At 40.7% G+C, this 72,089-nt stretch overlaps 1 protein-coding gene across 7 annotated transcripts; it reads right to left on the bottom strand.

Annotated features, from left to right (window-relative positions):
• Nucleotides 1-28,362: 28,362 nt before the first annotated feature.
• Nucleotides 28,363-60,827, bottom strand: lrrn1 (leucine rich repeat neuronal 1). 7 transcript variants are annotated; one of them, XM_052018307.1, is made up of 5 exons: nt 60,283-60,827; nt 54,654-54,790; nt 51,625-51,761; nt 44,408-44,548; nt 28,363-31,534 (listed from the first exon to the last, which is right to left on the bottom strand). In XM_052018307.1, exon 5 carries the CDS (start codon nt 31,320-31,322, stop codon nt 29,160-29,162), a length of 2,163 nt encoding a protein of 720 aa, XP_051874267.1. In that variant the 5' UTR covers nt 31,323-31,534; nt 44,408-44,548; nt 51,625-51,761; nt 54,654-54,790; nt 60,283-60,827; the 3' UTR covers nt 28,363-29,159. The 7 variants fall into 7 exon arrangements, with proteins under 7 accessions (XP_051874267.1, XP_051874264.1, XP_051874268.1 ...); XM_052018304.1 differs by having other exon boundaries at nt 54,654-54,787; nt 60,283-60,826; XM_052018308.1 differs by lacking the exon at nt 54,654-54,790.
• Between the last annotated feature and the right edge of the window lie 11,262 nt (nt 60,828-72,089).

Genomic DNA, 72,089 nt, shown 5'->3' with positions numbered 1-72,089 from the left:
CAAATCCAGGAGGAAGACTGGGATGTAATGGGTGAGGTGCCCAAGGAATATGTTAGAGAGGGGCTCAGGTGCAAATTGAGGATATTTCAGTTCACATAATTACGGCAGAGCTGAACAGAAATATATCCTAATTGTTGCCAGTGATCAGGGTGGACCCAATACAGACTTTCAAACTGGAGAATCTGCAAACTCAGAAACAGTTTTGGAGAGGTAGTGAATTGGGAACTGATTAGGAAGTTGCAGTGGGTGATTTTACAATGGAAACTCTGTGGCAAAAGAGATGTGAAAATGAAACACAACAACCAAAAGCAATGATATTTAGGAGCAGGAGACGGTGAAATCAATGCAGGCAGTTAAAAGCAGAAGTGGGCAGGTTGGGATCTAGTTTGAAAACTTTTAAATTTTATCATCACCAGAATCCAATCCAATCCAATCTAAGAACTGAGTTTGGGGTGAAAACAGTTGGATTACTGCTTGGATTTTAAGCCTTGAATTTGTCAGTTTATGCTGAGGAGGAAATTAATGTCCTGGACTTCCAGCTCCTGGAATAAACCATAGAAGAACCATAGAACAACACAGCACAATACAGGCCCTTCGGCCCACCATGTTGTACCGACCTTCAAACCACACCTAAAACTAACTAACCCCTTCTTCCCACATATCCCCCTATTTTAAATTCCTCCATATGCTTATCTAACAATCTCTTGAACTTGACCAACGTATCAGCCTCCACCACCACCCCAGGCAGCGCATTCCATGCACCAACCACTGTCTGGATGAAAAACCTCCCTCTGACGTCTCCCTTGAACTTCCCACCCATTACCTTAAAACCATGCCCTCTTCTTTTGAGCATCGGTGCCCTGGGAAAGAGGCGCTGGCTGTCCACTCTATCTATTCCTCTTAATATTTTGTATACCTTTATCATGTCTCCCCTCATCCTCCTTCTCTCCAATGAGTAAAGCCCTAGCTCCTTTAGTCTCTCCTCATAATCCATACCCTCTAATCCAGGCAGCATCCTAGTAAATCTCCTCTGCACCCTTTCCAACGCTTCCACATCCTTCCTATAATGAGGCGACCAGAACTGGACATAGTACTCGAAGTGTGGTCTAACCAGAGTTTTGTAGAGCTGCATCATTACTTCGCAGCTCTTAAACTCGATCCCATGACTTATGAAAGCTAACATCCCATAAACTTCCTTAACTACCCTATCCACCTGTGAGGCAACTTTCAGTGATCTGTGGATATGAACCCCCAAATCCCTCTGCTCCTCCACACTGCCCAGAATCCTGCCATTTACCTTGTACTCCGCCTTGGAGTTTGTCCTTCCAAAGTGTACCACCTCACACTTCTCCGGATTGAACTCCATCTGCCACTTGTCAGCCCAGCTCTGCATCCTATAATATCCCTCTGTAAGCTTCGACAGCCCTCCACACAATCCACAACACCACCGATCTTTGTGTCATCTGCAAACTTGCTAACCCAGCCTTCCACCCCCTCATCTAAGTCATTAATAAATGTCACAAAAAGTAGAGGTCCCAGAACCAATCCCTGTGGGACACCACTAGTCACAGCCCTCCAATCCGAATGCAGTCCCTCCACCACAACCCTCTGCTTTCTACAGGCAAACCAATTCTGAATCCACATGGCCAAGCCTCCCTGGATTCCTTGGCCTCTGACCTTCTGAAGAAGCCTATCATGCGGGACCTTGTCAAATGCCTTACTAAAATCCATGGAGAACACATCTACTGCACTACCCTCATCAATCTTCCTGGTCACCTCATCAAAGAACCCTATCAGGCTTGTGAGGCAAGATCTTCCCTTCACAGAGCCATGCTGGCTGTCCCTAATCAGTCCATGATTCTCTAAATGCTCATAGATCCTATCTCTTAGAATCCTTTCTAACAGCTTACCCACCACAGACATAAGGCTCACTGGTCTGTAATTCCCTGGACTATCCCTACTACCTTTTTTGAATAAGGGGACAACATTCGCCACCCTCCAATCCTCCAGTACCATCCCCGTGGACAACAAGAACTCAAAGATCCTAGCCAACAGTTCAGCAATTTCCTCCCTCACCTCACGAAGCAGCCTGGGGAATATTCCGTCAGACCCCGGGGACTTATCTGTCCGAATATTTTCTAACAGCTCCAACACATCCTCTCTCTTGATATCTACATACTCTAGAACATTACCCTAACCAACACTGTCCTCAGCATCATCAAGACCCCTCTCCTTGGTGAATACTCAAGAGAAGTATTCATAGAGAACCTCACCCACTTCCACAGCTTCCAGGCACATCTTCCCACCTTTGTCTTTAATCGGACCTATCTTTACTCTAGCCATCCTTCTGCCCTTCACGAACAAGAAAAAAGCCTTGGGATTCTCCTTAACCCTACTCGCCAAAGCCTTTTCATGACCCCTTCTCGCTCTCCTCAGCCCCTTCTTAAGTTCCTTCCTTGCTACTCTATATTCTTCATGAGCCTGATCTGATACTTGCTGCTTACACCTTATGTATGCTGCCTTCTTCTTCCTAACTAGTTGTTCCACCTCTCTTGTCACCCATGGTTCCTTCACCCTGCCATTCCTTCTCTGCCTCACCGGGACAAATTTATCCCTAACATCTTGCAAGAGATCCCTGAACATCGACCACATCTTCATAGTACATTTCCCTTCAAAAATGTCATCCCAATTCACACTCTCAAGTTCTCGTTTTCTAGCCTCATAATTTGCCTTTCCCCAATTAAATATCTTCCCGTCCTCTTTGCTCCTATCCTTGTCCATGACAATTCTAAAGGTTATGGAGCAGTGATCGCTGTCCCCCAAATGCTCACCAACCGATAGATCTGTCACCTGACCCGGTTCATTATCTAAAACTAGATCTAATATGGCATTCCCTCGAGTCGGCCTGTCAACATATTGTGACAGGAATCCGTCCTGGACACACTTAACAAACTCCGCTCCATCTAAACCTTTGGCACTAAGCAGGTGCCAATCAATATTTGGGAAGTTGAAGTCTCCCATGATAATAACCCTGTTATTTTTGCATCTTTCCAAAATCTGCTTCTCAATCCGCTCCTCAGTATCCCTACTGCTACGGGGGGCCTATAGAATACTCCCAGTAGAGTAACTTCTCCTTTCTTGTTCCTAACTTCCACCCATATTGACTCTAGAGAGGATCCTTCTACATTATCCACCCTTTCTGCAGCTGTAATGGTGTCCCTGACCAGTAGCACCACCCCTCCTCCTCTTCTGCCCCCCTCCCTATCCCTTTTAAAACACTGGAAACCAGGAATATTCAATATCCATTCCTGCCCTGCTGTCAGCCATGTCTCTGTGATAGCCACAATATCATAGTCCCATGTACTTATCCAAGCCCTCAGTTCATCTCCCTTATTCCTGATGCTTCTTGCATTTAAGTAAATGCACTTTAGCCCATCCACCTTACTACTTTTATAGCCTGTACTCTGCTTCTCCTTCCTCAAAGCCCCTCTACCTGTTAGATCTGACTTTTCCCCATCCTCTTCTTCCTCTGACCTACTCCTCTGTTTCCCATCTGCCTCGCAAACTAGATTAAACCCTCCCGAACCACACTAGCAAACCTGGCTGCAAGGATATTGGCCCCCCTCAGGTTTGGGTGTAACCCGTCCTCTCTGTACAGGTCCTACTTTCCCCAGAAGAGATCCTAATGATCCGATGATAAGAACTGAATGTGTGAGGATCTCTTCCACTGCTCTGAAATCCATGTGTGTTCTTCCATCTATTTCCTATGTTTCTGCCCTTTTTCAATTTGCTTTGTTTATCAGCATAAATTTTAAGTTTATTTAAAGAACTCTTTTCATCAATTACTGAACAGAAGTGGAACTAAGGGGAAGAAAAATCAAATTCAAAGCTAAGCTGCTACATCTGAAGGCAAATTTGACCATTTGTGCCATGGTAAAAGGGGAGACGAGGACCTGCTGGAGATGGATTAATCACTGGATGTTAGATGGCACTAATTGGACTTCTTAATTAAAATATGTTAGAGGAGCTTAATCAGGAATAAAGAGGAGACCAGCTACCAGATGCAATGTGTTCTTGTGATTTAAGGGTACTGCATAAAAGAAGGAATCAAAGAGAACATTGATGGTAGCGGTAAATTGCTCATAATTTTTTGCCACTGACACATGCACCATCAGTGTCGAATTGGCCTGTTTTTATTCCAGCGTCTTCTGTTTGTTTCGAGGTTTTCTTTGAGGACTGCTTTTGTGTAATTTACTGTGTATGGAAATACTAAGCTTGTTAAGGTTTCTTATGAATGGCATTGCTTTCCTCTCGTTATTTACTCACTTGTAGTTATGGTGCAAAATGAAAAAGTAAAGACAGTGAAGACACAACAGAACCTCAAGGAAGCTCCCACCCTTGACAGCAACTGGGAAAAATGTTATATGAAATCCTCGCATATTCAGCTTTTATTCCAGGAACTTTAATTCCCTCTTTAGCGCAAACTGGCCAGTTCAAGGCTTAAAATCCAAGTAGTAATCCAACTGTTTACGTCCTCCAGCATAATAATTGCAGTGTTATTGCAGACTCAAGACAGCTTCCTCAGAAGTAAATGGAAATCAGGTTTCTATTGTTCATGTTAACTACATGGAATAGCTCCCATGGCCATGCTGTTCGATAAAACCTGTTTTGACGGGGTGAAAGATTATTCATTCAGTTTGCAGATGAGGCACAAGTGAGAGTCTTGCCAATGAATGCTTACTGTTTACACTTTGTTTCCACAAAGGTAGCTCAGCTGGAGTCTTTCTGTGTGCTTTCTCTGCTCCTAATTTTGAATTGTTCTGCCCTTTTTTTACACTCCCTTGGAGGTTGGAACTGTAGGGTCTGTCATCAACATCAATGGCCTTCTTGTCATAAGCCTACACTGTTAGGGAGTAGAGACACATTGTTATAGGGTATGTAGTTAATACAGGAACCGTTGATAAAAAAGCAAGAACTGCGCTTCAATCTACTTCCATTCAGTTTCTATATTATATCATAGAATGAAAGTCTCGTATTGACACTTGCAAGCAATAGTCAGCATTGAAATCCTGGGGTTCACCTGTGCAAACAAAGACCACTCTCTATACCAATACCAGCTATGTGTTTACACAGCAGGCAGACACTTAACACGTGGCGCTGGAAACTAACCATGGTATTTATGCAGACAATTACTGATTCCTCAACATGTACATGTATATCAACATGTTTATTCATTATTGGGACAGAGCAAATGTGACATAACCATGTGGTGCTCTGGAATAATTGATCAAAAGTACAGGAAACATGGAGATGGATGAAACAAAGGATTGTATCGACAGGAATCCAATCAATGCTTTGAGAGGTCCATTGAATCTCCCAGCAACAATACGCTGATGAGATCGGGATAAGGGAGAACAATAGATCAAAGTCCTATTAGATGCAAATTTTTGGAGATCAGCAACCAGGTTATGATGGGAAAAGGAATATGTACACTGCAAATCCACTACCAATGTACCAGATGGATAAGAACTGCCATTAATAGAAGAGACTAGGTATGAATAGAAAAAGCATTTATTATCTTAAATAGCAATAGGGGTCTCTGTTTCAAAACTATAGATGGGACTGTGGCAGGTTCCAGAGTAGCTACCTGGTTACCTAACATCACCAGAAATTATCATCTGATGCGCTGTCAATCACCTATTATGTATTATCATTGTATCCAAAAGGTAGAAAATTCATTGCAGTTTGATTCCTGGAAAGGGTCTTCCACCTGATCTCCCTTTCATGCATAGTTTGTTTACTGAGGGAATTAAGGCTCTTTACACCTACGGTTCTGGTCTCCAAGTGACTCTTCAATAACAACAAACCCTGAACTGGCCTGGTTTCTCAAATGGTGCATCAGACCTTTCAACTGTCCTTAGTAACAATATCCCAAATGGACTTCATTTTGTGTCTCTCTACTACTATATCAGGAATGTCAGAAGCTAGCAGTGAGGAGAATGCCCTCAGTCTTCTTGGGGTCATCCAAAAACTTCCACTTTTCACAACATAAAGGCCTGCAAGCAGGCATTGATGTCTGTAAAAGGTTTATGCACTGACAAAGTGTAAGTTCACAAAGAGCATGGATTGTATACAGTCACCTGAAAGATCAAATGCTCAGCATTCAATCAATAAGATGTTAGGAAATTCAGCCAGAAAGAAACATACACAAAATTTCATTCTGTTGCCAGTTATGTGTAGGAAAAGTAATTCAATTATTTCAAAAGCGGATGTTGGAATCTTAAATAGAAACAAGAAAATGCTGTAATTATTCAACTGATCAGATAGCATCTGTGAGGAAAGAAAAGATGAACATTTGAGGTCAATGACCTTCCATCAGAACTGGATTGTTAAATTATTAGTTTTTCAGTGAATTGTGTAGTTGTTACCTGCTTCATATATCTGTTTTTGCAGATTGACTGATGTTTCTTGCAATGTGTCAGAGCTTTTAAGGTCATGATTGTGATAATCTTGGCAACTGCAGCATTCCCTGAGGCAGGGCTCAACTGGAGGTCAGTATATCTGAGGAGATTTTACAGTTCTGCTGCTGCCTTCTTAATGATTATGTGCTTGAGATACGGTTTTGCTTAAGATACTGAGGTGTTTCTGCCAGTAGAGACAAGGGTATACGTGGGAGTGTTCTTTGAAGCAAATTGACATTATCATTCTTTTTCTTCCTCCCCATCCCCCTCTAAAGAATGCATTAAAGAGAGAAATCCTTAATGGCTTTTCTATCTTCAAAAATGTTAACATTGCAACCAACAATCCAGCAACCAATTTCTTGACAATATGCTTTAAAACTAGGTACAAGTAGATAAGCTAAACCAAGTAATTGCACAAAGCATTTCCTTTCAAAAAAACAATGCTTCGTTTTAGTACTGCCTTCCTGTCAGCCCAGTATGCTTTCATTAACTGCATTATGTAGTGAACTCAAGTGCATTGCACATCCCCATTCCTAGAGGGAATCACAGGAAATGGCAGCTTGTACCAAAATGCTTCCTGCTACAAGAGATTTAAATATCAAGGTGAAACTTTTGACCGTTATTTGCCTGTCTGAAGATCAGACTGGAAGTTTGTGCATGCTGCAGAATAGGTGGTGAAATCAGTGTCCATGTAGTTCACCACACACTGTCTGACACCAACTGCAAAAATAATAACATTAATAGCCTCTGGCAATGATCACTGCTAAAAGGGGAGGAGAGATGATTCAATGTCATAAACTTTTGGAGAAAGCTTCATGAATGCTTTAACCTTAAAAAGCTCAATATGTGTGAACTTGGGTTCTTCAGGAGAAACAAAAATTGGTCCTGTTTAAACCTGTCTTGGAACGATGATCGAAATCTAGTGACCCTATATATTGTATTAATCAGCAGCATCTTCCTCTCCCCAATGGAGTCATGCCTCACCAGATCGTAGTCTATTGCGAGCAATCAGTACCTTATTTAACTGTCATTCAGCTCCAAGGACTTCACTCCCCCTAAACTCAATCATTCCATTTCCAAAGGCTTTATAACTTACAATACCAGCTTGAATTTTTCCTACCAAATCTCCTTTGGACTTTCTCCTCAAACAGCTTGGATTAGAGTGAGAGGATTTAAGACGCAACTTCAATTATTTTCTTGGAATAAAATCTGATCAAGAGAACAATTGCTGTTTCAACAGAAATAGTCTAGCATGGAAATGACAGCACTCATCCTGTCATTGGCTCAGGGATATAGTGAGCTCATAGGTGTAGCTACATTGACTTTGTGGTGGGAAGTCAATCAAGAGGGACTGTGAATCATACTTTTCAAGTTCATCTGCCCATAGAAATTCATCTCCATCCTATATCTGCGACATGAAGGCTGTGATCTTAACCAACAAGCCCATGACAGAACCAATCTTTGTATGGACTAGAGTCAAGCAACTTTAGTCATCAGGATGCAAGATGCAGATCATATTTGCATATGCATATGTTTGGAGGTTGAGCTCCAACTTATTGTCAACTTGTTCACTAAAGTATACAAAGGATTGGCTTTACATCTAATATCCATAAAACAAAGAATCTCTACAAACCTGCAGTACAACACTGTCCTCCAACACTAAAAGGTCCATGATAAGATTCTGGGAAATGTGAACCACAATGTAGCTCAGGAAGTATGTGTCAACAAAGTCAGATATCAACGATGAAATTCCCCTTCACTTTCAGTACAGTAGCACACCCTACGATTTCTGCATCATTTTCTATCTACCTAAGCTGAAGTCCCACACCACTATTTTCAGGAACAGCTACTTTCCTGCAACCATCAGTTTCTTGAACCGGCCTGCACAACCCTAATCCTACCTCAGCAATGGAACACTACAAGTCACCTCTTGCACAGCCATGGACATGTCTGTGATTGCATCTTTTTTGCACTAAGGTCTTGTTTTTGCACAGTCTCTCTCTCTCTTCACTGTCTTGTATAACTTGTGTATAATTTATTGTCTGTAACTATGTGCCTGTGATACCACTGCAAACAAGGTTTTCATTGTATCTATACCTCACTGCACTTGTGCACATGACACTAAACTGGACATTAACATGAATTTGAACTACTTGCAACTGCAGAACAAGAAAGAAAATTTGCACAATGGAAAAAAATCTGAAAAATATCAGAAATTGTCAATGACAAGTACTTGCCATGTGCCTGCTTAATATGTTTGTCATGAAATAAAGGGATCACTGTGTTGCAAGTTATAAAAGGAACTAGATGAAAAGTTCATCAGATAAGATAGTTGAGAATCAAAGGGTAAAAATGAGGATGATCTTGGAAATGGATTGGAAAATTAACCACGGAGATCTCTCACTTGTTGAATGGGTATCCTAGAAATCTGAAACGAGAGAAGAAGGTGCTGGAAATACCCAGCAGGTCAGGCAGCATCTATGAGGAGAGATCCTCTACATTGAGAGGATATCAAACCAACAAAGAACTCCAGCTCCCTCTCCAGAGATGGCCCCTATCCACCAAGCACACCCAGCATTATCCACCCTTACAAGGTTTTGCTTTGCTTATTTATCTCTGCTCTATTCTCCCTCTATTTGCATCACCTGCAGACAGACTAACTGCTATTAACCAACCCCTCTTAGTTGATGCCAATCTGTCATTCATTTTTTTCTCTATCCACCCTATCATGGACACATTTTTTTCTCCAGCCACCCTCCTCCTCAGAACTTAAAGTATGCCTGTTTCTTAAATTTTCCCAGTTCTGACATATTTTCATTGACCTGAACAATTAACTCTGTTTCTCTCCCCATGGATGCTGCCTGACCTGCTGAATATTTCCAGCATTTTACATAAAACACACAACAGTACAGAACTGGACAGGCCATTCAGCCCACAATGTTGTGCTGATCTTGATGCCAATTTACACCTAATGTTCTCCTTCTGTGTATCATCCATATTCCACCATTCCCTTCATACTCATGTTTCTATCTAAAAGCCTCTTAAATTCCACCAATCTGCTTGCTTCCACTACTACCCTTGGTAACCCATTCCAGGCACCTACCACTCTCTGTGTAAAAAACTTGCCTCTCACGTCACCTTTAAACTTCCCCCCTCTAACCTTAGAAATATCTCCTCTAGTATGTGACATTTCTACCCTGAGGAAAAGGTTCTGACTGTCTACCCCATCTATGCCTCTCATAATTTTAAAGACATCTATCAGGTCTCCCCTCAGCCTCCAATGCTCCAGGGAGAACAACTCAAGTTTGTCCAACCTTTCCTTAAAGTTCATCCAACCTTTCCTTAAAGTTCATACCCTCTGATCCAGGCAGCATCCTGGTAAACCTCTTCTGTACCCTCTCCAGAGTCTCTACATCCTTCCTATAATGGGTTGACCTAAACTGCACACAATACTCCAAGTGTGGTCTGACTAAAGTTTTATATAGATGCAACATAACTTCCTTACTCTTATAGTCAACAGCCCTACCAGTGAAGGTAAGCATTCCATCCGCCTTCTTTACCCCCTTATCCACTTGCGTAGCCACTTTCAATGAACTATGGACCTGGACTCCAAGATCTCTCTGTACATCAATGCTACTAAGGGACTGACCATTAAATGTATACCTTCTCCTTTCATTTGACATCCCAAAGTGCAGCACCTCACACTTGCCTGGATTAAGCTCCATCTGCCACTTTTCTGCCCATATCTGTAACTGACCTGTATCCTGCTGTATTCTTTGATAGTCTTTTACATTGTCCACAACTCCACCAATCTTGGTGTTATCTGCAAACTTGCTAATCCACCCATCTATATTTTCATCCAAATCATTGATATATATCACAAACAGCAGAGATCCCTGCACTGATCCTTGCAGAACACCACTGGTCATGGACCTCCAGCCAGAATAACAGCCTTCCACCCCGACTCTCTGTCTTTTATGGGCAAGCTAGTTCCGAATCCAAACTTGCAATTCACCCTGGATCCCATGCACCTTTATCTTCTGAATCAACCTACCATGAGGGACCTTATCAAATGCTTTATTAAAGTCCATGTAGATAATGTCCACTGCCTTTCCCTCATCAAGCTCCTTTGTCATCTCCTCAAAAAACTCATTCAAGTTTGTAAGGCAAAACTTGCCCTGACAAAGCCATGCTGACTGTCCCTAAGCAGGCCACGCCTTTCCAAATGCACATAAAACCTATCCCTCAGTATCCTCTCCAATAGTTTCCCTACCACTGACGTGAGGCTCACTGGCCTATAATTACCTGGATTATCCCTATTTTTCTTCTTGAACAAAGGAGCAACATTTGCTACTCTCAAGTCTTCTGGGACCTCGCTTGTTGTTAGTGAGAACACAAAGATCTTTGCCAAAGCCCCAGCAATTTCTTCACATGCTTATTTCAATATTCTGGGATATATGCTGTCAGCCCCTGGGGACTTATCCACCTCAATGTTTTTCTGAAGACCCAGCACTACCTCTTCCTTAATCTCAAAATGTCCCAGCACATTCGCATGCCTCACTCTGCTTTCACTATCCTCCAAATCCTTCTCCTCAGTAAATACTGACACAAAGCACTCAGTTAGTATCTTAGCCACTTGCTCTGACTCCTGGCACAAATTCCCTCCTTTATCTTTGAGTGGACCTACCCTCTCCTCAGTTATCTTCTTTTTCTTAATATAAGTATAAAATACCTTGGGATTCTCCTTGACCTTGCTGGCCAAGAACATTTCATGGCCCCTTTTGGCCTTCCTAACTGCCTGCTCTTTATTTTCTACAAGGGCCCAGTCTGATTCAGTTTTCTATTTCAATTTCTCCCACTTGCGTTTTTACTTTCCAGTGATGCCTTAGGATCTGATGCCAGGGCTATTTTATTTGTAAAATGTAAAATTGAGTGAATAATGATGCCATTTATTCTCACATCCCCATCCCCACATTACCCCCAACCCCTCCCCCAACCCTTCAGCATTCTGCTCAGCACCTCATTTTACCAGTCGCTAATTCCATTTTGTGCTGTGATATAAAATTCTCAGCCTGACACTGGTAGCAGTGTTGGTAGGTTGTATAAGGTACTCTTTTGCACTCTCATGAAACTGAAATGGAAATGTGCTGCAGGACTGGTGACATTTGGCCAATGATTTCATTACCACTGTGAGACCTTAGCTAACAAAAATGTATCTCAGTCTTGAAAATTGATCTTAAATCAGCATTTGAAGTCTTACAGTAGAGAGAGTTCCAGATGTTTACCACAAGCTTTGTGTGAAAAAGTGCTTACTGATTGTGCTCCCAATCATGTTGGAAAAGAAGTTTCAGACCAGGATCTGCAGTGTATGATTCAATCAGCAGATCTGAGTTGCATTGGTAACTGTGCACTTTTTAGAGGGATAGAATTATATATAGGTCATGGTAAACATGTACTGATCGGACCATTTTTGAAACACTGCATTTTGGTTACAACAGCATGAAAGAGATATGGAGGCAAGGTGGATGGTAACAAAAAAGGATTTACAAGGACATTATCACAATGCAAGGTTATATCTATAAGGATAAACAGCCTGGGACTCACTTTCAATTGGAGGCAGAAGCTGCAGGGTGACATTTTAACGAAATAAATGTCTCTTCCAAGTGTATTTTTATAACAGAAACATTACCTAACCAGGGGAGAAAACCTGCCTGTGTGTACAAACCACTGTGGACATAGTTCTGTTGTCACTGACTTTGATCTGAGATGCAGACAACACTGTAATCATGACTGACTACCTGAACTTCACACTCTACATCCATCAGCTGTTATATAACCAAAGCCTTAATGTACTATGAAAGAAAATAATTTAGAAGTATAAATTACATGTTCTTTGATCGTAAATGTTTAAAGATGGATTTATAAAGTTCAAGAAAATACATTATTTCCCTTTTGAAATGTTTTGAACAGCTGTCTAATGGAGGAGCATTGAATTCTAATACTGAGCATTTATGAATTGAATTCACATTTGAATATGTATGGGGTAAACCAGAGAACTTCATCACTCCTCTAACACTGGCCCCAGACAACAGAAGGTAACACTTATTTGATCATGATTTAAATTCTTGCACTGCAAGTGTTGCTGAAAACTGCTACTGACTGGTTTTCAAAAGATATTCTTTCTTCAACTGATCAGGGCACAGTACTGCGTGGTGTTAATGCATTGTAAGTGCATTACTTCATCTAAGTGCAGAACCAGCACAAGGTTAAGAAAGCACATGGATCTGCCAAGCACAACACATGACCAGCAGACGATTATCACACTTTTTTTTGCTGCTTTTATCTTTTTTTGTTTGGATTAAAGCGTCACCATCTAACTCAGGTTGTCAAAAATAGTAAAGAACCTGCAAGTCTGCATGTGGATTCTCAGAATCACAGACCTGAAAATAAACACCTAGGCAACATAATTCTAGCAAGACGATACTTCAAGGCTTTTGCCTATTTCAAGGACATATTTGAAAACAGGCAAAAATTTCAGAGTCACTCAAACATTCTTCATACCAATTAATTTGGGTTCCTTTCAGCATATCAGAAATGAATACAACTGCCTTTTGTTTGAGTTCTACTCAACATATTTTCTTTGTTCTGCTACACTTGCCATCAGTGCAAAGTGGAATTAAAAATTAATTGGGGTTTCAAAATGAGAAGTTCAATTTCAGCAAGGGAAGTAAACACGAGAATCAAGCATTTTTAAAATTAACATTTTTAACAGATTCTACATATTAGATCTGCCACTGAACTGGTTTGAAGATGCATTTCATCCACTGACTTTTTTAACTGATCTGTCACAGAATTCTGCAATATTTTCATTAGAATCTCAAAATGTCAGCTGCCACTAAACTGTTGAAAACTGGGAGTTGTTCACATGATTTTAATGGTTCACAGGCAATGTCTATCCATATATGGACATTTAAGTTGTTACTGCATACTGTACCTGTTAGGTATGATAAGAGATTTTATTACACTGTTGGTGCTCTGAATTGCTAAATGATTCAGAAGGTGAATGCCAAGGTGCATTGTAGTTTGTCACTAATTAATGGGATATGTACTCCCACAAGCAAGCCTTGACTGAACGGTAGAATCTCCATCCTCGGGCCAGAAGGTTTGAGAGCTTCTACAGTGACAAGCCTGAATGAAAATCAAAGAAAAACTTCAGATGCTGAAAATCTAAGATTAAAACAGAGAAAGGGTGTTTGACCTGAAACATTAACTCTGTTTCTCTTTTCACAGATGCTGTCTGACCTGCTGAATATTTCCAGCATTTTCTGTTTTTATTTGAGACAGAACCCTGGGTTGATATCTACTGAACGACTCACGTTCAATGGGAATCCACCCCACCGTCGTTGGGAGTTTAGAGTCATGGTGTCAGAATACCGGGTTGGTTTTCAGTGAAGTTTTTGTATCTGGTAAAGGTGCAGTAATGATATACCCCAACCAACATCCCCTCAATCCAGCCACAATGGTTCATCTGCTCCATTGGTCCATCTGATGACTCACTGCCAATAAAATCTTTTGTGTTGCAAAAACAATATGGAAAGGGGATCCCTCCTATGGCACTGTATGGAAGAGGAAAAAAAAACTGTGGAATAATCAACAAGACCCATAGACCTTGTATTAAACCCCTGGACAAGCAAGTAAGGATAAGGGGAATGGCTAAAAACTGGAACTCATGGAACATTCATGATGGAACTTCTGTATAATATTTAAACAGATATCCATAGAACAATCAGAAACCAGATTTAAATAATTGTTGCATCAGTAGGGTTCTTTAAAGCTACTGTAATGAAAATGCATTCAGGCTTAGGGACAATGTAATCAACAGGCATCAACTAACAACTAACAGGTGGCAGTTGATAGGAATGAGGAAATTCTCCCATTTTAGATAATCCCCAACCCCCTTCCCCACAAAACCACCCCCCACCCCGCTTCTTCTCTTCTTCCCTTTCCTCGCCATTTTTTTCTGCTCTCTTCTTACCTTTAACCCGTCCCCCGACGGATCTGCTCTCCCCTCCTCCCCCACACCTGCCTATCACTATCTCTTACCTGCAGCTACCTATCACCTCCCTGTGCCCACCCCACCTCCCCTCTTTTGTCCGCCTATCACTGCTCTGCTTTTCCCTCCTATATATTGGGCTTCCCCTTTCCCTATCTTCAGTCCTGAAGAAGGGTCCTGACCCGAAACGTCGACCGCCTGCTTTTCTCCACAGATGCTGCCTGGCCTGCTGAGTTCCTCCAGCATCATAGTGTTTTTCATGAGGAAAGAATAAAATGGGATCAGGTCCTAATGCAGGGTCCAACCCAAAACATTAGCCATCTCTTTGCCTCCACAGGTGTTGCTTGACCCACTGACTACCTCCAGCAATTTGTTTTTATGATACCGCAGTTGATCAGTGGAATTGGAATAAACATCTCTTTATAAGTGCTGTGACAGTTAATGGGAGATCTGCTCCTGTGTCAATTATCACTTGTGGTTAAAGACCACTTACAGTATCTTGACCAGAGCCTTGTAATCACCATGTTGCTGAGGCTGAGGTTCAGGGCCACTGCAGTAGGTGTTCCAGTAACCCTCAGGGCAGCCAGTATGCTGGTGGTGCTCCAGCCTGAGAAGTGTCCTTTTGATGCTTCTTCCCCCAGTGGTGGTGACAGGTGACCCAAGCCTTTTCCAAAGCTTCATCTGAACTCACCGGACCCAATGCTGTACATGAAGAAGGAAATGCCACCAATGTAATACCTGTAGGATTCTTTGCATCTTGCTTGCCCAACCCAGATCCAGATCAAAGCTGGCTCCCATTGCTAAGTGCAGTGCAATGGTGCAGCAGGTAGTGCTGCTGCCTCACCGCTCCAGCGACCCAGGTTCAATCCTGACCTCTGGTGCAGTCTATGTGGAATTTGCTCCCTCTTCCTGTGAGTTTCTCCTTGATGCTCTGGTTTCCCCCCACATCACAAGGATGTGCTAATACATTAACTGGCTATTGTAAATGAACCCTGGTGGTGGTGGGTGCGAGGAGAATCAGCATGGAGTTGATAGGCAACGTGAGAGGGAAGATGTTGCGGGGAAGTAAGTGGGGGAATGGGACTGATGGGGATGCTCTGACACGACTATGTAGTCTTGATGGGCTGAATGGTCTGCTTCTATGTTGCAGGAAATATATAAAATTAACTGTCATCTCCATATCACTGACAATCCTATCGTTCTCTTGAATATCAGAGGGACATCAGGGACTGTTGTGTACTCTGCTTCACAGAGACATGGCTCACCCCCAGCACTCCAGACGCAGCGCTCCAGCCCGAGGGCTTCACCATCCACCGCATGGACCGAACAGCAGCATCAGCTAAAGGCAGAGGTGGCGGTGTTTGCTTCATGATTAACTCATCGTGGTGCACAGACGTGGCTTTTCTGTCACAGTCCTGCTCCCCCAACCTGCAGCATCTGACGGTCAAGCGTCATCTGTTTTATCCTCCAACTGAGTTCTCCGCCGTTATCCTGGTAGCAGTGTACATTCCACCCCTGGCAAATCTCAAGCTGGCACTGGAGAAGCTAAGCACCATGATCAACAGTCACAAGACAGTGCACCCTGATGCCTTCCTGGTCATCGCTGGGGACCTCAACCAGGCTAGCCTGAAGAAGTCTCTGACCAACTACCACCAACATGTCACCTGCAGAACCAGAGGAGCCAATACACTCGATCACTGTTACACCACCATCAAGAATGCTTACTGTGCCATTCCACGCCCTCACTTTGGCAAATCCGATCACCTCACTGTACTTCTACTCCCGACATATAGGCAGAGACTGAGGACCACAGCACCAGGGGTGAGGACTGCGAAGGTATGGTCAAGGGAGGCAGAGGACTGTTTACAGGACTGCTTTGAATCGGTGGACTGGACCATATTCAGATCTGAATGTATATCCAATGGCCGTCGCTGATTTCATCAAGACCTGCGTGGGTGAGTGTGTGGCATCTAGAACATACTGAGTTTTCCCAAACCAGGAGCCCTGGATGAACCAGGAGTCTGCTGAGGGCCAGATCTGTGGCATTCAAGACCAGCAATCTGGAACCCTACAAGAAGTCCAGTTGTAACCTACGGAAGGTTGTCTTGAAAGTGAAAAGACAACTCTGTGTAAAGGTAGAGACACAATCAGACGCACGACAGCTGTGGCAGGGTTTGCATGCCATTACTTCCTATAAGGCGGAACCTAACAGCATAAATGGCAGTGATGCTTCACTCCCTGATGAGCTCAACGCCTTTTATGCACGCTTGGAAAGGGAAAATAACACTAGACCTGTGCGAATCCCCACAGCATCTGGTGACCCTGTGATCTCTGACTCAGAGGCTGACGTTAGAACATCCTCCAAGAGGCTGAACCCTTGCAAGGTGTCAGGCCCCGATGGTGTACCTGGCATGGTATGGAAAATCTGTGCTTACCAACTGGCCGGAGTGTTCAAGGACATCTTCAACCTCTCACTGCTGCAGTCAGAGGTTCCCACCTGCTTCAAAAGGGCATCAATCATACTGGTGCCCAGGAAGAGCGAGATGAGCTGCATCAATGACTATCACCCGGTAGCACTCACATCTACTGTGATGATGTGCTTTGAGAGGTTGGTCTTGGCTTGAATTAACTTCTGCTTGAGCCAGGACCTGGACCCACTGCAATTTGCCTACCGCCACAAGTCTACAGCGGACGCAATCTCACTGGCTCTGCACTCGACTTTGAAGCACCTAGACAACAGCAATAGATACGTCAGGCTGATGTTTATCGATTACAGCTCAGCTTTCAACACCATCATCCCCTCAGTACTAATCTACAAGCTTCAAAACCTGGGCCTCAGTACCTCCCTCTGCAACTGGATCCTTGATTTCCTTATCGGGAGACCACAATCAGTGCGGATCGGTAGTAACATCTCCTCCTCGTTGACAATCAACACAGGTGCACCTCAAGGAGGTGTGCTTAGCCCACTGCTCTACTCTCTCTACACTCATGACTGTGTGGCTAGGCACAGCTCAAATGCCATCTATAAATTTGCTGATGACACCACTGTTGTTGGCAGAATCTTAGATGGCAACAAGGAGGCATACAGGAGTGAGATAGGTCGGCTGGTTGAGTGGTGTCGCAACAACAACCTTGCACTCAACATCAGCAAGAACAAGGAATTGATTGTGGACTTCAGGAAGGGGGAAGTTGGGGGAACACACACCAGTCCTCATTGAGGGGTCAGTGGTGGAAAGGGTGAGCAGCTTCAAGTTCCTGAGCATCAACATCTCAGAGATCTATCTTGGGCCCAACACATTGATGCAATCATGAAGAAGGCATGCCAGCAGCTCTACTTAATTAGGAGCTTGAGGAGATTTGGTATGTCATCAAGGACTCTTGCAAATTTCTACAGCTGTACAATGGACAGCATTCTGACTGGTTGCACCACTGCCTGGTATGGAGGCTCTAATGTGCAGGATTGAAAGGGGCTGCAGAGGGTTGTTGACTCAACCAGCTCCATCACGGGCATCACCGTCCCCACCATTGAGGACAACTTCAAGAGGCGGTGCCTCAAAAAAGCGGCATCTGTCATTAAGGATCCTCACCACCTAGGACATGCCCCCTTCACGTTTTTACCATGGGGGAGGACGTACAGGAGCCTGAAGACCCACACTTAATGGTTCAGGGACAGCTTTTTACCCTCCGCCATCAGATTTCTGAACGGTCCATGAACCCATGAACACTACCGTGTTATTCCTCTTTTCCACTATTTATTTATTTTTGCAACTTTTAGTAATTTTCATGTCTTTATGTCTTGCACTGTACTGCTGCCACAAAACAACAAATTTCACGACATATGTCAGTGATAATAAACCTGAATTCTGATTCTGAACATTAGACCTATCGAGTCAAATATTTCACTTGAATCCGTCCATTGATGAGTCCATACACTTACCACCCTTGCAACATCCAATCCATCAAGGTCTGAAAGTTGCACTTCATTGCTAACTTCTTTAATCGAACAAAGAACTCACCAGCTGTCTTCTCTGGTCCCCGGATGCATGTGACAAATTTATATCTTTCATAGATTTCTGGTGGTATCACAATAAAATGTTTTCTTAGTGTCAAATATATCTTTATACAACACTTCCATTGTAGGTCGTGATGCCAGTAAACTCACAAGTGTTGTGAATGTCTCTAAATCTACCAGCAGCAGCAATATTGCTTCCCTCTTTTTATGCACCACCACATTCCTCTGTTCCATGTTCTCTGCTGCAACTTCAACAATATCATTGGCCCAAAGAACATCTCCACTCCGTTCAGATATAGAAACTGCTGAGTCTATTCATACTTTGAGAGCTCCTGGTTATGCCCAGTGTTCAATACCTGCCATTGTCATACTATCCTTTTCCTGTGCACTCTACCTCAGAGAATTCCATTGGCCATTCATGCTGGGTCACTACTTCTGTCATCAGTTGCTGTATCTGTAGGTTCCTTCAAAGCAATGAAGCAACAAAGCATTCAGGATGAGGTGAGGCTTCACTGACACATCATATATTCAAGGAACCAAATGATAACTAACCGCCCAGTATCTGGGGACAACAACACAGCAGTTATACCATATGACTCACCCCAGCTCTTGGAGAAACCAGACATACACACGTACTACATTAATGGCTGCAGGCCAGGTTTAAATTGCTCTGGACACCCATCAGTCATATGGAGACAGAACCAGCTGGACACAGCAAATCAGAGTTTCTTGGACTGTAAGCCAAGAAGAATGGAATTACTGCCACATCTGAAATTAAAGGAGTCCTACAAGGTGGCTTCTTGGCTATGTTGGGGATGTATTGTAAAAGATCATGAATCAGATTATCATAGCAATCAGAAGCAAATCCTTTTTGAATATCTGCTTATGTTAGGTTAGTGAACACAGAGAAACAAGGGTTTTGGTCAATAGGGAGTGGCATTTTTTGGAGTGTATCATTGAAAAGCTACTGTTCCAGAGTGGCCAATCACTTTAAGGGTTCCTGGGCATCTGGGACATAGACAATTGCAACTGTGAGAGTTACTGTCTTTGAAAGAGATGGAGAAGAGAAAAAAAGACATATACCAATCTGGCCCTAAGCTCCCCTTTTGCTTCAAGGTGGTTCCCCACCCTCTTTTAAGTTCAGAAGAGCAATCCTCCTCTCAACACTGTATGCTTTACATGAGGATCTGAACAATACATTGAGCTACTTTTCTGTAAAAGTATCCAATAGTATTTGGAGGTGCTTGAGGCATCTCCCTCATGATGCACTTGTTGGTTCTAATTTTATTTTTAAACAAATCTGGACACAATTTCAAATGTCAAATTCCCTTAAAACTGCATGGAGGTAGAATTTTGCTGGAAGACGGGGTTTTAATCCACAACTTTTGACCCAGTGATATCAACCAGATAGGCCATGGAGAGGTAATGTAGCATTCTGAGACAGATGACGATTTCTTACTGCTCTCCCACGTAATAAGGCACTCTGATTGATAGAACAGTGAATGCATGAATGCCTCTGTGGAAATGAATGATAAGGAAAATGATAATAGAATATGGTTGTTAGGCCTTCACCTTGCTTACATCATACAAATTATAGGCGAAGCTCTTTAAGTGCCCTTCTAAACAATTGTACATCGTGGTCTGTGTTCCTGCATTACAAGCTGTCTGGCTGTACAAGCAGGTTTCAGATGCTTCACATCTGTGATGTTTCTAATCTACAGGAAGTGCTTATGCATCTTGCAACTCAGTTTTTATCTCAGTTCATCCTTGGGACATGAATATTTCTGTGAAATTCAATTGTCCTTACCCAACCCCAGCTGGCCTGATCATGCAGTTTCTGATGGTGTGCCACAGTACAGTATTATTAAGATGAATTTGGTCAGGGGTTAGAATAATTTATACTCAGCTTTCTCTTCTTTACAGGCTGTCAGTGAAAACATAAATGCCATAGTGGATTATTTATCTGGACCCCTGGATTTCAGTTCAATAATAGACCCCATAATTTCCTTATATTTTGTAACAATTACTTTTTTAAAACATAAGGGCTTAACAGTGCAATAAACATAGAACAGGTTGAACAGCCACGTTTTATGACAGTCATAAATGGGCCATCAGATGGTATATGATAGAGTTGGCTAATTATGCAGTAATATTTTATTGCACAAGGTTTAAAACAAATGGTTTTTTGGAGATGACTATCAGAGAGAATGGCTATCCTCAACAACCCTATCTAAACTCTCGGAATATTATACACAAATGACTAATCACTCAAATCTCTGAGACAATAGAAATGGTAGCTGTGAGAGTAACTGGTTGAATAAAGTATCTATAATGTTAGAATGGATATACTGCAGTATTGATAGATCACTTTGGAGAATTAGAGAACAATCTGAGGGCAAATTATCTTCTTTGCTTACTTATTTCCCTCAGGTGTTTAAATGAGTTGAGTAGAGTTTCGACAGGGCTTGATCTGCTCCACAGAAGCCTGAATGTTCCATTTTATTCTGTGCTTTCGGAAAATTTGAATGAAGCAAAATGCCACAGTAAAAGATTAATGAGATCTTTGTCATACTTGAATTGTGGTTTTTGGTGTCTCAGTTGATCAGGATGTGCAATGCAACATTACTCTCAAAAGCTCCATTGCTTTCTTATGTAATGTTATGTCCTTTATTACAGATGGGACCATGAGAATTTTCATATATTTCCTTTGATCTTTCTTGGAGGGCCTATTAAAATTGCATTGTTCAAAATTGTGCCAAAATTCTTAGAGGCAGTTTTCAATTTTCCAGTAAATTTGCAGTTTAAACAGAACAAACCTAAGGCAAACATATAGAAATTCTAATAAATTAATTCAAATGATGTTTTAAATTACTTTTCAGATTGTCAAGATGTAAAAAAATTATGGTGTAAAACTATTTCATACTCTTGATATGGCTATGAATAAGAGAGAAATAAAGGACTGCAGATGCTGGAATCTAGATGAAAAACACGATGATGCCAAAGGAACTCAGCAGGCCAGGCAGCATCCGTGGAGAAAAGCAGGCGGTCAACGTTTCAGGTCAGGACCCTTCTTCTGCCCTGCTTTTGACAGTAGGGTTCATGAAGGGACAAGTTCCAATGCACTAGTTGAAGAGTACAAACCATTTTCAGACTACAGGATGAAAACAAACAGGGTTCCAATCACATTCCAACTAATAGAAGCCTCTTTAATAATGCTCAAACACAAGGGAATATCTGCTGAACTTAAACATATGTTGCAGTGCGTGGGTAGTGTCCATTATGGTTTCAAACTGGCTTGCAGACATGGGCAAACTTTATTGCAAGAATTTGGCCTCTCAACCAGCATGATTTGAACAGACTATTTTGTCATTAATGCATTGCTTCTTATAGGACTCTGGGGTGTCCACTTTTGGTTCATGCATTTGTTACAATATAACAGTAGCTCCACTTTCTCTGCTGTATTGTGTTTTAGGACAATTGGTGAAATAACATTGGTATCTGAAGGAATTCAAAGATCCCCACATATTGCTCAGAAGTTCATCCAGGAGAGTCACATATGCAATGATAACCAGAACACTGAACATACACCAAGCTGATTTGGCCAGCTATTCTGCAGGGTCACTACAGTCAAGGTCAAGTAATATTTATAGTTATTGTGTGCAGAGTGAAGTAGTTTCAACATTACATTTCCACCTGAATGCTCTGCTTCACATCAAATGTTCCTCCATTCTCCTTCCCAATCTTCCTTTATGTTAGTCTGAGTAACACATTTTACAGCCAGCAAACCATTGCAGTCACCACCATCAGATTATCCATTCCTTATTAAGAATACTGATTGGGATAATACTGGCTGGGATACTTGGAATAACGAGTCTGCTCTTTGGAATAGGCACATGGGATCTTTTGCACCCATCCAAGAGGGCAACTTTGATTGTCCTTCAGGAAAAATGACATCCCCCCCCCCCCCCCCAATAGTGTAGCTGCTCCAGAAAATCAGGTAATAATTCCAAATCATTGGTACAGGACTCAAACCCAGGCCTTTCTGACTCAGAGACAAGAGTGGTACTAATTGAGCCTGCTCATTGGGGAACAGTATTGGAGAAAGCGAAAAGTTCCACATGAGAACTCTGCTTTGGAGTAACATGACAAATTGGCTCAGTTGACTTATAAGTTGGAGCAGAGATTGTATCAGACGTGAAAGTAACAGAAGTTGTTACAGTGTATAGGGTGGAAGGTACTGGCAGTAGAAAATCCTCTAGAAAGTGCTTCATTTTCTGAAATAAAGACTAAACACAACACCCTAGCTGCAACTTTAAGAGGAATACAAGGTGAAGTGACATTGGCTGCTGTACAAGCTGTCTGCATTTTTGCATGAATTTAAATTCCAGCATTGGTTAACAATGCAAAGTAATTATAAGCCAATATTCCAGCAGACAGGAAAATAATTCCAATATTCCTTTAGGTCTACAAAGCTCCAAACTACCATGGGGGTAAAAATTCTTTCAATTTAACTTCTCTGAAATAAAATCTAGGGAACCAGGATTCAAAGCAAATCACTGGACCCAATATACATCACAATGCCTTTTTCTGCTCTCTGCACACTCCTCCCACCAAGAACTACAACCAAACATACATCAACTCAATGCCGGTCACTACTAGTGAAACATTTGGCCCGAGATCTGGGAACAATGAGCTGAAGAGGTGCACATAATATAGTGGGCAGGGTCCAAATTTCAGGTCTGGGTGGTGCTCCCTGGCAAGGTAGAGGAACTGCAGTATTTGAGAGGCAACCTCCTGTTGTTCACCTTCCACTGCACTCCTCCCTCTCCACCGTCCCAAACCTTTACTTATTTTGTTATTGCCAGAAGGATGAGTGATGTGTCAATTTAGAGCTCACTTTCAAAACAAGACTTCAGTGTTTAAGGTAAATCTGTTCTCTTTTGCAACAGTTCCTCCTATTCCTGTGATCCAGCACTAACAAGAAGCTGCTTGGGTTTCCTCAGGTCCAGCTGACCATCCATACTCTCATCCACAGAGGAATGAACAGTCAGGAACTCGATGCCAGGCTGAACTAAAAAAAGATGGACAGATTAGAGATACAAATAAGTAAGTAACATCCCTTGCTAAAGTCACAAATTTTCTACAATGATGCTAGTAAAAAGGGTGGCCAGGAGGAATGTGGTAGTCCTGAAATAGACAAGGACATATTGAAAAATAAGTGCAGGTATTGCATTACTTTGCAATTAGTATTTATGCTAGAAATCCACAGGAAAATATTTAATTCAGGACAGGTGCCAAGGCACGCCATTTCATGCATGGATGGAATGAAATCCATTTTGTGCATGATTTAACACATTTGTCCCCATTTCTCATAGAGTCTTCACCCAGGATAAGACACTTCCAGTCGTGAATCACCAGAGGATGGCAAATATCATTGTAGCGTCATTCACACATGTAACAATGTCATCAATATGGACCATACCTCTGCTCTGCACCTGAATGTCACATCTTTTTAAACTTTATTTTTAAACTGACAGTCTAACAAGGAGCAAGTCTTCATCCATGTGTGAATTCATGTGTCCCCACTGGTACACTATTTTGCATACCCACTCTGCCATAATGAATATAATTTTCATATGTTGCAATCTTCTGCACAGACACTTCTGGTTAAGATCACAGCAGTTACCTATCATGCACAGCAGTGAATGAAGCTGCAATTGCTGGTCCCATTATTATCCCATCCCTCTTAACGACTCTGGGCCACTTTAGGCCTCAAACTAGTGGTCCGCTTGCAGATACCGCGCAGTTCTGACGCTGCATTGTTGCCACCGTCAGGAGATTGTTAAAATATAAAGTTAGTGAACTCAGTGATTTTTTGTGGATTCCTGATTTGTCTGAAGTACCAAATACAGTGCCTACTTAGAAAACCAAAACAACGGAAACAAGCAACAGAAATCCACCACAAGGCCAAGGCAAAATTTATCACATGATGACTTTTTACTAACATGAAATTGTATGAGGAATTCAATTTTAAAGTCTTTATAAACAGATAGGTACTTACATTGCAAACATCAATGGGAGGATTTATCAGCAGTAATGAACCTTTGTGCCAATTGCCGCCACCCAAATGATTTCCTCTATTCTGACGTTTGCCATCTATCACAGATCTCCGTATCCAATAGCAGCGAACTTACCAAGCAGAACCAACAATTAGATTGAAGAATTCTCCAGCCATAGCTGGCAAAAGCAGGGAATAAAATGCTGGATTGTAAAACTGTTATTTTAGAGAAAAAAACAAAGATTGGAACATACAAGTGGGATACATCAGAGGATGAATTATCAAAATAAAGAGGTCTAATTATTGGAGAACCCCATAATACTGGGGTAATGTCACTTGATGGGCAACCAGCCATTTAGCTTGTGAACTGGTGGCCGAGATTCCTGTTGTTTTGGTGTGACGTGCAATACATTACACATTTTCAAGGTCAAAAACTGTATGATCTGTTCTGACTGTCTGGGAGTCTGGTGCTCCCAGGCCCAGTGACAGCCTGGGAGTATCAGTATGATAGCAAATGGCAATGGTGGTGGATAGAGGTTGGGGCAGTGAGGTGTCCTCGTGGATTGGAGTTGTAATGAAGTGAAGTGAGCAGGGCTAGGGATTGTGGACTGGGCAGGAAAGAGGTTGACAAGGGGGATTGCAGGGAAATGAGAGGGGTGCTATGATCTGTATTCAGATGTCTGGGGCCTGGAGCAAAAGAGTTGGGAGCTGGGGAAGGTTGTGTTCCATGGGAGGTCGGGCTGGCTATAGAGACGAGCAGAGGGGCTAACCTTACAGAGGAGTCCCTTTCACTACATGGTTAATGGCACATGGCTGTTCTAGCTCCAAGAAGAAAGTTGCAGCTGCCATCGTCTCCTACTGATCCATTTAGGATCCAGTCATGCCCAAAATGTGAGGGGATCAATTTCTAAGTCAAAATATTTTAAAATCTGTGACTTTTACCAAAATGGCAGGAGTGACGCTGCACTTTAATTCAGCAAGAAATTACGGTTTATTAAAATCTCCCTCACTCAATAATGCTTAATGCTTTTCAGATCATATTTTTGCTATTAAAAAACATTTAAGATTGTGTTGGATGCATCAGCAAGGATGTTGATAGAGGAGCCTATGGTTAGTAGAGCCTGTCTGACACTAATCTCTGCAGTTAATTGTATGCATGGTCAATACAAGTTACTGTAATTTAACAAAAGCAGTGACAGCAAACACCAATACTTGTCATCATTTAAACCACAATTTTGGATTAATTTTGCATGCATCAAAATGTTTACAGATATTTCATCAGGTGCCAAATTTTCTTTCAAATTAAATATAGTTGCACAGATTAAAAACCCACCCCATAGATCAAATAACCTAAATTACAAATGCCAATGTGACAAAGAGGTAAATAGGAAGTATAGTGTCAAAGAAACACTATGTATAATTAGTCAATTACCTTCAGTGAATAAAACAACCTTGCATTGAATGTTTCTTCTGCAAAAGACCAGCAAAATTTTCAATACAGTGCTACTTTCTGCAAGCAAAAAAATTCTTGTGCCTGGGTATGGCGCAATCTCTTTTGGCAAGTTTGAAAAACAATACAGACACTCACAATTAATTTTAAGGGAGAAGGCAAGTAATCTGAAAGGAGTGTTTTAAAGGTGACAATTAAATATGAACACCTCATCCCTCTGCATCAAAACTGAGTTTTCAGAATGGAATAAAATCAGTTGAGCTTAAATCAGGGTATCAACTGTAAAATCACCAACCTGCTCCAAGAACAAAGTTGTAGGAACAAAGCAATGCAATGTCCTGTTTCGCAACATCTTAGCAAGGCTGGAAGTACCAGAATAATAATAAAATCAGCCTCCGCCCCACAAACCAATTGATAGAAATTGTTTCACATCAGTTTATTTGACTTTCACCAGCCAAATTCCTGTTGGCCACTCCCTTCAACAATATTGAGCATAAGAGTGTCTACAGAACTCAGTGTATCCTCAGAACAAAGGAGTGACGGCTACCTATGAATATTGTAAAAGGCAAATGTTTATTAAATCAAAAGCTAACATATTCATGACAGTTATGCTGTGCCAATCACAATTAGCAATATCCTGGTTTCAAACCATTTTACAGACCTGGGAATCCTTTAATTCTTCTGTAAATATGAAATCTGCACCTTTTAAAATAGTACTGATGTGTTCAGGAAATAAAGCTGAGGCTCTGTTTTCGTGGTAAGCTTATTCCTTTAATGTATGTGGACAATATCAGCATTTATTATTCGTGCATAATTGCCTCTTACCCAAGGAAGCAGTAAAAAGTTTGTGGATCTGGAGTCACATCTCAGCAAAATAGGAAAGAACTGACAGATTTCCTTCCCCAAAACACATGAGTTTGATTAGTTTTTTTTTCACAACAATCCAGTAATTTCATGGATACCATTACTGATGCTAGTATTCCAGAAGCAACAGATTTCAAACTAGTGTCTCTGAATCAATGGCCCAGGCCTCTGGATACTAGTCAAGCAACTAACCAATGTACTCTTATTGAAGCTAATAGTTGTAAAAAGCCTTGAAGGCAGCATAAAATATTGCCACAAACTTGATTTCCAATGCATCATTTATTTGTAGGAAGTGATTCAGTGGCTTGGTACAGCCATTGTTCTTTACTACATCCCCGTCCCACAGCCTGATTTCAAGGAATCCTCTGTCGTCCTACCCTCTCCTCAATTTCAACAGTGATAACAAGTGGAACAAAGCCCGGATAGAAAACAAGGAACTGATTCAAGATCCAATGGCAAGTGAAACCCAGGGATCCTTGAAGGACATAGGCAATTCTAAACAGAACCCAAAAGGAAGATGAAGGACGTGGCCATTCAAGACAGAATTGAACTTCTTCTGTCTGTGAATGCACTTAACTGGATCAAACAAACCACATCATCAGATCATGCCTCTGACACAAATTCAATGGAGACTTTTAGGATGGAAGATCAAACAGTGGATTTACAAACTTCAGGCTCAATTTATAAAACATTCCAACCATGTGCAAGTACCTTTGCTGGTGGCCATTCAACTGCATGTGAATAAAAAGGTCAAGTATTGAAATATCTTATCTTCTGCATCTTTAGCTTAGCTGCTTGTTGTGAGGTAGGAGCCTGTTGTTTGCCAAAACCAGAAACATAAATGTTAATGATAGTAAACCTGCAGAACCCCTGTTGCTGCTTTCAAAAACACAGCACAAATTTTAAGATTATTGCTACAGACAAAAATATAGTCATTGTTTATTGCATTCAGTTAGGCAGAGAGAGGATTCATGAAGCAAAATGGTGGACTAAATTTGCGGCCATAGGAGGGTTAATACTTTTCTACTGGGAAACACTCTACTTAATTATCTATAGGACAGAAAAAAAGCACTGAAGTGTATTGGGTTCAAGCGGTGGCCAACCCTTTAGGCTTCACTCAAGGGGAGCGCTATAAATATTAAGATCTACTTTTCCCATTTTTATGCTCATTAAAAGAAGAGATTGAAGATTACTTAACCTTGGTTTCTACTATGAAAATTATGCTTCATCAAAATTATGACACTAGTCCCAATTTCACAGTAACCTCTTTATCTGAAATGGTTCATTGAAGTTGCCAGGTGTCAGACCCACTTCCAATGAGCTTAATTTTTTTCTGTAATCAGGGAGGAATTAGCATCAGCACCTCAATTTGTCAAATGTCACACTGTGTAGGAAATCTGCAGAGACAATAGGGATAACCTCAGAGAATAACACTTTAATCAGAGACTCAAAGCTCTATAAAAATCAAGATCAAAACTGATTTAATGTAGTTTTGTCCTCATTTCACAATCTACTTCTCACAATAAAATTCATTATGTTAAACTATAGATACTAAATGCAGTTAGAGACATTCAGAAAAACCTGGCAGCTAAAGTCCCTTAGTAAAATCACCTAAAATGTACCTTTTTATGTAGCATTTTAAAGCACTTTATTCTATTACTGTTTTATTAAATATTAACCACACATTTTTCTAAGTTGTAAAACTAATTCAAGCAAAGGTGGCAAATAAAATTTACAGGTGTTTGGGCTTTCAATTTCAAAAAAAAGAGCAAATTATAGTTGATACAACAATACAATTTAAGTTAGCTAACAGCATTCAATAGAAGAATGAAAGGGTCTAATCCCCTATGTCAGCTTCAAGATTCTAAAAAAAACTATAACATGGAAATGCATCAGTGACTGATAATTAAGGTAAACAGCTTTTAGTGAATGAGTGACCCTCCAAAGGCTTGTCGTTCTTTTAAAAGCATGTACCTGGACTATCACTGATTTACTTTCGGGAGTTCTGCAATGGAGAGAGAAAAAGCAATAATCAAGCACAGTAACTGAGGCATTTAGCAAGATAAATGGAGCTGCCTTCTTTAAAAAAAAGTCCAACAAAGGCGATACGCTATACTAAAAGTCTGAAATATCCACCTGTCCTCACAGCTCTGCCACAAGTTAGCAAAGTCAAAATACAAAAAAGGTTCTGAACTTTCACTTTTGCAGATAAAAGCAAAAAAAGTCTTGTGCTCCCTTAACTAGAAGCAAAATTCCTCCAGTTACCACACATAATAGCTTCTTGATGTGTCGACAGGTGTAGGTTTCACGTCGGAGGAACCATCTTTGTCCTTCTCGCTCTCTCCTTCCCATAGATTTATAAGTGGTGGATAAAGTTCATTCAGGGGAATAGAGGAAGTCTTCTGCATGTACTTCTTCAACGAATGATGGTAGTTCTTCCGCTTGAGGCGTTTGGCAATATAAACAGCTATTGAAGCAATGCTAATGGCGGCAAACATTGACCCCATTACAGCCGCGAGAGCAGTGCTGGTTCCCTGGTCAGAGATATCCAGCGAGAATGTCACACCTTTTGTAGTTACATTGACACATGATTTCTGAGTTTGTTGGTGGATATTGGACACAGTCAGACAGACCTCATACTCTGTGGAAGGTTGCAGATGAGTCAGGTTATATTCATGGACATCAACAGGAACCCTTGCAGTGTATGTAATGTGAGGGTTGTCGATCTTCATGGTGGCTGAAGACCATTTCAAATTTGAAGTCATGACATTGGAGTTCACTCGCCATGAAACTAAGATAGAATGTGATTCAGCTTGCTTCACGTAAATTTTCAGTACTTGAGTTCCATCAAGCAAAGTTCCATTTACTCGAATGGTTGCAACCCTTGTATCCGCTCCCTCAGAGTTCTGAGCAACACAAGTATATCGCCCAGAGTCCTCAACATGAATGTGTGACACTTCAAGAGTCCCCTCACTGCTCAGCTTATATTTATCTGACAGGGTGTCCACTGTGATCTTATTGCCAAGTGGTGTGACCCAATAGATTTCAGGTTCAGGCTCTGCCATAGCACGGCAATCTAAGGACACAGTCATACCTACGTCTACATTCAGATGATTTGGAAAAGTCTCATGTGCAATCATTGGAAGGCATTGTTCGGCAGTCTCCTGCATGAGAACTTCCTTGACTTGTTGACCTCTGTACTCCGGAGGCATTGCACAAAACATAGACTGAGGCTCCATAAAACGAATGGTGGTTTTGTTGGAATTCATCCACTGGATAACACAATCACATCTAATTGGGTTACTGTGAATGCTGACTTCACGTAGATTAGGGAGGTTATCCACAGTCTTTTGATAAAGGGCATTCAATGCATTATTATTAAGCATCAGGCTTTCAAGGGAAGGTACTTCGCGAAATGCATAGCGATGAATATAAGACAATTTAGGGTTATTTGTGGCTTCCAGTTTTGTAAGTTCAGGAAGATTATCCAAGGCATACCTGTCAATGGAAACAAGTTCAATCATGTTGTTGATACCAAGTTCTTTCAAGCGAAGCATGTTTCTGAAATCGCCTTCTTGAATTTTGTGAACAGGGTTTTTGTTCAAATCCAGGAATTTCAAGGCTGGCACCTTCTGAAGTGCAAGCTGAGGCACTCTTCCCAGTTTATTATCATAGAAAGAGAGACTTTCCAGACTATCCAAGCCCACCAAAGCATTGCCAGGGATTTCTGTCAGTTCCATTCCTGCCAGAACCAAACTCCGCAGATTGCTTAGAGGTTTGAAGTTCATATCCAGGATCCCAATTACTGGATTTTCCCCAATCATGAGAATCTCTAAGTTAGGCGTAGACTCAAACCAACGGCTGTCAATCACTCGCAGTTTGTTGGAGTTTAGATGTAACCTCAGCAAATTCCTCAAGCCAGAAAAGGCTTTGGCCGAAATGCTACTAATCTGGTTGTGATTTATGTAGAGCTCCTGGAGGCTGGCAAGATCCTGCAGACAATAATCAGGCATGTCTGCTATCTGATTCTCTTCTAGGTGCAGAGTGGTGAGCTGAGTAAGATTGGTCAAGCCCACATCTTGAATATTGGTAAAATTATTCTGCGAGAGATCAAGTTCAGTGAGGTTAAACATCTGCTCAAACTCATTAGTTGTTTTGGCGATATTGTTGCTCTGAAGCAAGAGCACCTGGGTGTCAGCCGAGAGGTTGCTAGGGATTCTGGTCAACCGCAGGTCATTGCAGTCCACGGTAGCAGCTTCTCTGTACGTTGACTGTGGCGTGAACCACGGGCGGATTTCACAAACACACAGCTGAGGGCACTCGCTATGCTGCAGGGCCGCTTCAGTTAGGCAAATAGTGAGAAAACCCATCATCACATGACGGATGGGTGAACTATTCCTTTTCGCCATTTTAAAAAACAACATTTTCTGTGGAAACTAATATATTATCAAGGGACTTCAACAATTCAAACCATCAGATGTAGAAGGTAATAGCAGAAGAGAGCTGCGGATACAGAAGGATACCTGATGCATTTAACGCTGGGCTGCTAACGAGCCAGAAAGTTTCTTGGTCCTCGGTTGCGTCTTAGTTATAGGTGCATGAGAAAACCTCAGTGATGTCAAGTCTGTCTTGGCATCTGCAAGATGACATAAAAAGAGAAAACAAGATCATACTACAGCATTTTATAGGAACAAAGAATATGGAGAAAGATTCTACAACGTAACTCCACTTTAAAAAATGCACATTCTGAACACGTAACCAGCAACATTCAAATACTTTGGCAACATTGTAGAAATGGTAATAAGATGTTCCTTCTCATTTCTGTACATCAAGAGCATGGCTTCAAATAATTAGAAAACAGAATGACATTGCTATTAATATTTATAATTATCAATGGAATCTTCAGCAATATATGATTATATCATTTACAAAACACATGTTGCTCTCCATTTATTTGGCTCTATTGCTGCTGACAACACTGCTTGGTTTAAATATTGCACTGATTTTTTTTAAACCTACCTTCATTTCCAAACCCCACCACCCCCACAGCTTACCCCACCTTCACAACATTGCCCACCCAAGTGTGAGAACATGAAATCTGATTCCAACTACTTAACAATGACAAAGTTATTTGGAACCATGTATGGACAGCCTCTGGTGAATTGAGGTAACACCAGTTTCAACCACTTAAACTTCTCTTGGTGTAAAAATGGGCAAGAACGCTACCACAGAGCCAATGAGTCAGACACTCCATTTCCCAACAGAGCAAAACTCTAAAATACACTATCCAACCATTCAGAAATCCTGATGCTTCAGCATCTGGTTCACTTGGTGATGTACACCGCACTCCTATTAACACATCAGGGCCCTAGCCCAATAATCTGGAAAATCTGCTAGTTCAGCACCCGTCCCAAACGTGTCAGGTTATTAGAGTTTTATTCTACAAGCACAATACGTGGACTGAGTGGTAGCACTCTTGACAGTTTGAAAGTCATAGGTTCTTACACCATGCAGGAAACACAGACACAATCTAGCCCTTCAAGAAAGTGCAGGTGAACATACCAACCTGTAGAAGGAAGACAGGGTCTCCTTCCACTTAAATGGTCATGGCAGAGCAACGACAGCACTATTGAAAGGAGAACTCCAGATGTCTGGTCAATACTTAACCCTAAAGTCAACACCCAAACCAGCTCATCTTGTTCTTATTTCTAATAGTGGGAATGTTGATGTAAATTGACTGCTATAATTCCCTACATCCCAATGATACTTTCACCCCCACCAAAGAAAATTGTGGTGAAATAACATTTGTAGGCTAAGGTTACAAAATAGCCGACCAATACCTCAGCGCACTTACTTAGTGAAATTAACAACATCTGCCAAAATTAAATCACAATGACGTAAGGTATGATGGGAACATTCAGTCCATCTTGTCAGTGATGGCTTTTTGGTGAAGCTGTCCAATTAGTTCCACTCCCTTACACATGTCCATAGTTCCGTCATTCTTTTCCCTTGAAAGGATTTCGCCAATTCTCTTGAAGGTTTCTATGAAATCTGCTTCCACTAGCCCGTCAGCAACTCACTTGCTGTGTAAATTAAATGCTTCTTACATCACCTCCGATTCTTTTGCTATTCACGTTAAATCCATGTCCCCTATTTGCTTTGTTCTTACTTATTCTCTCAAAATCATCCATGAGCTCGGCCTATCCATTTCAAGGGCAGTTTAAAACAATTCTTTCAATATTTAATTATCCTCATTCTTTAACCTTGAAATAACAGCAGTCTTTTTTTATTAAAAATATTCAGCTAGAATTCTGCAGAGAATTTTAATGGCCTTACACGACTGCATAACTGAATTTTATATAAAGAAACTACATGCATCAGAAAATTCTATCCTTTGCTTGTAAGACTTTACAAATCATGCTTGTGTGCATAGAGAAAATGCTAGTATTCATTTATAATCACAGAATAAATAATTGCCCAGAGTCTGCATTCAGCAACAACTGGAAATAACACTACTATCCTATAGACTTTGCAGGCATTTCCACTGAAGATACCGTCACCCAATTGTCTATAAAGCACAACACCTTGAACAGATCATCTGGGACTTGTGCCAATTGAATAAGCAACTGTAGGTCTCCTCAATCAAAGTAAGGGATCTTCAATGAGCAGCACAGAGCATGAACTAGAAAGTGCACATTGCAAATTTAATGTCTAATCAGATAGATAGCAAAGAACAACAGCAAGACAGAAAAAAACTGGAGATACAAGATATGACTTTTTTTTAAGAAAGGTTATACACAAATTCAAATTGAACTCACTCCCAGCAATGTTGCTTGGCAATAATGAAGACTTATCACATCATTAGTTTAAAAAAAGGTACTAATATGGGAATGGACAGTTTTGTTTAGTTCATGTCAAAGAAACAAGGACAAGCTCTTTGAACACCAGTAATATCCCACCCTGTTCTATGTCTTACGATGGCAAGTAATACAAGGTCGTGTTATTGTACAACACTTGGAGGAGCAGGGCATCTCCGCTCCAAGGGACACACATTTTACTTTGTATTATGGTTGCATAAGTTGCAGCCCAATTTCCACTGCTAGCCTAATGTGGTTTTGCAGTAAAAGCCTGGCCCAAAGCCATCAAGTACCAAAACCAACTCTCCACTTAGATGGAGCACAACAAAAGCTATAATGACTATTTAAATAATGCACCATGCCATGAAACTGAAAGTACATTTAGGCCAACTCAAAATCCATCACCACCACGCACGGGGAAATAAAAGCAGAATAACATATACCATTCCGGTTAGAGATCAGCTTCTTACACATCCAGTGGCACACATTCAGCATAATTTTATCTCTCCCTTGTCAGTAGTAGCTGCAGTGCACTGCACACATCCCCACAAAACAATAAACCTGACTCCACACTGATTTCGCTTCAATAGCATGTCACCCAACAATCTCCAATGATGACTATTTCTTCATTGCCTTCTGGATATGTTTTTCCTCTCCAATTTAGAGCTAATCTTCCTTTTTAAATGATATTCTTTTATAGATGGTTCTACATTATTGCCTGTTTTAGTGCAGCCTTGGGGCATTTCAAACTGAGCTGCCTGCATAACCATGCAGACCTAATTCTTGCTTTGAAAGCCATTATAATAATGATGCTATTCACATGCAAATTGTGGATGGGGCAAGCCACACTTCGCAACAAAGTGAAAGTGGTTCCACATCTCTAGCAGGCAAGTTTGGAATGAGACTGTGCTTGCTTTCCATTTATCATTGACCCAATTAGTCTGGAACCAAGATAGTATTTAACAAGCAGAGGTCTTAGTATTAAATAGATCTTTACAAGGACAATGTCCACTGGTGCAGTGTAAAGATCAATGGGTGCAATTACTCACTAGCCCAGAATTTCCTGCCAGCAGCATATCACCCAGGCCCGCAAGAAAGAGGAAAAAAAAAGACAGAAAAGAAAGAGACAGATAAAGGAGAAAGAAAGAGGTTTTCAAAGAGTAAAAACTAAAGCACATAAACAATTATAAACTTAAATTCAAAGATGCAAATTACGCAATACCTTGGTCCCTTATCATTCCTCTGCATCCATTTGATTAAGGTCACTGTTCCTGTAGAAAGTCTAACCTAGTAAAGATTCTGAGCTTGAATGACAACAAGCACAGAGGAATTGCCACAACTTCGTGTTCTGCCACAGGGTGTCTTGAAGAGTCTAAAGTTGGAAAGCAAAAAGCCAAAAACAGATGTTCTCAACTCACAAGTGGGCGGGGGGTGGGGAGCCTTCATGCTGCTTTGTAGTCCATTGTCTTTGCATGTCCAGCAGAAAATATTTATTGCTCAATTAGTTGGGAGAATATTTTCCCATCTCTCCACCAAACGTATCTCAACAATGGTGAGCCAATGCAATGACTATATATTGGAGCTAACAGAAAAAAAAGATTTGCATTTAAACAACACCTTTCATAACTTCAATGTCCCAATGCACATCAGCAGCCAACTAAAGAATGCAAGAAATAAAACAACAAATTTGCACCAAAATTCCCCGAAAGAGTAGTGATAATAACAAGATAATCTCAAGTGAGGAAATGAATATCTGGCATGTCACTAGGATGCTCTGGGATCTTTTACATCCTTCCAAAAGGCAGCCCTGTACCACACTGTGGAATGCCTTAGAGTCTGTGTCAATTAGTGAGTGGGAAATGAATTCACAACCTTGACTTGTGCAAGTATGCTACCTATTGAGCCACAGCCGACATCCAAGCGTTATACATTTCACTGTGCAATTCATCTTGTGTTTTGGAATGGGTGATTAACTTAGGCACTCTAAGAGCTCTGCTTATTTGCATTAAGCATCAGGGGACAAATGACATGAATGTTTCCTTAGAGAAAGTCTAAAAGCCCCCCTGGGCGCAACAACATTGTAACTGAGCTTTAGTGGTTGGTCCCAACCATGTCACTCCTTACTGTAAACACCGGCCGTCTGTTTAACTAATTGTAGGTCTCATCACTATTATGTTCTCAATCACGGGAGCAATTTGAAAACATCAAACGATTTTATTTCTCTCTACCAGCCTGTAGCAGGAACAATAAGCACTTCCACATCACATCAATATGCCAACCTTTTGTTGAAATAAATCATTGCTCGTGCAGCTGCGTGTAAAGGTTCACTTAACAGGTTGAAGTGATAAAGAAAATGTCAAGGCACCTCCCTATTCTTAAGGCATTAAAAGATTTACTGCAAGTGCCTGACATTTAGATATATACAAACAATTTTTCCTTACATCCCAGTCTTATCAAGTCTGCAGATTTTTAGAAGAAGAGTCCAACTATACATAATATGCAAAAGAAAGGGGGATTGCTTGCACTTGTACAGAATATTCAGCTCAGCCAACCCAAACAAACAGTTTAGCTTTAGGCAAAATAAGACTAGCAAATAGATAGGGAAGTGGAGTTTTTATAGACACAGTTTTCTGTCATCATTAAATACCATTTGCTGATCCTTCTTCATATTAACCTGCTGGACACAAAAGCTCAATTATCAAATTTAAAAGTCATCAAGGGAACTATCTTTCTTTACAATGGATAAAAATGTCAAAAAGTTAGAGATCACATAAAGCCTTCAAAAAAAAGTCAAATAGGCCAGGAACAAAAGAGATTTGCTCTGCCATATACCAATTGCTTAAATATACTAAAGATGAAAATCTATTTAATTTTGCACATTATTGTCAGTTTAGATATGCAGAGAAACATTAAATTATTTAAAATTCATCAGGATTGCCTTGAAGTCCCAAATAAATGTCAAGATATTGCAGTTATTACCTCTGATATGCAATAAATCTATATTTGTGTTAAAAAGGTATCTGATACAATGTTTTGATTCAAAGCATTTCCAAGAAAAAGGATTTGAACTGGTTTGAGCACAGAACAATTTGGTAGAAAAACCGCAGATCTGGAACAATTTTAATCTATGCTGCATCTGTTGCTGGGCAAAGTTTTTTTTTCCTGTATTATATAGTCCTTGCAGCACAGAACAGGCCATTCAGCCCAACAAGTGTATGTTTATGCTCAGTGAGAACCTCCTTATCACATCTCATTAATGTGGAACAATGACTATATCGTTTTAGACCTCTAGAGTTCAAAAACAAGAACTTCTGAGTATGTATGCAATTTGAATATCATTCTTCTAAAGTGATTTAAAATTGGACAATTAATTCTGAAAAAGAAAGTCTTGCTTGTAAGTACACTCTCCATTAGTCAGAATTACAGTCTGGTGATTAGTCAATAATCTGCTGTTAAAGTAGACAGTTGTCTATTTTCAGTGTGGAGGAAAATACGTGACCGTCTGCCAGCAAGCAGGGAGCCCTCAGTACACTTAGCCACAAAAAAAAAGCTCAGAGATATTGAGACTGATCCCAATCAGCTGCGATGAAGGCAAAGATGCAATGATTGCTCGACACCAAAGGCAATAGGGAGATGGCGCAAGATAGGCTATCATGACTCTTTGTGACCCCTATGCTATTGAGGCACATGGGGTAATTAAATTAGGTCAGACTTCATTAAAGTGGTGGAAGAAGATTGAAGGGCTAAGTGGCCAAGAGTCGTTCCTATGGTCACTGGTTGAAGTGCACCTTTGGATGGGATGAGGCACCTGCCATAAGGTATCCACAGCTCTACCATGAATAACAGCCAAGGACTGTACTTCACCAAATGTTAATTGCTGAAAACTCCTTCCCAATGACCATGGATCAAAACAACATAGGACAAAATTTGCCAACAGGTCAAAGCACTTTTGTGCCAATTATCCCCTAGCTGGGAGAACCCCACACCGTACCTCACCCATACAAAAATGAACTTACAAGAAGATTTCCCAGTCCAAAGCAGGTGCGGCGCCAAGACCACAAAAAGACCAAGAGAGGCTGTGAACATTAAGCCCCAACAGCCCCTACAGAAGGATGTACGCACATGAAAGTTAGCAATTGGTTCCATTCAGGTGCAAAACATGATATCATCATGAATATTAAAATAATACTTCAAATATTACAGTTTTAAAAAGATTAATGGCAAATTACTGACTGGGATAATAATTGGTTTCAGCAGAGAATGTAGTTAGTGATAGTAGAGAGCAGCATAATGTCTAAACGCTATCTGATTAATGATGAAATGGATTTACTATTAACTGAGATAAAGTCCCAGACAGGCCTGTTCGGTTATCCCATCTGTTATGTACCATTGTTACATGTTGGATGAAGGACAACATGAAGCAATAAATGACCCAACAGCACAGGTCTGGTGAAACACGTACCAACTCATGACTTGGAACTTACAATGGCATGATCATTGCGAGGTGTTTGTTCATTGTTTATGACACTTAACAGGTTGGGTATCCTGACAAGCAGGCTTGCCTGCAAGTTATGAACAAAAATCCTTAGTGCAATATTGTAGACACCAAGTTATGTTGTATGATTGCAAAGTTCAGATGCACTTTCTACGTGACTGGGCCTTGCATAGAAGTGCTTCAAACCTCAATAGTTTACACTGCCTCATCTAACAGAATTCGAGCATATTAATTCTTTACAACACTCTTTGAATCACAAATTAGATGCTTAGTACTTCTTTTAATAATGGGCAGGCTTCACAGAAGTTTCTTTGCTTATGGGCTTCCCTTCAAACTATACTTTCAACCTTCAGAACACTTTTTTCTTTCCTTTATTTTTGGAGCTTCAGAATCTAATAATGTTTCTTTTCTGCCCAAGTCTCAGTTTAAGACTGACACATACTGAAGTACTGCAGGAGAAGTGAACTGATCCAAGGGAAAAGCAAAGGTGCGTAAAAGGTTATGCCACAAATAGATCGTTCTTGATTTGGTTAAATTAAAAAGGTCCTAATTTCAGATACAAGGACCCTCAATTTTTCAAATGTAGATTGGCTATTGTGATCACATACAACAAAAGACAACAAAAGTAGAAAAAAAATGCAATTACGATTTCCTGAGGATTCTATTGCCATAGGAAACATTCACACAGAATTCCAGTGTCAAGTAGCTCAGCCTATAGTGCTTCAGCAGCTTTACTAAAGTAATTAAAAAGGCCTTCATTTGGATTCATTGCATATTCCTCAGGGGGTGTGCTTTAAATAAGCTTCCTGTGAAATTACGCACGTCATCACGTTAGCTCAACTGAAATGAAGATATCTCAGGTTGAAAATGAAATTTGCAGTGGCACTGTGGCAAGCCACATCATTGTAATACAGGTGCACCAAACCCCCCATGCCTACCTTAATGGAAGCACTAATCTGCACATCTCTGGTTTCCATCCCCTCATTATTGGCAGCTTCATGCAGAATTACATTCCCAACCTCTACCTCCTCACTCAAAGATGTTCCTTCACTCTTCCTTTCTTGCCCAAGCTTTTGGTCCTCTCCCTAACATCCCCATACTCAGTGGTAAATATTGTTTGATAAAGCTCTAATGAAGTGCGCTTGAACATTTTACCATGCTGGGACACTTTACCACATTAAACTCACGACATAATTAAATTGTGGTGTCACTGCTTCCTACAGAAAAAACAGATTATCTACAGGACTGGTCATCCAAGGAATGTGCTGGTTCACTTGTCAGTGACTAGTAATAGAGCATTGTTGGAAGCTTGGGATACTTTTGCTTAAAAGGTGTGCTGCAGGTGGCCAATCAGATAGGAAGCTCAAAGCACAAATCCTCAACAATACAAAAACATCTTCATCCTGCAGTGGATTTAGCTTGAATGAAATGGAGGCACCACTTGTACATACGCTGAGGGTTGAAAGACAGGTGCAGGACCTGCAACCAGGCAATGCCCGGAGGTCACGTGGAAAGCTCCTGCTCAGATCTCAACATGAGGATTGGAGACACCAGCTACAGCCAGAGTGCTTAGTTTCAGGACAGCTTAAAATGGGTTGGACCCAGCCAGTGATATTCAAGCACAGGCCTGTGTCACACGCACACAGGTGCTTTGATGGTGGAAATGCTGCTGCAAACAATTCCAAGGCTGGAAAACATGGTAAAAAAAGGATGACCAACCATGGCACTGAGAAAGTGCCCATTTCTCCAACTTTGCAGTGGTGAGAAGAGAACAGCAGTGAGATGTCTACCCACAGGAGACAAGATGTTACCAGGGCATACATCAGCCAGTGGGAGGAGGCAACAATGGAGGAGAAACCTAGGAGTCAGGTCTCAATATCTTGGATCCAGCTAACCTCAACACAACTTACCTTGCATCAGGACTCCTACTAAAGGAATAATGCCAGCAATCCAAGCCACATACCCATATATCACAGCTTTCACACACTGACAGCTATGCAACCAGGTATATGATCCTCCAACACTGCATAATGCTTACCTATGCCCTTCTGTCAGGACAAAATGGTCCACACAGTCAGTTTCTGCAGGTCAAACCCAGCCCCAATTACTCGCCACTTGGGAGGAGAAAGAAAGCACTCTACAGCTGGATCTACTGTCACAGAAGATGAAACCAAAGAAATATAAAAGCTATAGAATGTTAAGGGTGAATATTCCTCACATTCCAACTCCCTCAGATAAGACAGTCTCTGAGGGCAATCTCTTCCAATTAACGCAAGTCACCTTGGAGGCCTAGTGCATGTGCCGAAGGATCCTTGTACCATGGGGATGGCTGCAATCCTGACACGACCTTTAGTACACAGAACTTGGTTCTCCTATAGCAGAAGTTCAGTAACACTGCCTCATGTGCGCAGCCAGTTGGGTTGCTGTGCCTGCTTGAGAGGAGCCTGTGGTTGTTAAACTTATGGTTGGGGCCACGTGCAAGGGAAAAAGGTTGTTCTAGCCCTGCAGCTCTGCCTCTGACCACCTCCAAGGCCTGTCGGAAGGACAACCTGTTTTGGGACTGGGACCACACCTCCTCCTGCTGGCTGCACTACAAAGACAGCCATTTCCTCATTCTCCACAATGTCATTCATTCCCAATAATACAGCCACTGAAGACTCCATGCTTGTCACCCATTGGCTACACCTGCATGTTCCAGCAAAGGTTTTACCAACTCCTCACTGCTGGAAGGTTAACACTTCTCTTCAGTGAACTGGATTCTTTCAATGGAGACACAAGAGATTGCAGCTGCTGGAATCTGACACAGCAAAAAATCTGCTGGAGGAACTCAGCGAGTCGAGCAGCGTCTGTGGGGGGGGGGGGGGAGCGGGCGGTAGAAAAGATGCTGGGTTTCAACCTGAAACATCAACAATTCCTTCCTCCCCACCGATGCTGCTCGACTCACTAAGTTCCTCCAGCAGATTGTTTGCTGATACTTTCAATGCCATTGATGATCCACTTAAATGAGACCCAAGTGGCCTGGCTGCTGTTAAACTCACAATTTTGTGTGGGTGCTCTTAGCACCAGGGATAGGGGGGAGAAAGTTGTCAGGGCAAGCACAAAATCAGTGCAAAAACAAAATGTGCTCAAGGACGGATGTCACTAGCTGCCTGTTCTGCACACTTCCAGTATGCAAGCATCACACACCATTTGCCAGATGTCACAAAGTACCAGCGCCCATAATACCAGCTGTGAAATGCAAATGGAACTTGCAGAAATTCTAAACAGATCAGGAAACTTCAGTGGCAAAAAAAAAAACGAATTCAGTCAGTTAATTCAAAAAAAAATTCCATCTCTTCAATAGCTACAGAATAGTTTTAATTGTTATTTAAAACCTTGCAACAGCTGCTACTCCTGTTGTAGATTAGATTAGTGGCACTGAAAGTTCAAAAGAAGGGCCATTCTGGACATCTGCTCTATGTACCACATACACCTGTTCCTTTTAGACTTTGCTGCCAGTGTAAACTCTTATTTTCATAATAGATGGGACAATAAAATTAAATGCAGCCGTTAACAATATTAAACATGCACAAAAACAAGGAACACTAGGGACTTGTTCAAAAACTGGATGTTAATCAAGGACTTCAATCGAGAATCTTATTTTGGATGATAACTTTTCCCTTCCTGGAAAAGGATTTCAAACTTTCAGATTCAGTCAACGAGATACTACTATTAGCAAAAGGTTGGTACTTTATGGTCAGATGAAGTCCTGAGCAGTTGAACTATCAGTATTATGCACAGAGGTAGTACATCTTGCTGCTGATTTCCTTGGCAAAAGGAGCTGGAACCACTCTACCTGGAGACCAGAGGGAATGGGTTCACAGAATAAACACTCTCTCTGTACCTCTTGTTCAAAAAGGTCAAGAGGGGTAGGAAATGGAAGGGTCACACTAAACTTAACACCCAATATGGATAAAGGTTTTTTCCCCTCACTTGGGCTGAAACATCCACCCAAGGACAGAGACAAGGACATTCTACGATGAACACCAAAATGCATCGACGGTGCAGTTGTGCAGTGCACTCAGCACATTGTGCTAACTATAACTCTATGAAACCAAACTGCATCCACCCTCTATAAGAAGTTCTATCCTTCCATTTTGGCAACAGAAAAAAGTAGGTGGAAACAAGATGGAATTACAAAATATCATTTGTTTCTCTCATTCCGGGCAATACAGCGCCCCTCACTTAAAATCTGTTTTAAAAAAAAATCAAAGGCTTTCTTATTTGGAATGACTATGACAGCACAATATAGTGAGTGTTGGTTTTGTTCAGGTGCCTCAGCAGGCATGTAGATGGCTTGTTACCAACACAACTGCGTCAGTGGCCCAACCGTACTCAGCAACAATTTAACGCCTTTGCTCCTTGTGTTCGTAGAGCTGTTCGCCTCCAACAGTGATAGCAAGGTTAAATTTTAAACAGTGGTAGAAGTATTTGTAGTCTTTGAACATGCAGTAACGTAGATGGCTTTAATTTAGGCTGTCAGCTATTTCAGGAGGCTGAAAGAACATTTGAATAATCTTGCAGGGATATAAACCAAGGCAGTCAGGTTAAAGGTTAATAACTGAATTGTACTCTTAAGTAAATAGTAGTAAAGAGTTAATAAGCTGTGACAAGTATCCCCCTTAATTTTGAATAATTTCATTAGGAAGAAATTAATGGACCACCTACTGAGAGAGGCTAATAGAAAATATGGTATTAAAATCATAGTGTGTTATCCCAAGGCATTACAAGAACAATTCCAAGAAAAAACACTTGATCAATTAGAAGGCAAGGTTTCTATGAAGTGCATTGTAAAATCTGTGGAATTCATTCTCTGCCCCTTCTACTGACTACCCCTTTTATTGCCACATATTGCCCCTTTCGCAATGCAGTGATGGAGAGCAGTACCAAGATGGGCTTCCAGTACCCTAGGCAGGTAGGCATATCATCACCTTATCGTTAGTCACAAGTCCTCCATCTGTTCACTAGCTCAGCAGGATCCACATTTTAGCCTTCGTGCCAGGTGCACCAGACTGTGTTTCAGGTGGATACATCTCCATGGACCATCTGCGTCTGTTATGGATGCAGGCTACGACAGCCGATGTATCCATCAGAAGCTAGTTTCTTTCCAGATTAAAGTTATTAAACATCAAATAAGATTAAAAATTAATACTCATTTACTGTTGAACATGTTCAGAAATAAACATTTTAAGTACAAAAGTCAATGTTATTGGTCCTTAAGGAAGTTTACCATTTCAAGCACCATTTACAAATTTAATGCAAGTTATCCAAAACACCAATTCAATGATGTGGATAGAAATAAATGAAAACTAAAAAAGATGCTGGAAATCTGAAACAAAAACAGAAAATGCTGGAACTCAGCAGGTCAGGCAGCATCTGTGGAAAGAGAAGCAGTTAACATTTCAGGTCAAACATTTCACCTTCAACTTGAAACATTTAACTGTTTCCCTTTTCAAAGATGCTGACTGACCTGCTGAGTTTTCCCAGCATTTTCTGTTTTTTATTTCATGATGTGAAACTTTGTCTACTGAGGGTAGAAGTACAATCACCATTGAGACAGCGTCATGGAATCCACACTACTTCAGTGCAATATTGGACAGACCACCACACTGTTAGAAGGTTTTGCCTTTCTGATGAGATGTTAAACCAAGTCCAATCTCTCAGGACAGACAAGTTTCCTAGGCACTTATTTTGATGAGCATGGACAGGAATGCTCTCTAGTGCTTTAACCAAAATACTGGCCCAAAAAGCAGATTATCTGGTTGTTACTGTATTGCTGTATGTGTGCAAATTTTCTGTAGAGTTTCCAAAATTACTAACTGCACTTCAAAATTACTTAATTTGTTGTAAAGTGCTATAGGGTAGTCAGAAGTTGTGAAAGCTGCAAAATAAACATTAGTTCTTTCCATTCATAGAGATCAAACCACTGAATGGTAAAGTCCACTGTACAATTTTTTGCAAAGTACCAGAAGCTGCATTTCAAGCACTTTTTCCAGTTTTCAATTCAGCAAGTTCTCACATGCAACCCTCCTTATAGGTTTAAGGTTGAACATGGGCCCAAGGAATTGGGAGAGTTAGTTCAGACCGCCTAACCACCACCCAAGCCAGCAGATCATACCTCAGTTTAATATTCCACCAGGGAATTCGCACACAAGCTCAATGGAGTCTTCAATGCAGCACTGAGGGGAGGTTTCATCAGTTCAGACAGCTTTGGAGATGAAACCTTAAATGCAATCACAACCAGGACCATCTCAATGCCCTAAGAGAGAAAAGCAACACAGCTTTTATTTTTTAAAAAAAGGCATTGAATTCAGATGATAAAATCAGTTTCGTTTCCAATTACCGCAAATTTGATGTTGATTCACACACTAACAAAGAGGAGATTGTATCCTACCATTTCAGTTTAATAGTGTGCGATGGATTGCATATTTAAAGAAAACTGATCTAGGAAAGGTTGACAAAGGCTGAGCTACAAACAAGAATTCAAATTAAGAAAATAATACATAGATATCACACCTGAACTGCTGCTAAACTGTAAGAAGCAGTTTCAGAATTATTGATCATCATTCCGGAACCAAGCTCCACAACATTGTATTTTCATCTAACCTTATGTTAGATCATCTTCTTTCTCAAGTAGATCACCATTATTCACTCTCATCATTATTCACTTAATTATATCCCCATTGAGCATTACAGCACTGGACAATACTGGTAGCACCTCAGACACATGGCCACTTAAATTCTTAGTATGTGTTTTTTCAAATGTCTAAATTAATGTATAGTTTGAAAACTGGAATTAAAACCAGTACATTTCCACCCCACCCAATTCCCAAATGCAGCGATAAAGAATGATCAAACAGTTACAAGTACCTAACCTGGACTCCAAATGGTTGAAGTTACATCAGAGCATATGAATATGCCTCTTATCAGATCCAAGAATTTGGATCAGAATAACAACTGATTTGCATGTCTGAGTAGGTCCCCCGTTTGAAATCTACCCATAAATGAGCAGCAATTAGGATGTCAGAAGGTGAATTAGGTGAAATCTATTCTTCATTTACACTCAGCTCTTCAAGCTTTTTTTCTTCTGCGTCAGGACCAGCCAAGACTACTAGCAGTGGTATCTGCTAAGCAACTCTTGAATTTACCTCACCTGTAAGAAAACACTTAACAATGGAGTAAATCAGCAGATCACTGCGATAAAGTACTACTTTCCCAAAATTTTGTGTACAACTCAAGTCATGATTTTTCTTTTGAAGTTCAACCTGCCATTTAATGGGAACTTTCATGGGGGTGTTTAGCACCACTGGGTAAACCTTTGCTACCTGGGAATAAATTAGATAAACTCACCACTTCAAGATATACAAAGGCTAGTTTCTTTATTACCACATTTAAGACACTGGGTAGCTCAGAGCTGTAGTGCAAGAATACCCTTAAAGGGGAAGAGAACAAAATTACATCCCTTCATGTTAATCAAATGAACCATCCAAATCTCAGTTTTCACCACATCGTTGCTAAGTTTCTCAGAGCAGAAGGTTTCCACTCACAGAAGGGGTAGCATCTATCAATGAGCAGCTGTAAGGTCATTGGCTGTAGCATCAATGGAAGGTGCTCAGTTTCTTTTTCAGCCTTGCAATTATCCATTTCAGACTCCCTGCCAGTGAAAGGTGTTTTGAATGCTTTGAAGAAGAATGCATTTCATGTTCACATGCCATCACATGCGGTGCTATGGTCATGGAAACTCTAGCGGCAACGCCAGGTGTCTGTGTGTTAGAGTCACTTACTTGCCCATGAGTTATCACGTTTCGTAAGATCTGTACCCACTGGCTGCAATGGTGGTGATCCAAATTTATGTTTATTTGAATTAGCATTCATGGGCACACCCTTAAATACTGATCATTTGGATCACATTCTCTCTGGAAGATATGCACACACGTGGAAGAAAAAACATACGGCAGTATTCCTGACACTGAAAAGTGGTGTCACTTTGTAGCTCCATAAAAATCCTTAGAGTTCTTGCTGCTTTGCTTTCCATCTGTCCATTATCAGCTCTCTTTATATGCAGCATACTAGATGATGCAAAGATGTGATCAAGCTTTAGAAAGGTAGCGTTAACAGAAATGGAACTGACAATTTTTCCCCCAAACGGGAATTTGCTAGTTGTCAACAATGACAACCAAATGATCACGAGAATATAGATCTATAAAATCAACACGAATGTTAACCCTAGGCCCCTTGGGTAACTGCATCAGTTCCAGTTGATTTGACATAGTTTAGCATGCTAAGCAATCACATTGTGTTCAACTAAACAACTGTTCCTGGGAACCATACGTTTTTCTTTAACAATTATTTATAAAGTTTCCTTGATGACCTCAAGAACAACGTCTACAAAGTGTCATGTTGGTGACTACATCCAACTCTGTGCAAGATTGGAGATAGCTGCAATTGTTAGTTTATCACAAACTTTGTGCAAACCTTAGGTTACTTGCAGCATTATTAAGGGTACATTTTCTATGATGCTTCCATTTTTTGGGACCAAAAAATTCTTGTTATGCACAGAGATGAAACATCTTGCTTTCTTGCAACTTTGATTTCATTATGTGTCCAAGACTCCAGGATTTGAATGTCATTTAAAATGAAAAACATTTGCACTGTCAAAAAGTGCAATACTATGTAGTAGTATCCTGGTATTTCCCTCACCAAGTTAGAATAGGACAATAGTAACTATTTGTTGAAAATTTGTTAACTTGCATTGACAGAAATGGCTGATTGAACCAGACTGCTGATTCACAAGTTGCAAATGTTCACTTCTTTTCATGAGCGAGTGCAGTAAGCAACAAATATAAACTAGAGATAAGTGTGGTTGACCTCTGCATTGCCGCATGTCCCGACAAGTTGTGATGTACTGATTTGCTGAACTGCAAACTCTTATGCAATGGTTGAACCTTCCATGGGACTTGCACAGTTCCCCTTAGTGGTAGCTTAATGTGAGGATAGCTGCCACCACAACATAAAAATCAACTGAGCGCTCCTTATCTTAATGTTGCCAACTGTTGTCCATTGACAGTTTTGAACAAAAAGGTTCTGCCCCACAATTCCACCTTTAATTCTTTTCACAATGATAGTGATCTTTTAGCCTCATCTGCTCCATTCACCAAAATAAAAATGACAGTGATCTTGGTAACTCAAACAGTTCTGACAGTTTGATACCCTTGCCTAATGAAATTCCTCTATGCATGCTTTAATGATCAGTGTTTCAGCTGTCACGCAAGATCAGAAAATTTACATTTTGCAGCATTGGCACAGACATGTACAGAACTGATCGATTGCTTTGTACAATAGACTCAGCAATGCAAAGAGGCTCCACGCATGGAATTAAAGATCAACAGCAAAACTGTATTGTGTGGTGCTCGCAGACAAGAAAGTATTCAAAATTACAGCAGGTGAGACTGGTTTGTCAGCCCTCAACATCAGTGTAAACTGTGACCAGTAGGTTTTTGATGCGTGCAATTAGACAAACAATGGCTGTTTTATTACCACATCCATGATATAAAACATACACAGTCTTAAAAGGAAACTGGCATGGGTATTGTCTATGTGGAATTTACATGTTTTCCCTGTGACTGTTTGAGTTTTTGTCAAGTGTTCCAATTTCCTCCCACATCCCAAAGACATGCTGGTAGGTCAATTGGCTAGTCTAAATTACCAGGGCTACAGCAGAAAGAGAGGGATGGGAATGCTAACATTGATCCAGTGGGCTGAATGGTCTCAGTCTGTGCCATATGCAACCATTAAAAAATTTACGACAGCACCTCAATAGACATTGAAGTTCTGCACCCAGTCTACATTGTGTGCCTTTGATACGCAGTGCAACTTTACCCAAGGAAGTACAAATTTATTAGCCAAGGGATGCAGGAGGTAGTAGCCTTTTTCTTTTCTCATGCTTGACAGAGTCTAGGGTCAATATTCAAGACTTGGTCAATCACTCTAGAACACCTAGTAGGACAGACAGGGATGGATTGAAAAGTACGAGTCTATGACCAAGCACCAGACTCTTGGTCAACTCATCTGTGGGACAGCTCACCAGACGCTCATGAAAATTCCACAGAGGTAACAGAGCCATGTTGGCCTTCATCCTAGTCCAAATCCAGTACCAAGGGTTTCTATTCTCATTCATAGTTGTTGGAATTCCTAAGCAAGTCTCTCTAACAGAGCGGTGGTGGCTGGGGTGGGGTGTTGTGTGGAGGGGCATCAAATCATTAGTCTAGTATTTTTGGAGTACAGCCCATTAAACCGAATTTCTTCAAACAAAAAAGGCATTTAATGAACCAGAGGTTGCACAGTAGTTATCACAGATACTAAAATTTAATTAACTAAATTTGCATTCCCAGTTGCCAAGACTTCCCCTTACTCATGTAATAGCAATCATGTTACCCTTGGTATGTGCAGGTTTATAGAGGAACAGGCACAGGTTTAAGCACCAGCATGGCAGGAGGTGCTGTCTGTAGCCACTTCCGCACTGCAGTGTTAGATTGCCCATAGAGTTCAAGGAGGCAGCACAAACTTCCCAATCACAGACTGAGAATTTGGCCTTGCAGTTTTTCACCAGATTAAACACATCACAAATCAGATCATTAGGAAGAAACAGTTGTTAGCAGAAAATGGCAAATAGATCTTTGATTTAAATGAGGTAGTTTAAATGTATTGGCTTGTTTTCCATTTTCAATGAAAAGTTTTAAAGTTATTTGTGTATTTTGTGATGCTTTGACACTCACAAGCTTTCAGTTTCATTGAAAGCACTGACAGCTGGAGAGCCCAGGGGCATTCATGCACACACACATCAGTTTTCCAAACTATTGTGCCAAATGGATGCCTGTGCTAGGAAGAAACTCATCCTCACATTGATGTGCAGGTGGCCAGATCTTCCAGTAGAAGCCTGTGCCAGGACCACACTGCAGTGAACAACACTATTTGGGGTAGTTCAAGATCTGCCCCATTAAGATTTATCTATTTTGATATGCACATCTGCTGAGTCAAGAAAGCCTATACTAGTGGAAATTTAAGCATTCCATTTGCACATCAAGTTTTAAATTACTCATTTTAATTAATCCCATCAGTTTTGAATGCCCCTCAAGTGAAAGCCATTCTACAGATTTACTGTTTGCTCACTGTAAATTTCAGTCTGAATTTAAACAAAGTTGATTGTTAAATCACCTAAACTTATGAAGTCTAACCTGCCCCCAAATGCCCATTTTTGGGTTTAACAGGTGGGACAATGGGTGAGGAGTCAACCTTCCCTGTGGATTAGGGGGGCAGCCCAAATTTAAAATCAAAAAGAAAAAGAAATTCATGGGATTGAAAACTCAAACCCCCAGGACCTATTAGGGCCACATTCCAAAGATCTTAAAGGTGGTATAGTGGATAATGAATGCAATGGCTGTCATTTTCCAAAATCTATGGATTATAGAATAATTCTCAGTTTAGGAGGCAGCAAATGTAACTTCATTATTCAAGGAGAAAGAGAAAATAGGAATTACAGACCACTTATCCTAACCCCAATGGCAGGTTAAATACTAGAATCCAATGCCAAGTAAGTGGTAACAGGGCATTAGGAAGTGATAATAGGATTAGCAGAGTCATCATTGGATTTAGAAAGTAAAATCATATCGGACAGATTGTTCAAGTTTTATTGAGGTAGTAACCAGCAGTTAGAAATTGTGGAAACAAATGTAATGCATTTAGATTAAGGCCTTTTACAAGATACCAATACAAAGATTAGGATACAAGGAATTGGGGTAATGTGTTGGCTTGGTTGAAATTTGTTAACAGGTTATTTGTCATTAGGAGGCTGTGGCTACTGCAGAAATCAGTGCTGGGCTGATATCTATCAATGGTTTGGATGAGAGGACCACAGTTAAGTCCTCAGGGTACATCAACAGGTCGAGTATGTGGGCAAGGACACAGTGGATGGAATATGATGTGAAAACAAAAAGAGTACAAGTTCTTCTAGTCTGGACTTAAAGAAGAAAAGTCAGAAAGACAGGGTACTGATGATGAAGAGACAAGTTGGAACCTGACCCCAGCCTGTGCAGAGTTCAAATTCAAGTAAGTGAATATGAAATTTAAAGAGATAGCATCAGTAATGATGACTGCAGAATCCCCATCTGGTTCAAAGAAGCTGCCATCCCTGCACCTGGCCTAGGTGATTCCGGAGCCCCCCAGTGTAGTTGATTTACTGCCCTCTGAAATAGCCCAGCAAACACTCAGTGCAGGGGACAATGGAGGACCAATGAATGTTAGACTTATGTCTTTGCCCCATTTATGAATAATGAAAAAATTAGTTTTAAATTGATTCTGCATCCACCCACATCAAAAAAATTGTGCTCCATGTTGTTCTGATGGTTCAGTTTGCATAATCCACTTTATCTAGTTACTCAATGGATTGACTTAAAACACATTCAGAATAAAAGTGGGCAAACTGGGAGGTGTTGAGAAAAATATGCCAATGTACAGGATAATTTAATCGCTTTCAGAATATTCCATGGCATTCAATACATTCTCCCTACAAGCCAAAAACCATGTAAATATCTTGCTTTCGAATGAAAATTACTCCTTTCCCCCATGCCCCCAAAATAAATAGTTTAATATGGGGGGGGGGGGGGGGGGGGAAGCAACATAAATGAGCAAATATGAAAGACATCATATTTGATACAAAGTCTGCTTTTTAACATAAAATGTGCAGGAGTGATCTTTTACATGAACTACCATATTTGCAGAGTGAACAGTCATTTTGCAATTGATTATGGCCTACTTCAAAGAAAAATCTTTAGTGCTCCAAGAATAGGAATGGTGCAAGTACAGGCTGGAGGTAGAACTGTAATTTTCTATCCTGTACTCATATACAGCACATTTTGTTAGGTTTTCCATGCTGACCTACAGTAGATAAGCTTTTCCTAACATCATTAACAAGACTCAAATGTACTGTTAAAACACAAGTGCCTTTTCTCCCTTCAATTTGTACCTGCTTCACTGCAGCAAGTTGAATGGATTAAAAGATGCTTCATTCCTACTCTTTTCCTGCTGTATGCTGGGGCAAGTAATTGAAGGCGACAGCCACAAATATTGCACCACACCATTCCAAAAATGCAGCTTAAGGACTTGGAAGTACAATGAATAAGTGAGGGAGGCAGAAAGAAAATACACAAAACATTCAACAATAATCATCTGCTATAGAACAATTCTAGACATTTTTGGTTTCTGCTAAGAATGTTAAATACAAAGTATTCATCTTCTTTGAAGAAATTTTACTATATGCTTGTGTGAATTAGTATATACCATCTCCTGTGTCATCACTCAATGCTGTAATGTTTGATTGTTCTGCAGCCAGTCTCTTGTATGTCTGTCCAAGTCTTTGGGCATTTATTGAAGCCGGTGGAGGTGCTTGCAAATAGTCACCTCAACCTTGGATTCTCCTAAAGTTAACAGAGGAATATCCAAAATGTGACAGACATTCAAAATGAACACTTTCTTTAGGCAAGTTCAAATACAGTCAAGTACTAAAACATTTAAACTACCACCAAATGGATTTCACAGCTCCCAACCATTCTCCATCAGCTAATTGAATTGCTTTTGGGGGGGGGGGGGGGGGGGGGGAAATCAAAATAGCACTTTCTCATGTTATTTAATCACTGATAACAAATCATCCAACATTTTTGAAACCTCTACCCACCACCCCCCCCCCCCCACACAAAAAAAAAACATTCTTCCTATTTAGGGTACAGGAGGTGACCACTACTCTATCCAATTGCAAAACCACTGCAGTTATTATTTTAGTAGCTCTGTCCATCATGCACAAATTAAGTGCATCAAGGTCAATGTGGTCATTCAATCCAACATTATGATATTTATCTTGTACTTTAGGCAAATATGAATTCTGTCAAGCAAATAGTATTAACTGGGCACAAAATAGGTGTTAGTATTCACAGGAGTAGCAAATGAGGCAGAAACTAATGGATTTTGTTTTAATTATTCACTTTTTTCTTTTTATTATGTTAAGCAAAGGAAGTTGGTTTGCTAAGGGGAAGTAGATCTGTTTTGGATCATTACAATAAACAGCAAAAAAAGGAATGATCTATAAACTGTTGTTGTACAATGAGGGTTACTGGTGAGCTCAAGAAACAAAAAAGAAGCAGCAAATGATAGGTCATATTTTCAGGCAATGGATCCAAAGTATCACCAGCAGAAAAAGTAGTTTTCTGCAAGTTATCCTTCAGGGGCAAGTTAACCTCTTAAAAGAGAACACCCAGTGTTAAACTAATCAGACAATCCTTGTAACAAGTAGGAACCGTTGATCAGAAATTCACACCTTAATTGGTGCACAAGTTCAGAATTTGCAAGGACAGGATCCAGAAAAATAAGAGCCAAGTTCCATTTTAAAGGTTTAGATTAAGTTTGCAGGAGAGGTGTGATTGCTCAGACTTCTGATTGAATTTAAGCACCCTGTAACATCCCCATCACGAATGACAATAATTTAGACAAGGAAAGTGCAGTTTTATCAACTGCATGTTATTTTATCTTGCATGACTGCTGCTCCACACCACACAGATCAAAATAAGAGGACTTTTTTGGTTGCTCTTTGACTATGACATTTGGGCAATAAATAAGACCCCTGCAAAAGGTCATCAACTCAGTGAAGCATTTCATTTTGAATTAGAACTCCAATTAACACAATGCCATGGACAAATCTACTACATTTGATTCAGACATTGTGAAATTTTTAGTCTCTAATGCAGTTGATTTGAAAATCCATACAACTCAAGAGACAAGGAAAAATTACAGCCCTGATGCAGTCCCCACTGTGTGACCAAATCTCTGTAGATCTGATTTATGAAAATCTCCCATCACATTTTTTTTAAGGAAAGAAAACACCAGTAATTGGTCCAGGAGCAGAATGAATAGCTACAGTCAGCATTGCCACACGATTAAGCAATGCAGGAAAATGGCTGACCAAATGGGTGGCACACAAGGGTAGACAAGAGAAATCAGCTTGGCTACTCTTGGTTCAAGGCCAAGCATTGTGGGAAAGAATTTTTATTCCTTACAGAAATTAATCCCCAATTAGAAGGGGATTGGAATAAATACCCATGCAGCAAGAAGAGATTCCAAAGTGTGGCCTCATAAATTTGAAGTCTGGTTTCCACTGTTTAAAAACATTTAAAAGTGTGCTCGGTGCATCAAATGATGCTAGTTACACATGGGTGGGGGTGGGGGTGGGGGGGGGGGGAGAAAGAAAAAGAGGAAGAAATCAGGGGTTCAAACTAAGTGGAAAGCAAATGTAAACAAAAGCCTCCAACTTCCACAGAACTAACATGTGGGGGAAGTGATTATGTGCATTAGTTAAAAAAGGGAATACTTGTAATTTTAACCCTTCCCAAAAATAGCAGGATACAGGACCCTTTATCTAGGGCACAAGTGTAACCAGGCCTACACTGGTGCCCAAATATCAAATTTACTTAGTCAAATCTCAGTGGACCTCTGACACATATCTAGAGCACTGTTTATGCAGCTGCAGTGGTTACCTTTGGGTATTATGTCAGCATGATTCTTGTGATGCAAACTCTGGGGGATGGCTGATAATCAGCAGTGACAACCAGAATAGATAATCCAGTTTCTGTTTACGTGGAATTTGTTACCAAAGACACCTGAGCACAACCTGGCACAAGAGGGCAATGTAATTAGAGTCAGAGTGTGGTAGATTCAGACTAAGCTGCAGAACTGGAACATTAACCAAGCTGATGTTATAGCTCAGCACAAATGGGAAATGTAGTTAGTTTTTAAAAAGAGTCAGGGCAGGAGGTGTGGGCTCTATTCATCTAGAGCCCCAATTGTTCAGGCAGCTATTAAAAGATCCATCTCAGTACTAAGATAGTGCAAGAGGGCAGTTTCCAGCTGTACCTCAACCACCAGGTTGAGTCTGGCAATTCATCACTGGGTCTCTGGGATCTTACTACACAAAAAGGGACAAGGTGACAGGCAGCTCACTCATACAATTTTATGCAGTATACCAACAGATATTTCCAAAGGACATCAATCGTACAAGTATTTTCTTGCTCCACCCAGTGGCCAGTTGGCTGGGAAAGGTGGTGGGGAGCACTGGACACATTTTGTACTGAATCAGAGAGACATACAGCAATGGAAACAGGTTCTTGATGCTGAAACAATCCAACAACCTGTCTTTTTTGTCAGAGTACCAGCCATGTTAAATTAATTCTAAAACTATGGGCTCAACTATCACATTACCAGAGTTAATGCCCCTACACAAAGTAAAGATTTGTTACAAATACAAATTGCAAGCACATACATACCATGTACATTGCTGCATAGGTGTAGTCTCTCCTTTGACTGCTAAATTCCTTAGTCTCCAGTGTGTTATTCTTGCTGGGACTTTCCTCAGCCTAAACTGGAGGAAGTGGGGATACCCAGAGGGAATTCCTGGTAGCTTCTGTTGCCAAGCCACAGTGCAGCAGAAACAAGAGGGAAAAAAAAAGCAGAGGGAAGAAAGTGGCAATAGTTGTTCATTAGTCTGTACCAACAAAGCAGCATGACCAAGTCACTTTAAAGATGGACCGGTTCTGATCAGAAATATCTGTTGCCCTCAGTAAGTGGAGGCTCAGCAAGAAATCAAAAGTTGCAAAGTTAAAACTTTGGCTATATGATTTTCCTGAAGCACTTCCAAATTCCATTAATTGATACATTTGCTAAATTATTCAAAGTCAGTCCAGTCACAGCCATATGGCCTTCTGATTGATTACATATTCCCACATTTGAATGATAATTAGTTGCCAAGGTATGACTAAAATTTGAGCTGAAGAAGATGCACAAGTATTAGTTGCAAAACAAGGGAATTTTTATTCCCAACAGTCTGTACTAACCAATTAAATGGGCAAGTTATAAGGAGAGGAGACCCATTCTCCTTTGGGGTATTTATAACCCCACCCTCTACTGACCATCGCTGAGCTGAACTCAGTTTAACATTGGTCTGGGTTAATCAATCAAGTATTGTGTCTTCATTTCATTCCATCGTTATGGAGCTCTACAAATGCCACCACCGTCCACCTCAAGGATAGGCAAAGAGACATCCAACTATGCACATGCCTGGCAGGACAACCAGATTGCGAAGCCCAAGGTCATGCTAGGTGCCAACACTCCTCTTCAGCCAATTAAAAAAATCAGTCAATTAATGAAATGAATTCAAACAGCATTTCAAATTAAAAAAAGTTGATTTTAAAAATAAGAAACTAGAGGCCATTCAAAAGACAAGAGGGAAAAATAGTGAAGAGAATGCTAACCATTCTATGCTTTAGAGACTAATTAATTAATCAACAGAACAGGAAATTGTTTAACAAATTCATGTTACTAAGTATTAGATCAAACAGTACTAAAAACAACTCAAATAATTGACACTGTAGCCTGTGCACATCCCAAATCTAAAATCTGTTAATAACAACAGAACTCAAGTTGTTAAAGAGTACCATAACGAAGCAGAGGGAGGATGGGAAGTTGGAGAAACAGGCCAATTTCCCCCTCAAGTGTTCTTTTCCTCTGCTGTCATTCAGCTTATGATCTTTTGCTCTATTTTAAAAAAGCAGTTGTTGCTTTTTATCAGTTTGCTTTTATTAAAGAGTAGAATTTAACCTCAATTTAGTTGAATCACCCCAACCAGAAGCAGCAAATTGAATAGTGACATGCACCTAGATATTCACTAATATTGTTCTGTGTCATTCTCACTTTGCAAACAAAGTGGCATCGTTCCTTCATTGAGTCACTGGGATTAGGACTCAGGCAGAATTGGGGGGGGGGGGAGAGAGGGGAAGGGAGGGGAAAGAGGTGTGGGTGGAAAGGAGAAGAATGAGGAGTTTGACATGTTTCCATGGCAACTTCCATTGACAGGTCAATCTGCTTCCCACTGCACCAAAAAGGGAGTTCCCCCCCCACCAGCAAAAATCTCATTTAAGTACTTCCTTTGCATCTGTTACTGTCAAATATTTATTAGAATAATGACATTTAAATGGTAGATTCCATGACTTAAATGGCCACATCACAAACTCAATTTCTACAAGCTTCAGATTTAGAGTAGTTCATTACAAAACTGTAAGAGTTTGACTAATGTTTAAAATGTGAAAGATAAATTTAGTGCTAATGTTTCAAATTTCTTCATTTAGAAATAGACTGTTTAGAGGTAACAAGTGATTGCCTATTGTTCAAGTGACATGGAGGTTGAGAACTATGAAACATTTAGCTTAGACAACCCATGTTGAACCTTAATGGCTTCCTTTAAGCCCTACCTTGTGATTATTTAATCCACTCAAGCTTCTGTTCTAGCACATGACCTTAGAATGAGGTTAAATTCTATTTAATACACATGGAAGGAAAATGAGCTTACTCTGCAATTTCCAAAAGCAAAACATTTCATGCATTGTTGCAAAAAAGTTTGCTTGTTTGTGGTGAATTGCTGAAGAGAAGAGAATCAAGAGAGATTAATCTGGCACCACAGTGTTTTATTGTGTAAAAGCAGGCAGCTATCGTACTGTAGAGTACTTCACGACACAAGAAGTCAACACCCTCAGAGAGCCTGATGATAGTGTTAATTGTATGCCTTCATTCTAGGTAGAAATAGCTGCATATGCCTTGTTCACAAAATAGAGGTCACTTGCACTCACTACCCCCTGCTGAAACTTCTCCGCACTAATGCGGAAAGCCAGCCAGAAGCAATTCAGATAGCTTCATTAATATTTATTCAGCACCATAACAGTGTTATAGAAATGGCAAGTCAAGATCAACGAATTGGCTTCCTTAGTGCAGTGCCTCAACATACTAACCTAGCAGCCCAAAACTGACAGGCCCACAAAAGAACTTCAATATCACTGAGCTAGTTTCCACCTTTGACAAGAGAAGAAAACTTTTGTAGTAACAGCAGTAATGCATCTGAACTTTAATATTCATGCTCAACTGGCCAAACCTAGAAAGGAGTCTGAGGTACAACATTAATGAACATGCTGTATTAAAAGCAATGTACTAAACAAAGAGGCACAATGTCACCAGTTGTACCATTATTGTTTAGGGAGGGTGCATATTGCATTTTACAGCTCTTTTAGTGATCTCAGAACATCACAAAAAGGACATGTGGCCACTGAAATACTTTTGCAACACAATCACTATTGTAACAGCCAATTTGCACATAGGAAGCACCTACAAATGGCAATTTACCATGTGACGGGATAATAGTCAAGTAGATACCAGTTCAAGTCCACTACAAAGCAGAGAAAAAAAATTATGAAATTCAAGCAAAATAAATCCAGAATAAAGTGTTTGTATCAGTAATCCATAGAATTACCAGTTTGTTGTAAAACTCTTTGGTTCAGTAATATTCCTTCAGGAAAGGAAATTTTCCATCCTTACCTAGTCTGGCCTATGATTCTAGACCCACCAAGACAGTTGATGTTTAACTGCCCTCTGAAATGGTGAAATAAGCTTTATTTGAAGAAACATCTAGGCAAGAACAATAAATGCTGGCCTTGCCAGTGATGTATGTGTTCCCTGAAGGAATAAATAAAAGTCAGATATTCTGTTAGTGAGACTGAGAGGCAAACATTGGCAAGGGCACCAGGGATAACTCATCTGTTTCTCAAAATAGTGCTTTGGGATCTTTTAGATATATCGAAGACAGCAGATGTGGTCTCCGTCTCATCCAAACAACAGCAACTCAGGCAGTGCAGATTCCAGATTTGTACTCAAGCCTGTGAAGTGGGACTTGAGCCCACAACCCAGTAGGAGTGCTAGCCTCTGATCCAAAGCTGAAGAACATACTGGACGTGGGATTAGATTTTATGATGCTATCAGGCCCAAGTATTTGAAAACTTATTTCTTATGTGAATGAAGAGTTGGCTGCAGCACCTGCTCCCTAGACAAGGCAATGGTCTTGCCGTTACATACTGCAGTGTTAATTAACAGGGGGAAGGTGGTATCTGAAATACATGTTCTTAAATGCATTGATACTGGGAAGCACAGTATTGTCACTAAAGTTATTATTTGAAGCCACTTGCTATAATTAACCCTTTAACTACAAAATGTAGTCAGGCACTGACAAAGTATTAAAAATCTATAATCAATTAGGATTTGATACTCAAAGATCATTAAGTGATGTTAAGTGCAAATGTAAGTGAATGCACATCTTAAAACTGGAATAGGAAATATTTCTGAAAAGAAGCCTTTACAATTACAGCAATGCATGGAACTGATATTTCAAAGTAGTGAAAATTTCTGACTATGATCATGTAAGTACCTGCTTCCACTGCAAAATTGTACAGAACTGAAGACTGATATTCTGCATAGTTTTTCATAAATTTACATATTCAGATGTTAAAATACACAATAGATTGCACTAATTAGCCACCATCAGCATTGGGTGTTAAACTCAAGCATACAAACACTGGGATGAATTTTTAATATGTTATAATTAGAGGCCCATGTTGGCTAAAAAGAAAACCATTGGCCACTGTTAGATTTATTAAATTCTTTAGGAAGCTATTATGAATAATTGTAGCCACTGCTGATAAGATGACCCAGGTCATTGCTATCAAGGCACTTATAACAGCACGTCCAAGCAAGAGACTCCAGAATTTGCAGAATCAAATCTAAACACACCCAGGAAATAACTCCACAAGCTCCTTCAATCTGTGAAGACAAACATTTTTTGTTTAAAATTGGGAAGTCCCAAAATTAGTACAAGAATAAAGTGCACTGTGCTTTTGTAAAACAAACACCAGTTTCCCCAGAAATCAAGAACAAACTGTTAATGCTGTTTCATGTACTGTACTCTCTTTTCAAAAACCCAACACCCTGAAAAAAGTTGCAGACATTTCATTGCTGAATACTACTTTTAAACTTGAAAAAAATCAGGCAGTTTTTTTCCACCATTGCCGTTTTACATTTCCACTTAAAGGGGAAAGAACCTAGAGGGGAAAAAAACTGGTAAGGAAAATGCATTAGTGTTTTAATAACACAAACCAAAGAGAAGGGGGGTGGGCAGTAAAACTTGGGAGAGTGGGGAAGGTGGATGAATAAGGACAGATCCCAAAGATGCAAAGTGCTTCACAGGGTAGCGCCTTATTCTCTCCGCCCCCCCCCAAAAAAAAACATTCTTTCCCAAGAAGAACAGCTGCCAAGAGGAACAAGGGAGCACAAAGTGAAGGCAGAGCCACGTTAGTATAGTCTATATACAGAGCACCACAGCAGCTGCAAGGCTTTTTTGCATACCTTTAGACTATCCCCATTTGGCCACTCAGACTCCTTTTAAATAACAGCAATGTTTGGATGCCATTCCCCCCCCCCCACACCACCCACCCACCCCAAGAATGCCTTCCAAGTCAAGGGAGGGGAGTGGAGGACTGTGTCCCTCCACGTGAATAGTCCTTTGACAGGTTTGATACCAGGTCTGGAGCCCCTGTCACACACTGACAGCTAGTTAATGGCCAGATTCACACGCGCAACTTGTTAGCAGCCCTTTGTCCGAGAAACCAACCCCCACTTGTCTGGTGCTGAGCTGAGGTGCCAAGAGGTTGCCGCTGCCGCCTTTCAAGGGTGGGACACAGAGCAACGAAGCTGAAGGTCTCTGCCCAGTCTCCCCGCCAGACTTAAAGGTGACAGTGGACTCTCCGATCCTGGAAACACAGGGCCCACGCTGGGCTTTTCACTCCCCTTTTAAAAGGCCCATTGTCTCTTTAGATTCCTCCTTATGAATAAATGCAAGAAAGCCCCTTCCACAATGTAGCCTCATTTAAATGGAAATCAAAGATTAGGGGAGGCGGGTGGGGGCGAGCACGCCTCTGTTTAGTAGAGGATCAACCCAGCTATAAAAACTGTGGTCAAATTAATAATTGCTCGAGGAATTACGCTTAACACAAAGCACTCGTAAGAGAGAAAGCGGTGCCTTACCCAAGTAAGCTGAAGTGTTGCATCCAACTGCAGGTCCTACACGGAGTGAAAAACTGCTTGCACGGGGAATTGGGACACTCGGTAGGGGCTTATGTGCAGTCACTGTGAAGGATTCATTTAGTTAATTGCAAACAGCCAGCAGTTTCTCCCGATTCTCAAGATTTCAGCAAAATTTTCTCCATCAGCTTCTGCGCGAAAGAAACGTTAAACTGCAAGATTCAAATTCATTTCCAGCATGATCGTTGCCTGCAGAAATTATTCCCCGGCTGCAATAGCACGCAAGTTATCGCGCAGCTGAGAGGATACAAACGAGCCAAAGCAGGCTCTCCCTCCACTGCCTGTGTCACCGAGCACCTGGGACTATATAATACAGCAGCCTGCTGACTCCTAGCGCTTGATTGGTGGTTGCCCACTGCCTATCAAAGAACACGGGGAAGCAGAAGCCCATCTGCAAAGCTGGTCGAGGATACAAAAGAGGTGTCTGAGTGGGAAGGAGTTGTCGTGAGAAGGAGGGGGAGTTGGGGCTTGGGGAAGCCGTTGTAGTTAGGGTTGCCCTCCCCCCAGCGTTATTTTTCCACAAGAAGTGTTGGGGACTGACTTCTAGGGAACGTGGTGGCGGAACGGAACGTTACAGCTCACGTCTTACAATACTGAGTTCTGCCTGAAGTCTCACCCTCTGCGCTTTAAAACTCCCAAGTAAAAACTGCAAGCGTCCCAGGGATACAGGGGGGTGGGGAGAGAGGTAACTGGTTTGATAAGCCGCCCCAGTTTATACATACCAGCCTCAGTTTCTTGCACTGCAGTGCAGAAATTCTTATGCCGTCTTTTGGCCAAATGTCAGTCACCGCCTGGAAGGAGAAATGAGGGTCAGAATCCGTGTTTTAATGCTGCCGGGTTCAATTAATAAAATAATTGTTTCTTTGGATGGCTTTGAGCAGAAATTGTGTAGGTAGCAAGCTAAAGCTAACACTAATGCAACACAACGTACTAAGTAGTGAACTCTTTAAAACGGGCCATTTATGTATATATTTGACCCTCTAGGTGCTTTTTTTAAACTACATTATATGAGTGAGGAAAAATGTTTTTTCCCTGCAGCAGCCTGAAAATGTAAGATATGCTCTCTGTTGATGTTGGAGTTGCTGGTGAATATTCAATCTGTTTTCTTAAAGCTTAAATTAAGGATCCCTGCTTGTTTTGATGGCCTGAAAAAAGGAATGACAGTAGATTTATCACGTCGAATGTGGAAGCCATCCAAATCTTCTCCTTCTAATTACTTTCTGCCCTTCCATTTCCTTTCCATTTCCACACATGGCTACCAACACTATTATTCTTGTGACTGGTGAGATGTGACTCCAGCTCTGATCCAGCCTGGCATCTCCATGACTATCATGAAGGTCAAAGAGAGCATCACTGACATAACGAAATATGTTTTGCATTCTTGCAGTTTTATTTTTGGTACCTTTTTTTTAATTTCCTTTCTCCTCGAGATAATGGCAGAGACAGCAGTATTTGCAAAGGTGGGTCAGTATCATTGCTGGGGCAGTCAGCCCTACAGGATAGCTTTGGAACTTCATGGAGTCAAAAATTAATCTTTGTGGGCATTGTTGTCCATTCAAATTAGCCCGGAGGAGGTGAGCCCTCTTCTTGATTGACTGGATTCTGTGATGTAAAGGTGCCCCCATGGTGCTGTTGGCTGGGCAGGTACAGGATGCTGCCCCAGTGACAATGGAGGAAACTCATACCTTGGGAGGTGAAGCCCACTATTAATTGCCACTATGATCAAAATAAAGAAGGGAATAAAAGCTTGTGGTGCATTTAAAAACATTAGTTCTGCAGGTTTTTCTTTGTCTTTGCATACTTTATTAGTTAATAAAATGATGGAGATGGGGATCATGCGATGAAAGATGCAATCCCCCTGTGTCAGCTGGGGCATTTATATTTAGTCAATTAAATACATTTGGGTTAAAGAGTGTGAATCAGTAACTGTGATTATGAAACAAGTAAATTGTTGTAAAAACATTTCAGGCTTATCTATGCCCTTTAGGGAAGAAAATCTGCCAGTCTTACCTGGTCTGGCTTCGATGTGACTGCAGACTATTACTAATGTGATTGGCTTGTAACTACCCTCTGATAAGGCCAAAGACCTCATACATTACAACAAGGTAGAGTGAGAACAAAACAGGACAGACCACACAGCATTGACCTCAGCACTGAATATGTGCACTGACAAAGATGCACTTAGCCTATTTACAATGCGAAGTCCTCCTAACTAACATTTGGAAAAATGCCAAAAAATGAGAGCTAACCCTGAATCTAGTCAAGAGAAAATCAAACTTGCAGAATCATTGTTTCCAGCTGACACCCCAAACTCCTTCATCATAATCCCTGAGGATGTTCTGTCCCATGGCATGGAAGTTCAACAGAGCTGCCAGCACTATGATACACAGTCAAGAGGGAGTGGCCGTAACTGTCCTGAACATTGGTTCAGAAACCTATGGAGTTGCATGACATCAAACAAGGCATCGTCCTGCTAATGAGTACTTCCCGTCATCTCACTTAAAGAATCAATGTTCCTCCATGTGGACAGCAGGTAATGAGAGAACCAACATGAGGAGCTCATTCTTACCGATCAACCTGTTACAGATACACCTGCCAATGAAACTATGTGGAGACAAAATCCCATCTTCACAATGAGAACACCATCACGTTATGTGGCTCTACCACCCTGCTAAATGGGATAGCTTCACAGCTGCTTTGGATTTGCAAAACTGATGCTTATCAAGTGTCTTGGCAGCTTTAGCAGCAGTGTAATTGAATTCCACCACAACCATTCAGGGCATATCCCTCACTTTACCATTGCAGTCAGGCAGGAGAGCTACCCTGGTTCAATGAGGAATGTAGAAGGACATACCAGGTGTATCTGAAGATGAGGTGCCAATCTGATGAGCAGCTGCACAGAGATGGCTGTGCTTAGCTTTTGTCAATGGTGTGCTAAGTGATGGAAGCAGCATGTCATTGACAAAGCTAAATGATTCCACAGCCAACAGATCAGGTCAAAGCTTCGCAGTCCTGCCACATCCAGTTACGAATGGCAGGGATTAGATAACAACTAATGGCATGGAGAAGAAGTCTCTATGTACATTGTTATCCTTGGACCTCACCATCCCCAATGAAGGGAGAGCCCAAGATGTATGCAAAATATTTAAATATTCACTCCCTTCACCACTGAGGCTATCCCATAGTCCAACTACAGGATGTTCTGCAGCAACTTGTCAGGGCTTCTTTGAGAGCTCCTCCCAAGGATGGATGATTTGACCAGCAATTAAATGCAGACATCATAATCTCTAACCTCTTCTCCAAGTCACACACCATCCTCACCTCCCCATGTATTAGTCTGCTTCATTGTCATTGGGGCAACTAACCAACAACGCCATGGGGGCACCTTCACATCACAGACCACAGCTGATGAAAAAGATTCACCTTCTCAGGGCCAATTAGATTGAACGCTGAAGCCCAGGTTTGCCAGTAACATCCACATATCATGAATAAATAATAAAAACAGAAACTTACGGGAATGTAAGGTATCAGAGTTGACATACCAGCCATTATAAGGTTGGCCATCAAAAGTGAGCTAGTCGGTAGGCTCTCTCGGTAACTCTTGTCCATTGTGGGTAAATAATTAGGTGCTGTTCAGAGTCTTCCTCAGTCTGTGCCTGAGATTGGGAACCCACTACATGGGTAAAAGTCGTCCCACTCCGTGATTATCTCGGTGAATTGCCAAGCTACTTTACCCCATCATACATGGAAGAGAACTTTTATAGCCAAAGTAGATACAGTAGAACTCCAATAATCCAGTACACTTGGGACTTTTATGGCATTGGACTGGCAGATTTTCTGGACTATTGGATGTTATTTCCAATAATACTGTAATAAGTTTTTAGTTCACTATATTTTTAGATATTACACAGTATTATGATAAATTTTCCAATGAACAACTTTAAAGGGAGCATGGGAACTGGGGCTATGGTGAGTGAGAAGGGAATGCCGGAACCTGACCCTGGGGAGTGGGAAGGGAGCATGGCTAACATCACCTGGCAAGTTGGGTGCCAAACCATCAGGATTTGTGAATGGTCCAATTGTGGATTATAAGAGCTTTAACTGTATTTGTTAGGACTTGAATACTATTTCTGAAAGAAAGGGAGAGATTGATTTCCCCCCAGTTGTCTTCTCTTTCCCCAGCTGACTCTTGTTAATGACCCTATGATCTCCCACACTATATCGTTCGTATGTTATATTTTGTGTGTTTCTTTTTCCCTTTTGTTTGGGATCCCCCCCCCCCCCCCCACCCCAGTCTGGAATCATTGAGTTTCTCCTTGAAAATTAAGGTTTCTCCAAAAGGAATTCCAGCCACTGATGGGACCTGTGAAATTCATGGGAGCTTCTCCCAATAATTATCTTGAGAATAGAGCAATGGCCAGGACCAACTCCAGACCTGAACCTGTAATCCAGAATAAGAGCAGAAAGCAACCTGTCCGCATCATTTAGTGTGAGAGAGGGGTCCAAAACAGGGAATTCATTCCCAGGATTGGAAGAAAAGAAATTGAAATGTGACGTCTTTTGGTAACACCTGTCAGGCTCAGTAAGTGGACACCATGATAAGAGTTCCCTTTCCACACCTTCAATCCATGGATCTCGTGCTTCAAAAGTTGTTGATGTTGACAGGGATTATAGCACCAGAAACACAGCACAGTCCATGGAAAAGCTGCAAAGGGGAATTGCATGGTCATTACTGAAGCCAATGGAAAGAAAATAAGATGGAAAGTGTAATGGATCTGTTTACTTTGTGCTTCCACTTTGCTGTAACACAGAGGCTCTCTGGTGACATTTAAACTCTTTGAAGTTTCTCCCATCATCACATCCATATATTAAGCAGCATCAAGAAGCGTAGATGACTGCATATTTTCCATTTTGAAATTCTAGTGATTATTTTAAATGTTAGACAACCAAATCTTACCTACTAGAATTTCAAAACGGAAGATACTAAATCCTTCATTAAGAGTGGAAAAATAGTTAACGGCACCTTGTTCCCTGCACCAAATGTTATCTATAAAATGAACAATAATGGTACAGTAATCAAAATATGATTAATAGAATGATTGTAATCATTCCTAGCTTAAAAGAAGACAGTTGTGATTATCAGAGGTCAATCATCTCTACCTCAGGATATCACTGTAGGAATTCACTTGGGCAGTCCAAGACCCAACCACCTTCAGTTGCTTTATCAATGACAAGTGGAGGGAACCAATGGATACACTATAATTTGAACACTCAAAAGACATATGCTGAGGTATCAGATAAACTTCTGTCACCTAAAATAAGGCTGACAAGATTGGGAGTAATATATTACTAGCGAAGAAAGCATAGTGACAGAAACCAGAGAGCGGGAATAAAGGGGTAATTTTTGGGTTGGCATGCTTCCACTCGGGGGCTGTCACAAGAATCAGTACATTTACAATCCACATTCATGATTTTGATGTCAGGACAGAGTGTTACGGAATCAAGTTATTGATGACACAAAGCCAAATGGGAAACTAAACTTGTGAGGAGGATGCAAGCTATCTGCAAAGTGTTGTAGTTGGGTCAAGTGAGTGGACAAGAAGTGGCAAATGATGTATTCCACTCTAAAACAAGTCCATTCATTTTGTTGGGAAGAACAGCAAAAAATAATATTTGTTAACTGGTAAGGAAGTAGTGAACGGTGGTGTACTTGAAAGTGAAAGCTGCAGCAAAAACATTTGAGCAATTTGGTCAGTTTTGTCATAAATTCTGCTCAGTAATTTGCTGTTTATTTAAATACAAAAACCTGATTGATCACTTTCAGGTTGACTGTTGAATGGTGGCTTTTCTCCTTGCCTTGTGAATGCAACTCTTTTGTTTGATTCACTTTCAGTTAATTAATTTTTTGAGCTAATTAACAGATTTAATGTAATAGGTAGTGACAGGTTTGGTCAATCCCCAACAAGAGAGAATGTAATTACCTCCTCTTGACATTCAGTTGCACAAGCACCACCTAGTCCCCCACCATCAACATCCTGAGAATCACCACTAACTAAAAGCTTTACTGGAGCAGCCACATAAATATTACGGTTACAGAAACAGATAGGAGATTGGATATTCTGTTTGGAGTAACCACAATGCCTTTCCACCATCTACAATACAAAATTAAAATACTCTTCACTGGCCTGGATGAGTCCATGTCCAATGATCAAGAAGCACCACACTATCTAAGACAAAGCTGCTCATTTATTCAGTATCCTACCCGCTATATCTAGCATTCTAAACAGTTTTTCTTAAATAAATATTGCTGCAGTTTAGTGATGTGTACCTCCTAAGGATGGACTGCCATAATTTGCCTTAAGCTTTTCAACAGTATTTCCCAAGCACATGACCTCAACCAAAGAAGCAATTGCATGAGAACAACATTACTTGCAAGTCCCACTCCAATCTGCACAACATCCAGACTTGGATATATACGCTCATTCCCTCGTTGCCACAATACTGGAGACCTTAACTAGTAGCACTGTGTGAAAACCTCACCACCAGGTCGCAGCAGTTTAAGAAGGTGACTCAGCATCCCCTTATTTACGGTAATTAGGGATGAAAACTAAATGTTGGCGACAACCTCTCCATCCTGTGTATGAATAAAAAGAAAATCAAATTATCACAAGGTAGTAAAGCCAGAGGTTTGGAGACATTTCTTTCCCATCAGTTGCTGGAGTCAAAAGTTGTTGGAGCAGGTAACATTGCTTAAAAGGAGTGGACAATGCAGTTGTATATATAAAACCAAGAATGTTACGGAGCACTGGAGAATGAATGAGACAGTGAAGATACATTTACATTGTTCCAGCAAAAAGCTTCCACAGATAATGTGGCTTCCTGCTCCACAATACACTGTTTTGGAATCTGTGCTCTTATGGAACTCAGGAAGTGCTTTGTACTGAAGCAGCCTTCTCCTACAGGTGCATATCAAAGCATTTGTCAAATACAACTTGGCAAAAAGAAACTTGCTGAAGGAAGTCACATCATGTTTGAGAACTACAGTTTATCCCTACTGATAAGCAGCTTTTGCGTAGTATAGCCTGGCTAGACTGAGTAATGCAAATGTTATTATATATGCAAAGAAATGGCTGTCTTTCAATATTTGTTAATCTTTAGTGAATACCAGTGAGCACTAGGACAGATCCTCTGCTCAATGCAACACAACATGACTCAGTGATAGCACAGAAAAGTTCTCATTTTCCTTTTACTTGACGTTAAGGGATTCTATTGATTTAATTGGTCCCAAAAATAGAAGTGAAACAATAGGTGGGAAATTTCTCACATTGACTTTCACTCCATCAGTATTTTTTCACCAGAATGCGGCGGATGCTTCATTTCCATGCTGCTCTTCTGTTCAAGCAATGCTGAGAGAGCAGCATCAGATACAGGAGCTTGCTGGTCAATGATGTGACACATGATACACATGGTAATCCCTGGGTCACATCAGCAAAGTTGGTAGTTTGTTGGATTGTAACACTTAACCTATACATTTCTGCAATCTATTAGTTTATTCCGATTTTACAATCACAACTCTCAAATAAAATATTAACATTTTCATAATAATGACCTAGATCAGATTTCTGCAGGAAGAGCTGATTTGTTACACCAATAACTCATGAAATTAATAATTAATCAATGCAATTTTCATTTATTGACAGTCCAATAAATTCAAATGGAAATTGTGTCATGAGGGATTTTTCTCTCTCCAGGAAGAAAATTCCTTTTGGCAAACATTTAGCCTTAGTATTTTGGATGAGGTTAAGAGAGATATTGTTTCAATATTTATACTACATATTTTTGAAAATCTCTTTTTTGTAGGCAATATATATATACTTGAAAACCAAGAAGAAAACACTCTATATTTTTGTTCCCTGCATCTATTTTCATTTGATCATTTTTCAAGATCTGAGCATCAACGGCAAGGCCAACATATATTGCTCTTCCTGAATGCCTTTGAACTGAATGGCTTGATAAGTCTTCAGCATTAACCGCATAGGTGACTCTGGAGATGCATATAAGGAAACAGATCTCTTCCCCTTAAAGAACTTAGTGAACAAGATGGCTTTTTTTTGCAACAATCCAGCAATTTAGTTCTCATAATTACTAATGACTAGTTTTTATTTTAATTCTGGATTTTTAACTGAATTTAAATTCCTTTGGTGGGAATTGATCTCTGAATTCTTAGTCCAGGTCTCAGGATTACTAGTTTGCTAATTGAACTTCTGCACCAGCTCCATACCCCATTCTTCCTCCCATCCCCCTCTCTCCTTATGAACACCCCAAGCATAAACAATTAAGTAAAACTGTGCATTAAAATACAAAGTTGCTTCCACTTTTTGTTTCCATTTTGCAGAATAAATAATGAACTGCGAATGATTATGAATTGCCTGTGATCAGTCAGTTTGAAGTTTTTTCCGAAAGGTTAATATAAACACACTCACGGTGGAAACCCATTGGTCTCATTATATCCCACTGTGATCAAAGAGTTCTTGAAAGTGATGACGACTTGGGTGAATGATACACCCTCTTGGTTTTTAAAACTATGACATTGTCTAAATGTAATTATTGCTCCTATGATTCTCATTTGTTGAATACAAATTCAAATTTAAAGAAGTAAATGATATAAATGTGGGATAAAGCAAAAATGTGGTGTGCAATGTGTGCGTTGAGATGGATCTCATGTTCGCCCTTGTCTGTGTTCAAATACAGAGAAGGTTGAAGAAGTAAGTTCCATTATATGAAGATCAGGCTTGAGGGTCTGACTGGCCCCATGATATATAAAAATATAAAAAGATCCTGTATCCTGTGCAGGTGGAGTCCTGTTCCCATGAAATCACAAAGGTTCAGCACTACAATCTGTCCCTACTGATAAGCGGCTTTTGCACGATTAAAAAAATAACTGCTCTGATATTTTCCTTTGCCTACAGATTGCAGACATGATGTAACTACCTTTAGCAAATCCACGATAATCTATTTCTGGGCTTCACCCTCAGGAGTCAGTCCTATGGGCAGCGATTCCAAAGGAAGGCATCTGACTTTATTTATTCACAGTGCAACAGTTGATATATTCCTAAATGAATCAGATACCAGAAGATGTTCAAATTATGTCGTAACTGAATCTAAATTACAGCTGCAGGAACGTTCAATATAATGTGCTCGGTTTTCTGCAAAAGTAAGCAAGAAGTGCAGTCCTGTAAACAGTAACCTGCTGATGGCCTTCTGTTGTCTTACACTGGACACAATCAAGCAGGTAAGTTCTTTTCCACTGAAGCACAGTTGCTTACATCTGATACAATTAAAGTTTCATATTCTGATTTAAGAAACACCATGTCTCGTGTCAGAGACGGCTCACTCAGTCAGCAGGTGAAACGGATACCATTGTCACATACTCTGTAAGGTATATGGTGAAGCATTGCTAACTCATGCTGCATTTCAGCCTGTGCTGACTTCCAGCCATCAGGGGATGGTCTCATAAAAGAAAGAAAGGAATAAGAAAGATTTTGCAGCACCTTTCATAGTTTCATTGTGCCCCAAAGAAACCCACAGCCAAAGAAGCATTTCAGACAGTCACTTCAACCTGTCGGAAACACTATAGTCTATTGCCAAACAGCAATGTCCCACAAGGAGTTTTGTTCCATTGTTTTTGGTTGAGACCTAAATGCCAAGATGGCATGGAGAATTTCCTGCTCCATTTGAAATGATTCACCTGCTATAAGAATGAGGAACAGTTTCAGCTTAATGATTCACCTCGTACATTATGGGAGTTTCAATCTGGATAAGCAAATCTGAATCATTCTAGAATTAGCATGTAATGGTCAATGGTTACTGGTTAATCAATAAACAATTTGCTGGAGGAACTCAGCAGGTCAAGCAGCATCTGTGTGTTTGTGGGGTGGGGGGGGAAGGAATTGTCGGTGTTTTGTGTTGACACCCCACATCAGGACTGTCAAAACATCGACAATTCCTTTCCCACTCACAGATACTGCTCGACCTGCTGAGTTCCTCCAGCCGATTGTTTGTTGCTCTAGATTCCAGCATCTGCAGTCTCTTGTGTCTCGGTTACTGGTGGATTTTAGAAGGTGTAAAGAGGTTGTACCTTTCCAGCTGGGGTTGTTAGCCACACAACCCAGTGCCTTCCTCCCCTTGTGCATAGATGCAGTTGATGGAGTGGGTGGCAGGAAATGAGTTAAGTTAAACAGAATCAGAATTGCAATTTATGTCCCATTCACACACATCGCTCTGCTGTCAATCATTAACCCATTGAAGGTTCTGTTGCTTGGAAACAGTTGAATAGGGATTCTTGCACAATCTAAGACTGCATCTCTATTCTGTTTGCATGGCCTGAGACTGATGACATGGGCATTAATGTGCAACAAATTTTTCTATGGATTAAATGCAATTTTCTGATTTGTAAGTGTTGATAGTGCAGAAAAGAAAGATAATCATGACTCAATCAGTGTGATCTCACTTTTGAAGAAGTCTCTTGTAAATGGGGCTAAACAGAAAGCAATGATGTGAATCTGCAGTAATGACAAGTGTTTTCAGGCATCAGGAACCAACTTATTTTCAAACCTCCTGCAGTCATTTTTATCATATTGGAAAGTGGAAATTCAACCAGACAACATCCATCTTAGGAACTGTTTAGAGTACCAAACTGCCACTGTGCCACATATGCACACTTGAGATCTGAATTGTGCTGAATAACCATATTGGTGAGAGTATTAGCACGGCTGCACTCAATGCCTACCAGAAGAGCACAGACCCAACAGATAATGATGTCAATTAGCATATACCATTCCATTTAATGCCATCTTTTAATCTCACACGACTGAACACATTTTAAGCAGTTGGGAGAACTTTCCCAACATTATCTAAAGAGATCTTTCATCCCCGAGATAAGTTAGTGGATGATTTCTTCAGAATGTTGCTACTATCCTACAAGTACTGGATGCTTTCTGTGGCAGTTTTCTAGTTTCTGAAACATATTTTGCATTCTTAAGGTTTCTGCACAAGCCGGTTGCTAGTTCTAAAATGTAAGTCTTTGGTACCACAGCCTGTATTATGTCTGGTCCCACAAGGGTTCCTGTATCCGGGGCTCCCAACCATTTCTTAATATCACATGAAGTGAACTGAATTGGCTGAAGACTGACTTCTGTGAGGGTGAGTAACATGGGAGAAAGTTGAGATGGATCATTCACTCAGCACTTATGGCAGAACATGGTTGCAAATGCTTCAGCCTTGTCTTCAGTACTCACACGCTAATTGTTGAGGATGGGGACGTTCTGGGAGCCTTACCCTCTCATTAAACCAGTTAATTGTCCAGCACTATTCAGTAGAGTATTGATCTGATTGTTGATTAGAGGATCATGTAGCTCTCTCTATTGTTGCATATAGTCTTGTTTCACTGTGTTTGGATCTCATTCTTAAGTATTCCTGATGCTGATCCCTTTGGTACATCTCATTAAACCAAGGCTGTTCCTTGAATCTAATGCTAGAGTGAGGGACGTGCTGAGCCTTGAGAATATATTGCGTATTGTCAGCACCTTATGGATATCCAGTTATGAGTTCTGAATCCATCTCATTTAGTATGATTTTGATATTGCACATCACAGAGGAGGGTGCTCTTTCTATGAAGAAGGAACCTCATTTCCACACGTACTGTGCAGTGGTCATTTCTACCAATGCAATCGTGGATGGATGCAGCATGA

The sequence above is a fragment of the Pristis pectinata genome, chromosome 6 (assembly GCF_009764475.1).
Source record: "Pristis pectinata isolate sPriPec2 chromosome 6, sPriPec2.1.pri, whole genome shotgun sequence".
Taxonomy (NCBI): Eukaryota; Metazoa; Chordata; class Chondrichthyes; order Rhinopristiformes; family Pristidae; genus Pristis; species Pristis pectinata.
Note: the sequence above shows the minus strand (reverse complement) of the source record. Positions and strands in the feature narration are given on the sequence as shown.

Excerpts from the sequence above, each read along its gene's own strand:
- lrrn1 (XM_052018307.1), bottom strand. The coding sequence starts at position 31,322 with ATGTTGTTTTTTAAAATGGCGAAAAGGAATAGTTCACCCATCCGTCAT.